The sequence below is a fragment of the Nicotiana tabacum genome, chromosome 12 (assembly GCF_000715075.1).
Source record: "Nicotiana tabacum cultivar K326 chromosome 12, ASM71507v2, whole genome shotgun sequence".
Classification (NCBI taxonomy): domain Eukaryota; kingdom Viridiplantae; phylum Streptophyta; class Magnoliopsida; order Solanales; family Solanaceae; genus Nicotiana; species Nicotiana tabacum.
Window position 1 is genome coordinate 99358239 of NC_134091.1, and position 72089 is coordinate 99430327.

Here is a 72089-nt window from a genome sequence, read left to right on the forward strand (position 1 = left end):
GGTCTGCGAAACATGACAGCTACCTCTGAATCTCCGAAAAATTGACTGTGTGAAATAATCAACACCCACTGTATTCGGGATCACCTGGATTTACACACGAAGTGCAGGGTGTAGTATGAGTACAACTAACTCAGTAAGTAACAATAATAAATAAAGAACTGAAAGTAGTGACGAGCTTCTCAGCTAAGTCCAATTACAGTACTTTCCAACATAAAAGGGTAGGCATGCTTTCAAGTTCAACATTTAAAACTCCATAGTGATTTCATATCAACTTCGACTGAAACAGAAGAGAATGTTCTTTAGAAATTTTTCCAAATCAGTGATATATGATAGCTGAAATGCAGAAATAATGAAATCAATGCATCGTCTCAAAGCAACAGTCACTCAGTCCTCCCATTCACTCCAACCTCACAGTCACTCTTTCCTCACAGTCACTCATCACTCGACACTCAACACTTACACTCGGCACTCGCACTCAGTAGGTACATGCGCTCACTGGGGATGTGTATAGACTCCGGAGGGGCTCTTTCAGCCCAAGCACTATATCAAGCCAATCATGGCATAAATCAATGAAATATGCTGCAGCGTGCAACCCGATCCATAAATATCCTCACAATTAGGCCATCGGCCTCACTCAGTCATCAACCTCTCCAGTCTCTCGGGCTCTCAGAAAACATGATAAGCAGCCCAACAACAATGATATGATGCATCAAAATGAATAAGAGAGACTGATGTAAAATTTTGCAAATAGAACTGTGACTGAGTGCAAAACATCAATTTAACAAATAATTTCACAAATACACGACCTTTGTGGGTCCCAACAATGTAAACATATGATTTAAACATGATTCATAGATCAATTTCTCTAATACTGGGAAAAATGTACGGATATCAACAGATTTTTCAAATACATAGTTCCATGGAATTGACCAAGTCAAAATTCCTACGGTGCATGCTCACACGCCCGTCACCTAGCATGTGTGTCACCTCAAAACCAATCATATAATACATATTCCGGGGTTTCATACCCTCAGGATCAAATTTAGAACTGTTACTTACCTCAAACCATGAAATTCTTTATTCTGCTATGCCCTTGCCACGAGAATTAGTCTCCGAAAGCCTCGTATCTAGCCACAATAAATTCGATTCAGTCAATACTAATTATTGTAGTTAATTCCATAAGAAAATACTAATTTTCCAATAAAAACCCGAAGTTAACTCAAAAATCGCTCGTGGGGCCCACGTCTCGGAACCAGGCAAAAGTTACAAAATATGAACGCCCATCTAACCACGAGTCCAACCATACAAATTTCACCAAATTGCGACATCAACTCGACCTTCAAATCTTCAATTAAAGTCTTTGAAGATTTCTACCATTTTCAACCCAATCTTTACCCATTTAAACTCAACATTCTTTCCATAAACCTTATTGATACGTATAAATAATACCCTTACACCCAAGAATTATAATCTTACTCACCCATCTTTACCCCAAAAATCAAAATTGAAGAATTGGGGGGAGAAGCCCTAGCAAGATCCTTGTTAAATCTTCAAGTCTTGAACAAGAATTGATGAACAATTGACTAAGTCTTCACTTTCTCTCTCTAAAACACTCTCACTTCACTCTAAAAATGTCAGATTTTTGCTCCAAAATGAGGTTCAAGGGCTATAAATCTAAGTTGAGTCGGGTCAAAAATTAAAAAGAATTGAAGCCCCGACGCAGATTTGCGATCGCATAACACGTATGCGGTCCGCAAACTAATCGCATAATTGAAGCACCAAAATGAGGGTCACCATTTTAGGTCTGCGGTGATTATGCGGCCCGCAAACCTGTTCTGCGGTCGCATAATGCACCACATAATAGGTCTGCGGTCGCATAATTCATCGCAGATTTCCTCAAATCTTGCCTCACATCTGCTTCACTCTGTGGTAATTATGCGGTCTGCAGAGTAATTCCGCGACTGCATAGTGGGCCGCAGAAATGTCCTCTTCTGCCGAAAAGTTTCCTTTACTCTTCAGTGCATTGTTCAACCCAAAAAGTTCGAGCCGCAGCAGATTTCCTCAAATCTTGCCTCACATCTATAACCTTTGTACTAATTGATCTACCTCGGCACTACAAAACCTTAATTTCCTTAGCAAAATTTCTTCGGGATCGTTACACATAAGTCTATATCTGGTCAACCTTTTCAACTTAAATTCTAAACCTTGTAACTAAGTGTTCCAAATCATTAAAAAACCTTACCGGACCCAAACCAATTACCCCCAGCAAGCCAAATAAAAAAAGTAAATCATAATTTGAGCAGTAAATGGGAGAACGGTAATGTAATACTCAAAGCGAACGATCGGGTCGTTACAGATATCTAGATGGGCAATACACTAAAGCAATAGAAGCAATTGACCAATTGATTATTTGAAGTCTTATAGACATGGTATCTAGGTTAACAAAGCATATGTTTTAATCCTATAGGCATGATGTCTAAATGAACAGTAGTAACAAAGAAAAGAGCATGGTAGGTACTTAGGCTAACGTGTTTGAATAGTGTACAAGTGAGGTGTGCATGATTCCTATAGTCATGATTTCTATTAGTGTGCAATATACCAAACGGAATAACAAACAAGGCATGCTGAACAAAATAGCAAATATAACACATAGACCCTATAAGCATATATTCTACCCTTTCATGCAAATATTAGAATACCTCAGTCCCTTTTCATTAATATCCCCACTATTCGTTATTACAAATTATTACATGCCCAAAATGGAATAAATACATGCCAAATCATAAATGTAAAATAACCAAGCGATGCATCTGGGCCTTCAAACAGCGTAAAATTTGGACAGGCCCATATTCCAGGCGCAGACAGTGTGCTCCGGACCCCCCAAATACAAAAGGCAGGCCCAATATACCAGGCCCAAATAATCCCAATAATTAAGCTAATGGATACCAGATTAGCCATACAGGCAATAGAACTATGCAATAGAGTAATTTAAACACTTAATTTTCATAACTGAAAGAACTGCAATTTAGGACAATATACAGGGCCATGCTATGTTGACAAGCACCAAAAACACATACATGCATGTAATTCCAGAAAAACAAGATTAACAAGGACAAGATAAGGTACCACCAAACCACTGCAAACATTGTTTCTAAAAAAGGTGGAATACAATCTTCCTATGAAAATTCTAACAGGAAAGCCTTGCATAATTTGGCAAACCTACTTAGTTGATCATGAGATTTAACAAGATGACACTAACTGCAACATAGGTTAGCAGGTAAATAGTATGACAACCTTAAGCTAACAAGACAAACATACATTAGGATTCATGATGGATGAAAGTCTCAACCTTAAGTTAATAGGATTGGTAATTATCAAGCCTAGTGTTAATTGATCATATATAGGGAGAGGGTGAACATTGAAATTAACACTAGAAAGCCCTGGGCAACACCTAGCAACATAGAGTCGAGCAGATCACACAATGGAATTACAAGAAACATGGCATGCTATTTTTAGAGATTCAGGTAGTAATGACATCAAAAAATTACATGATCATTAATGAAGATAACAAGCTACATATGAATGATTACATAGGGATTAGAACATATTTCGGGCATGAATTGGTTTAATCACAAGAGTTTAGAACAACACAGGGAAGTAAACTCATGACAGGCTATAGATATAACCTTTCAAGTACAAACACACTAGGCTAAAGAGCTTAAGAGAGCCAAAAATTATTCATATTAAATACATATAATAGACATATCTTAGAGTTGGGAATTTTAGGCAAGTTCAAATGCTAGAAAAGTTCAGAGTCACTAAATAATTTCTGGGCCAATACGGATGCAAACAGAGATGGCATAGGAACATATTGATTCACAAACATTTCAGTGGCATGAGTATATAGAATATGAACACAAACAAAATAGAATGAAACTGCGAAGGCCAAGGAACTTACCAGTTATCAATTGGTAAACAGATAAAGAAGAAGAACAATCTCAACAGTACTCCAAACATCAACAAAGAGCAGTAAAACCCAAAGTCTTAGTGTGTCAGAGTTCCCAAGGGTTTCAGATGAACCCCGGGTAGTGCTCGCACCAAGAAAGGTTAATTAGTCAAATTGCGGTGGCTTTGACTTTCAGCCGGCCAAAAGCCAAAGTTCAGAACAATATAGAGTGAAGGAGTAAGAGAGTAATAGTTCTTAAGGTGATTAAAGTCTCACAAAAGGGGAATTGGGGATGGGTTATAGAGTGGTGGAAATCGAACAAGCAAATAGGGAACACAATTAATCAATCACAAAATAAGAAAAGAATATCACATGCAATCAGTAATAGAACCGGTAAAGAAGAAAAATTGAAATTTCAAACCCTAGCTCGACGAAAATCAAAGATTGGTCAAGGATCTTGGTAAATCGAACCTATATAACCTGGTAGTGAATGTATCAAGTCAAGAACATGGAAATATTACAGAATCGGAGTCGAATGAACGCCTGATGATGAGCTTCCATAAATAACTCAGTACCAAACGTGTAATGTCAAGAAAACGGGAAAGAAACGCTATGAGTATAGAAAAAGGAAAGGAAATATGGAAGATCTCCATATTCTCTTGGGTACATGCTAGGATTTGGGTGAGGCGGCTAGGGTTTAGTGTGAGAGGAGAGGAGAGTGTTTAGGGGTGGCTGGGCAGAGTGAAATGTTAGGATTAGGGTTGGGCGGGTAATTAAAATGGGAGAATGATTATGGGACATTGATCATTTGAGATCAACGGCCATGATTAGTAGAGAAGCGGGGCTTGATTCTCTTTCATGACCAGAGCACGTGGAAGTTCTTTTCTGATTAATTAGTCGCTGTAAGACTTGAACTCAGAATCTCTACCTTGTGTGATATCATTTAAAAGTGAGAGTTCACCACTTTTATTTACTTAATTATTATCTTTAACACTCTCATTGTTCTACAACATGCCTTTTTTCTAGTATATCCAAGACACTGGAGAGATACCACAGATGTAGTTACTCCAACCTTGAAGCTAGCCAATCTTCAACCGATTCTCATGTTCATTCTCCCTTAGATTTGTAACTGACTTAGTAATTTACTATTAAGTAAAAAAAAGGGAACAATTTATCTTTACCTTCTCTTTCAAGTTTCATCGAGTTAGATTCTTTGGATGAACTAGGTAAAATTAAACAGTAACTAATTATATACTCCTTTCATTTCTTTTTACTAGTTTTCTAACATGCGCGTTGCACGTGTGTTTCATAGTTTAAGTACAAACTTCTTAAAACGAATGGAAAAAGTGCAAGCTCAAACTAAATACATAGCAACCAAATATTCAACTTAATAATTTTCTTATTTGTGATATTTCAAGTTTCAACAACATCGAATTCAAATTTGAATATGAGAAACATCGTCTATAGTTACAAATGCTTCACACTTTAAAGTTCGTGTCATATCTAAAAGAAATTGTAACCTCTGCCCTTTCATAACTGTATGCATATTAATAGGTTGTTATCAAATAAAAGTAATATTTTGTAGAAGCTATGTAGAAATTGGATCAACATACACCTTTATTTAGATGGATATAATAGATCATCATCAATTTCATGATGTGCATCTGCAAAGAAGAAGTAAGTAGTTTATTTATTACAAAGATACGGGTTAGGCTCCAGTCCAGTATAATTTAGTCAAGTATTATTCAATGGCTTCCTAAGATCGCACCACATCATCTAAGTAAAATCTAATGACTCTTGTTTATTTGTATTATTATATAAAATAGAAAAGATATTCCACCATTGTCCTTTACTCTTTCCTACTCTCTCCTCTATTTCCTTCAATTCAAAGATTTCAAAATTGTCGCCAACATCTTCTTACTTTAGAAACTGTTTCTCCATTACCAAGCAATTTGTTAACACTGATACTATAGATCAGGCCTAACAACAGAAGCTGAAGCCGCACAGCCCATTGACAAAGACCCATTAGTGCATCAATCCATCAGTCCACCAAGCCCAATAATTTTGTATCTCTATTTTTTAGTTGTATATTTTATATACACGCATGTAATTGTATATAGACTAAGTAGTACAATAATATTACATAAGTCAGTTGACTGTTCTAGATACTGACCGACCTTCTCTCTCTTCTGTCTCTACTTTAGAAACCTTAGGATTTTCTTCAATCTCTTTAGTTCATCAATTGAATCTAGTGATGTTAACATGGTATCGGAGCAGAAATTCGGTTTCATCTCGGCCTAAGCTTCACTCTGATGTTACCCTTCAACGGAATTTTCGTCTCTTCCGTTTGGTACGGTGATTTGGGGTTTTCGTCTGGAACATGATTTTCTCATAGGAAAATTGGGTATTTCTTCGATTTTGTGCTGGAATCGACTCAAGGTTCTCGACATTTTTTACTTCATGCGAGTTTAATCCTAGGGTTTTGCCTACTAAGAATTTAGTTCTCTATTTCAGAAAGCCGGTAATATTCTTCTAATCTATAACTTTACAACCTGATTCTCATCATGTTTAAGACATATTCTGTGGTTTGCATGTTGTATGTGTAGACATTGTTATTCTCCTCAAGTTGACTCTACTTCGGTGATTGTATATGTGTGATTGTGTGGTTTGACTGAGCCTGCTGCTATGGGTAGCATTCACGATAATGTGGATAATACCATGACCTACAACTCTGGAGGTTTTGTACCTTTCTCCCTAGATCCCTATCATCCCCTGTATGTCCATCCTTCGGACAGCCCTGGTAGCCAATTGGTTTTGATACCTTTTAATGGCTCTGGCTTTATTCTTTGGAGAAGTAGCATGCTTTTTTCTTTGTCTGCCAAGAACAAACTAGGGATCCTAGATGGAAGAATATCTCAACATAGTCCAGACTCACCTTATTATCCATATTGGGAAAGATGTAATGATATGGTCAAGTCTTGGATCATAAATTTTGTGTCTAGAGAAATTGTCACTAGTGTGATGTATTTTAAGACTGCCAAAGAGGTCTGGAAAGACATTAATGAGAGGTTTGGGCAGTCTAATAGGTCAAAATATCTGCAAATGCAGAGAGAGATAAGTACAACCGTCCAGGGTTCTTCAGACATAGCTAATTATTTCACTAAACTTAGAAGGGGATGAGTTGAATTCTTCCTATGTGGGACTTGTTTGTTCATGTGGAGCTCTTCCCAAGTTCATAGAAGATCAACGGTTGTTTCAGTTCCTTAATGAGTTAAATAAATCCTATTTCACTGTCAAAAGCACCATTATGATGATGAGTTACTTACCACCCATAAGTAAAGTCTATTCTATCCTACAATAAGATGAGAGCCAGAGAGAAGCACCACGTGCTCCTAGTTTTTCTAGTGATTTTGCATCTTTTTTGGCTTCTCCTACTCCTTTCAACAATAACAATAGGAACTTCACTCAGAGAGTCAACTTTTCTACCATTTCATGCAAATATTAGAATACCTCAGTCCCTTTTCATTAATCTCCCCACTATTTGTTATTATAAAATATTACATTCCCAAAATGGAATAAATACATGCCTAATAATAAATGTAAAATAACCAAGTGATGCATCTGGGCCTTCAAACGGCTTAAAATTTGGACATGCCCATATTTCAGGCGCAGACAGTATGCTCCGGACCCCCCAAATACTAAAGGCAGGCCCAATATACTAGGCCCAAACAATTTCAGTAATTAAGCTAATGGATACCAGATTAGCCATACATGCAATAGAACTACGCAACGGAGTAATTTAAACACTTAATTTTCACAATTGAAAGAACTGCAGTTTCAGCCAATATACATGGCAATGCTAAGTTGACAGGCACCAAAAACACATACAAGCATATAATTCCAGAAAAACAAGATTAACAAGGGCAAGATAAGGTACCACACAAACCACTGCAAACATTGTTTCAAAACAGAATCAACTCAAAGAATTGCATACGACAGCCTAAGCAGAATCATACACATGAAAAAGGTGGAATACAATCTTCCTATGAAAATTCTAACAGGAAAGCCTTGCATAATTTGGAAAACTTACTTAGTTGATCATGAGATTTAACAAGATGACACTAACTGCAACACGAGTTTCTATGAACTCATACCAGGTAAATAATATTTCAACCTTAAGCTAACAAGATAAATAGACATTATGATTCATGATGGATGAAAATATCAACCTTAAGTTAATAGGATTGATAATTATCAAGCCTAGTGTTAATTGATCATATATAGGGAGAAGCGGAACATTGAAATTGACACTAGAAAGCCCTGGGCAGCACTTAGCAACATAAAGTCGAGCAATATTAAGCCTTCATATGAATGATTGCATAGGGATTAGAACACATTTCGGGCATGAATTGATTTAATCACAAGAGTTTAGAATAACGCAGGGAAGTAAACTTATGTCAGGCAGCAGATATAAGCATTCAGGTACAAACACACTAGGCTAAAGAGCTTAAGAGATCCAAAAATTATTCATATTAAATATATCTAATAGACATATCTTAGAGTTGGGAATTTTAGGCAAGTTCAAATGCTAGAAAAGTTCAGAGTCACTAAACAATTTTTGGGCCAATATGGATGCAAACAGAGATGGTATAGGAACATATTGATTCACAAAAATTTCAATGGCATGAGTATATAGAATATGAACACAAACGAAAGAGAATGAAACTGTGAAGGCCAAGGAACTTACCAGTTATCAATTGGTAAACAGATAAAGAAGAAGAACAATCTCAACAGTACTCCAAACGTCAACAAAGAGCAGTAGAACCCAAAGTCTTAGTGCGTCAGAGTTCCCAAGGGTTTCAGATGAACCCCAGGCAGTGCTCGCACCAAGAAAGGTTAATTTGTCAAATTTCGGTAGCCTTGGCTTTCAGCCGGCCAAGAGCCAAAGTCCAAGATAATATAGAGTGAAGAAGTAAGAGAGTAATAGTTCTTAAGGTGATTAAAGTCTCCCAAAAGGGGAATTGGGGAGGGGTTATAGAGTGGTGAAAATCGAACAAGCAAATAGAAAAATAATTAATCAATCACAAAATAAGAAAAGAATATCACATGCAATCAGTAATAGAACTGGTAAAGAAGAAAAATTGAAATTTCATACCTTAGCTCGACGAAAATTAAAGATTGGCCGAGGATCTTCGTAAATCAAACCCATATAACCTGGTTGTGAATGTATCAAGTCAAGAACATGAAAATAATACAGAATCGGAGTCAAACGAATGTCTGTTGATGAGCTTCCATAAATAACTCAGTACCAAACGAGTAATGTCAAGAAAACGGGAAAGAAACTCTGTGAGTGTAGAAAAAGGAAAGGAAATATGGAAGATCTTCATATTCTCTTAGGTACATGCTAGGATTTGGGTGATGCGGCTAGGATTTAGTATGAGAGGAGCGGAGAGCGTTTAGGGGCGGCTGAGCAGAGTAAAATGTTAGGATTAGGGTTGGGGCGGGTAATTAAAATGGGAGAATGGTTGTGGGTCGTTGACATTTGAGATCAACGGCCATGATTAGTATAGAAGCAGGGCGGGTCGGTTAAATGGGTACCGATCGGGTTTGCTAAATGGTCGTTTGTTCTGGGCCTGAGGGAACTGGGCCAAGGTTTTTAGGATATCTAGGTTGCCTATTTTGGTATGAAATTCATTTTAAAGTTGGGCTATAATTTAAATACACACAATTTATCAAAAATTAATTTATAAAAAGTAATTAACACACAATAAAATATTTGTATACAGTAAGTGTTTGAAAATAATAGTTTAATATTATAAAAATATAAAGATGCTATTTGGCACAAATAATGTGAAACAAAATGTAATTATGCATAACATATATGCTATTATTGTAAAATTATATAAATAGCATAGAAATACAAATATAACTATATAAAATGAGGTAAAAATATTATGAAACCTATATGTGTATACAAATAATAAATTTAGATGATTAAGTCATCGCAAAATAATTTGAAAGGGTAATTAATAAATATTCAAGTAATTTAAATGGAAGAAAATTAATTTTAAAGCTTTAAAAATTATAGAAAATTATTGAAATACTTATATGACCCCTGTGAGTTAGGTAATAACGCAAAAATAATACTTGAAAGTATATGGAATACTTTAGAAAAAGTTTTTCTTCTCGAATTTCAATGAGAGAGATATTGGTTTCTAATTGATAGTTTTCTAAATAAATTTTCAAGTTTAACAAAAAGTAAATTTTTTTAAAAAATATCTTGTATGACGTGATTTTCTAATAAAATATTTAAAAAATTTATTTCAAAATGGGATATTCTTTTAAAATATAGTGCCATTTTCAAAATGAAAGGATAAGACATTTTCTAAATTTTAGTAAAGATTATTTTTGATATAAGAGAAGTCATATTGTAGATAAAGTAAGGTCATTAAAATCTTAAGGACTCTTTACATAAAATACGCGGTTGAATTTATTTTTTAACATTTAAATGACATAATAAGAATATATATAAAGAGGAGAATCGAAGTTATGTGAGGGTATATAAATAAGGAGTACTCAAAAATATTAGTGATAAATTTAAATAATACCTGAATTTCTGAGAAATGAATCAATATGAAAGAAACGGTAAGTCTTTTTTGTGTGTACAATTTCTTTATTAATTTCTAATGAATTATATATATTTATCTAGAAAGTTTAAATTTTAAAGTTATTTATACATAATCCAAATAACTTAGATCATAATTTGAAACGGTCATTATTCGCGCATTTGTGCGAGTACTAATATTAGTATATATAAATATAGAGAGAACATATTATTAGCAGCTCTAAAAAATAATAGTCAATAAAACATATTTTTTTATATTTATGTGTATTACATACATATAATTTACATATTTTATATACTTTTTGGCTAGCGAATACAATTAGTTTTGGCGACCGACTAATTTTGTATTTTGCCCTAAAATATATAGTGATTGTGTGTGTATATATATTACATTAATTTATAACAAATATACCTTTTGCAGCTATTATTTGAACGGGGGTTACACCGTCTAGTGTATATAACAACTTAGCCTTCAATTTTATCGATCTGCGCTTAACTTAATATAATACTCTTATAAATCAATCTCTATTGTTATGTCTTTCTGGTAATCAGAAAATCTTGATTTTAAATATTCCAGTTGAAGTAAGATATTGCTCTGTTTGGAGTAACGTGACATTCTCAGGATTCTACTATCAAATTAAACATGTAACATTACTCTAAACTTTTTCCTTCATTGTATCTTATACCATGTGATATGCCTCCAAAAGTTGCATCAAGAAGGTGAAGTATGCTAAGATTTGTTAAAGAAATATAGGAAAAATTTAAGGATGTTATGCATTTCATAAGCACCAAAAAATTCTCTAACTCTTGACTGCCAAATACATTTTAGTGTAGCAGGATTTGGAGCTTATGAGTTCAGATTTTAATTCTTTTAAGTTACTGAGTTTTAAATTAATAACTTATACATATTTGATAAATTTTTAAAATAAATACACGATTTTGACTAAATATAATAAATTTACCGAACCCGTAAGCTATACTCTAGCTCCGCCCTTTTTTTTCCCTCCCATAGGAGGCTGCAGAAATTATATTTCCAATCTAGGGGGTTATAGTGTGTCTCTATATAAAGGTCTTTAAAACAACTCCCCACTGTGGGATACAAATGGTTACATGCCTTTCATATAATATGTCTCACAGTTTCCATTAAAATGGAAACGGGACTTGATTGATTGAAACCTATTTGGCAAAGTGGAGAGGTTTCATGTCATGAAAACTCTAAAAAGATCCATTAGTAGTTCAGACATTTTCATCTTTTATAATTTCGAAAAATCTTATTGGTGCATATCTGTCCAAATTGATGAATATCTTTGTCCTAGAGTGGGAAGACTACCTGCCGAGTGCTCTACACGTCAACTTGTTAAATCTAAAGTTTGGGTTCGAATTGACAACCAGCAATCCAATTCTAAGTGGCAGACTACATTAAGGTTGTACACACCACATATTGAAAACCATAAAAAAAAAAAAAAAAATTCCGCATGGTCCAATTAATTTGAATTCTTGTTGAAAAGTTCAACTTTAAGGATAAAATGTTCATTAATAATAACGACTCTTTCAATAATAAATATTATGGAGTAACTAGTAAGCTAATAATAGTGATAATTAATTTGCTATAATAACTTAAATTACAATATTGTATAAAAAAAAAAGCTTTACATTGTAAAGTACATAAATTAAATCTTTTTCTTCTTGGCCTTGTAATGGAAAAATGGGGCGTGGAAATCGTGGAAATTTGTGGTACAAAGAATGAAAGAAAGCAATTTCTCCACGTATTGCATGTCATAAAATTAAAGTTGAGGGTTAAGAGTAGCAAAAAAAAAAAAAAAGCACAAAGAAAATCATTTTAAAGTCATTCCTTGTGGTGTTCCCCTTCATATTTGTAATATGGAAAGAAATTTTAATTGTTGTTTATAAGCTAAAGAAGCCTTTATTCCCAAGTGGCATGCAACCATTTGTTTTTCTTTTCCTTTTCTTGGCCCGGGGGGGGGGGGGGGTGCAGAGGGCGATAAACACGAATTAGTTAAAAGAAATCATGAAAATTAATTAAAATACAATGTTTTGGCAAAGGTGAAGGAACATCAAAATATCAAATTGAAACAGAGGAAACTTGCAACTGAAATTTGACAAATCTGAAATCTGAATTTGACATTAGCAAATTGTGACACGGAAATAATATAAAACATAAAACAAAAGGGACCTCCAAAAAATAAAATAGAAAAGGAAAGAAGTAAAGAAAATAATGTCTTGTCTTTTTTCGTCCTAGGAATAATATATAGCATATTTAATTCTAGAAACCAAACCTGCAAAACCAGAAAAAATATAACAAAAGCACTTTGTAGTATGACCATATATGCATTTTTCACCAGATCTAAGTTGATATTTATGAAAGTATAGAAATACAGATACAACGTCGTATTTATATATCAGGAAACCTAAGACCTGACCCACAAAGCTATTACCCCTACACAAAAAAGAAAGAAAGAAGCAGAAGCAGAAGAGGGGAACTCTAGATAGGCTTTTTAACTGCAAAAAGATACAGTTCTTATTAGAGTTCATTGGAAACTTTATGATTAAAATATTACATCCGAAAGAATCTAGTTGGAGTATATTTATATTTATTTGTTTAATTTCTTTGAGGGAAATTAGTATAATGGGTAGGGGAAGGGTAGAACTGAAGAGAATAGAGAACAAGATAAACAGGCAAGTAACCTTTTCTAAGAGAAGAAATGGACTTCTCAAAAAGGCCTATGAACTTTCAGTTCTGTGTGATGCTGAAGTTGCTCTTATCATCTTCTCTAACCGCGGCAAGCTCTATGAATTCTGCAGCAGCTCAAGGTACGTTATATATCTACTATACATATGAATGTTTATTGTCTATGTCACTCCATTTAAGCTCAGTTACACACTTTTTTTTGTAGAAAAAGAAGATTTGGGGTACGTTTTTCCAGTGATTTTCGCTCCTTGTTTAATAGGGTAGGGATTGAAAAAGTACTGTATGTGTCCATTGTATCTTTTGTCTAACCTTTCATTTCCATTGTATCCGAATTCTGCCTTGCGATTTTTCCGTTCTTTTACTTTTTTTCTTGGTTTTTATTGGTTGGGTATAGATGTAAGATCTGAGTCAGAATAAGATTTTTCTTTAACCTAGAGTAGTAGGACTAGTGGCTGCTGACTAAGGGTGCAAACCAATTTGCAATTTGATCTGCAGATCTAAGTTCTTCCTTTGTAAATTACAAATGTAACTAGTATTTCAAGAAGCCAGATTGTTGGTTTTTAAAAAGGATGGGCAGTAAAAATATTACAAATATTGATTGAAAATGCCTCTACTTTTTATTAAATACATAGGGCTTTAAATAGTCAACTTGAGAGCATAATATGCAGAAAAATCTGCATAACAAGAATTCAAAAAATCTGAAATATCTCAACAAACCTAAAAAATCTAACAGAAATTTAAAATTAAAATTTATCCTAAAACTAAGAAACTTATTCTGCTAAAAAAGATACTGGAGTAACTGAAGGCAACAAAACTTCAACACTCCTCCTTTGTTCAGTTGCTGCAATTCTAAAGTTGTTCCTCCTCAATTCTTGCTTCTATTATTTGTGCTTGAGGATTGTTTTGAGCATCACTGAAATTGCACACTTTTGTAGTGCAGTTCCTTTTCTTTTTTCTTTTTCGTCTTATGGTTTTGTGCATAAAAAATACCCTCGTGACCTTGTCTTATCTGAAATCTCTTTTGAAAGTATTTGATTGATCTGGACAATGATAGAATTTTCAGGGATTGCTCGTAAGGATTGTTCTTCCACTACAACATTCAACAAATCATAGGTTTTTTTATGATATGATTTTATTTCACTAAGCAAATCCAATAGTTTTTGCTAGTGAAAGTTTGTGGGGCATTCAAACAGACCATGTTTGAAAATGGGTTTAAAAATTGATATTGGTTAAAAACGGTTTGAAAATGGTTCTTTGAAAGAACTCACAGATCTCGTAAGACCAATGAAGCTCTTGATATCACTATTGGTTTTCTGAAAAATGGGACAGCAAAAATATTAAAAATATTGATTAAAAATATCTTTCAATAATTTTATTAAGCATAACAAGGCTTTAAATAGCCAATTAGGAATAAAAAAATTCACATAATTTAAAATTTAAAAAACCTAAAATATCTCAACTAACTTAAACAATCTACTAAAAATTTATCGTAAAACTAAGCAACTTATTCTGCTAAAAATATTATTGCAGTAATTGAAAGCAACAAAACTTCAACACTGATGAAGTAAATAAAGCTCTTTGGTCGTGATTTGATGTTCGACCATTTTCCCTTCGTTTAATTATCTCCACTTTTTCTTCAACAAGTACAAAAGAAAAGCCTTATAATATGGATCTAAAGCTGCTGGAGCTCGGAAAAGAATTGTTGTGGCTTGAGTATTTCTTCTGCATTTTGCCTGTGAAAATGGTACCCAATAATGCTTATAACATTTGCAGACTTGAGATTTTTCTTTCAAGCTTTAAAATCATAATCATATCTTTATAGCGCTTTTGCTTTTCCGGAAGAAATTCTCTTTTTACCTTAATTAGTATAGCAACTCAATGGAGGTTAGCATCTGGAGTCCTGTGTGACAAGAGAGTGTCACCGATACTCAAAGGTAAGTTTCATAAAGTGGTGGTTAGACCGGCCATGATGTATGGTGCTGAGTGTTGGCCCGTTAAGAACTCACATATCCAGAAGATGAAAGTAGCAAAAATGAGGTTGTTGAGGTGGATATGCGGGCGCACTAGGATAGATAAGATTATGAATGATAGATATTCGGGAGAAGGTTCACGTGGCTCCCATTGATGACAAGATGCGGGAAGCGAGGCTTAGATGATTCGGACATGTTCATAGGAGAAGCCCAGATGCTCCGGTATGGAGGTGTGAGCGGCTGGTTGTGCAGGGCACGAGAAGAGGTAGAGGACGGCCTAAGAAATATTGGGGAGAGATGATCAGGCAGGATATAGCGAGGCTCCAGATTTCCGAGGACATGACACCTGATAGAATGATATGGAGGTTGAGTATTAGAGTTGTAGGTTAGGAGGTAGTTGAGTCTTGCCTTACTTCGTAATATTGTGGGACTAGCCAGGTAGGGTTTTTGTCTAAGATAGCTAGTGACAATGTTGTGTCTTACTATTTCGCTTCTCAGTGCAGGACCTATTTACTAGCTATCGCTTTTGTTTTGCATCTTTTTTCTGGATTTCATGGTGTTCTTAATTTTCCTATGATTGCTGTGGTGATACTAATATTGTCTCCTTTTGTCCTTTTGTCTTTTTGTTTTCTTGAGCCGAGGGTCTTTCGGAAACAGCCTCTCTACTCCTTCGAGGTAGGGGTTAGGTCTGCGTACACACTACCCTCCCCATACCCCATTAGTAAAATTTTACTGGGTTGTTATTGTTGTTGTGGTAGTATAGCAACTTACATAACAAATACTAACACCTAACCTTTTCATGCCTATGAAATTAGCATAATGTCTTGGAATGAATTAATTTTTATGAGCATATCGAATCGGAGATTCTTAAGTAGCCACCAACCTATAGTTATCCTTAGATTACCGTGCTTGGTGGAGAAGAAGCAAATAAAAGTACACTCGCTTCCTGCCTTGTTCTCAGTCATGAACGGGAATTGCTCGCTAGATAGGTCATCAGATCGAAGGAAGATTTTATGAGAACATATTCCCTATTTTCAGCGACAAAGGAGGAACGACCTCATCTCATCACGTAATTGATTTCCAGTATTTCTATCTGACTAAGATAATATTTTAATCGTCTCTTTCTTAAAGGGACTTGCCTATACATGGTGCTTTCATCTAATTTTGAGGCAATGGCTCTTAAGTGATAAATTGGTGGCATTTAAAGATGCACTAGTACTTCTTTCTGCATGTACTTCCTTGCAAAGGATTATTTCCATTAATCCTTCTTTGCATATCATTAGTTGTCTTTTCTTTTTATGAAAACAACATCATGGAAACATATTGATCTATATACGCGACACCAACTCTTAAAATTAAGATTTAATTGTTCGATGCACTATTATACTATATAATTAGGTCCAGTTTTATCCCCAAGTGCTTTTAGTTTACTTAGGACATTGTATATCAATTTGGCACACATCGACAGATATACAGGGAGTTATATTGATATACTAGCTAGTGTACGAGTATATTATACATCTATCTCGACATTCTCATACAAGTCTCTAATCAAACTCAACACATGTAGATCTAATGTAAGTGAAGCAACAATAACTAAGCCTTAAAATCAACTTGTTAGTATTGCCAAATTATGAATCATTTTTTCCATTATATTCTGTTAAGTATTTACTACGTCTGTATTGATTTCAAAGTAGTGTAGGTTTTTAAGATTTTTTCATGTGCTTTTATGTTTATCTTGTATCTTTTTAGTTCCTTAAATCATCACGGCAATATACTATTGAAGTGTGTGATCATCTCATTGATATCTGTCTGCTCTGATATTATTTTAAGTGTGTGATCATCTCATCTAAAAACTTAAACTGCTGAAAAGAGAGAGCATTATAATTTATATACTTATTTCTGTCTTAAACACATATCTACTTTGTGCTATCTGAAATCTACGTAGGGCATGACCAAATCATCGTCAACAACCTTCCCTTCTTTTGTCAAATTGATATTCTTAATCTTGTTCATTGTATGATAAAATAATCTATATGAATATTATATTTCTAGTACACTCATAATGTGGATACTTTGGATCACAAAATGCTCAATATTTACTCCCATCTAGTATTATTGGTCTCACAATCATTCTATAAGACTGACATAACATGGTGAGAACGAAATATAGCATGAGAAATTATATTTTTTTCATATAAATGAGACTTCCAGAGAGGTAGCAAAAAGGCATTGTTATTCCAACTATCAATGGTAGAACATATTTAGCATATCCATTTATCCCATTTTGTCACAGCTAATTTACAATCGATTCGAGGAATTCAAAGTAAGAGAAGTAAGTCCCAAACTGAAGTAATTATAAGCAAGCCACTTTAGAAAGACAATTAGTGAGAGATAAAATTAAGCATGCATTATGCTCTACATGATGGTCCTAGAAAAATTTAGCTAAAGTACTTATGGTTGCGTTGAAGACCTATTAGAACTCATATATCTTTGTCTTTGGTTAGTTTTTTTCTTGGTTGAACTATTATGGTGTGGGCTTTACTTTTAATACTATGGTAAGAATACACTTCTTGACCTCTTGTCTATGAGTAAATAAAGCATCCTCCTAGGCTTCTTGACGATGTTCCCAAATCTCGTAGAAGTATGACCATTTCATCTAAAAGTTTAAGCTATTAGAGAGAGTAAATTTTTATGTACTTAATTGTTATTTTAATATATCTTCTCATGTGCGGGGCTTGATTCTCTTTCATGACCAGAGCACGTGGAAGTTCTTTTCTGATTAATTAGTCGCTGTGAGACTTGAACTCAAAATCTCTACCTTGTCTGATATCATTTAAAAGTGAGAGAGCACCACTTTTATTTACTTAATTATTACCTTAACACTCTCATTATTCTACAATTTGCCTTTTTTTTTCTAGTATATCCAAGACACTGGAGAGATACCACATATGCAATTACTCCAACCTTGAAGCTGGCCAATCTTCAACCGATTCTCAGGTTCATTCATCTCCCTTAGATTTGTAACTGACTTAGTAATTTACTATTTAGTTAAAAAAAAAAAAAAGGGAACAGTTTATCTTTACCTTCTCTTTCAAGTTTCATCGAGTTAGATTCTTTGGATGAACTAGGTAAAATTAAACAGTAACTAATTATATACTCCCTTCGTTTCTTTTTACTAGTTTTTTAACATGCGCGTTGCACGTGTTTTTCATAGTATAAGTACAAACTTCTTAAAATGATATACATCATATTAGAATAAGTGTGTATGAGTTACACGAATTTAGAACGGAAAAAGTGCAAGCTCAAATTAAATACATAGCAATCAAATATTCAACTTAATAATTTTCTTATTTGTGATATTTCAAGTTTCAATAACACCGAATTCAAATTTGAGTATGAGCAACATCGGCTATAGTTACAAATGCTTCACACTTTAAAGTTCGTGTCATATCTAAAAGAAATTGTAACCTCTGCCCTTTCATAACTGGATACATATTAATAGGTTGTTATCAAATAAAAGTAATATTTTGTAAAAGCTATGTAGAAATTGGATCAACATACACCTTCATTTAGATGGATATAATAGATCATTGTCAATTTCATGGTGTGCATCTGCAAAGAAGAAGTAAGTAGTTTATTTATTACAAAGATACGGGTTGGGATCTAGTCTAGTATAATTTGGTCAAGTATTGTTCAATGGCTACCTAAGATCGCACCACATCATCTAAGTAAAATCTGATGACTCCTGTTTATTTGTATTATTATATAAAATAGAAAAGATATTCCACCATTGTCCTTTACTTCTTTCCTACTCTCTCCTCTATTTCCTTCAATTCAAAGATTTCAAAATTGCGGCCAACATCTTCTTCCTTTAGAAACTGCTTCTCCATTACCAAGCAATTTGTTAACACTAATACTATAGATCAGGCCCAACAACATAAGCTGAAGCCACACAGCCCATTGACACATATCCATTAGTGCATCAGTCCATCAATCTACCAAGCCCAATAATTTTATATCTCTATTTTTTAGTTGTACATTTCATATACACGCGTGCAATTATATATAGACTAAGTAGTACAATAATATTACACAAGTCAGTTGAATGTTCTAGAGACTGACCAACCTTCTCTCTCTTCTCTATCTACTTTAGAAACCTTAGGATTTTCTTCAATCTCTTTTGTTCATCAATTGAATCTAGCGATGTTAACATGGTATCAGAGCAGGAATTCGGTTTCATCTCGGCCTAAGCTTCACTCCGATGTTTCCCTTGACCGGAGTTTTCGTCTCTTCCGTTTGGTTCGCTGATTTGGCAGTTTAGTCTGGAGCGTGATTTTCTCGAAGGAAAATTAGGTATTTCTTCGATTTTCTGCTGGAATCGACTTAGGGTTCTCGACATTTTTTACTTCAATGCGAGTTTCATCCTAGGGTTTTGCCTACTAAGAATTTACTTCTCTATTTTAGAAGGCCGGTAATATTCTTCCCATCTACAACTTTACAACATGATTCTCATCATGTTTAAGACATATTCTGTGATTTGCATGTCGTATGTGTAGACATTGTTATTCTCCACAAGTTGACTCCACTTCGGTTATTGTATATGTGTGATTGTGTGATTTGACTGAGCCTGCTGCTATGGGTAGCATTCAGGATAATGTGGATAATACCACGACCTCCAACTATAGAGGTTTTGTACCTTTCTCCCTAGATCCCTCTCATCCCCTGTATGTCCACCCTTCGGACAGTCCTGGTAGCCAATTGGTTTCGATGCCTTTTAATGGATCTAGCATTGTTCTTTGGAGAAGTAGCATGCTTACTTCTTTATGTGCCAAGAACAAACTAGGGATCCTAGATGGAAGAATATCTCAATATAGTCCACAATCACCTTATTACCTCTATTGGAAAAGATGTAATGATATGGTCAAGTCTTGGATCATAAATTTTGTGTCTAGAGAAATTGCCACTAGTGTAATGTGTTTTAAGACTGCCAAAGAGGTCTGAAAAGACATTAATGAGAGGTTTAGGCAGTCTAATGGGTCAAAATATCTGCAAATGCAGAGAGAGATAAGTACAACTGCTTAGGGTTCTTCAGACATAGCTAATTACTTCACTAAACTTAGAACACTTTGGGATAAGTTGAATTCTTCCTATGTGGGACTCGTTTGTTCATGTGGAGCTCTTTCCAATTTCATAGAAGATCAACAGTTGTTTCAGTTCTTTAATGGGTTAAATAAATCATATTCCACTGTTAAAAGCGCCATCACGATGATGAGTCACTTACCACCCATAAGTAAAGTCTATTCTATCCTATAATAAGATGAGAGCCATAGAGAAGCAGCACGTGCTCCTAGTTTTTCTAGTGATTCTACATCTTTTTTGGCTTCTCCTACTCCTTTCAACAACAACAATAGGAACTTCACTCAGAGAGTCAACTTTGACTACAAAAAGAATGTCAATCCTGTGTCTCGCAAGTATTGCAAGAAGATTGGACATACTGTGGACAAATGCTATAGGCTGCATAGATTTCCTACTGATTTTAAATTAACTAAGAACATAAAATCAGCTTCTTGTGTCTAGACTGAGATTCTGTATGCCTCTCTTCCTACGTCTTCTGTTGCTTCCTCTGATAAATCAGCTCATGGTTTCACCAAGGAGTAATATCAACATCTTTTGAATCTATTTCAAAATGTTCAGCTCTCTACTGGGATGTCTCCTACTGTTTCCTCCACAGAAGACTCTGCATTTGCTCACTTTGTAGGTTTCTTCAGTGCTTATGCTGCTGATTCCCATATTTCTCAAATATGTGCATCTTCACATCTAGGTATACAACCTTGGATTTTGAATTTAGGAGCCACTAACCATATGACTCTACATAAACATTTACTTCAAAACCTTCCACCTTTACCTAAATCATTCCTTGTTACTTTACCTAATAATTATAAAGTAAAAGTTATATCAACTAGGTCTTTACACCTTAGAAATGATATAATATTAGTCAATATTCTTCCAGTGCCTTCTTTCCACTTCAATATAATTTCCATTCATCAACTTATTACAGAGTTAGATTGCATAGCAATACTTACCAAAAATTATTGTCTTTTATAGGGCCTTTCTCTGAAGATGCCACTGGTAATTGGTAAGGCTACCAGGAGATTATACTAACTACATCCAGATGCTGAACTGTTTCCATCTTCATTTAGTACTTCTATGGTTCAATTTAGTTCAATTCCTAGTAATAAATCAAGTTTATTTACTTCTTGCTTCAATCAACCTTCTATTGCTATTGACTCTGCTTGTAATCATACATCCATCATTAATAAAATGGACTTGTTTTGGCATCAAAGATTAGGTTATATATCTTTTCATAAAATGAAGTCAATTTCTTATTTGTCTGATAAAGTTTCTTCTAAACAATCTTTTCTTTGCCTAATGGCTAGACAACAAAGGTTACCCTTTCATGATAGTTCTATACATTCTACTGCTCCTTTTCAACTAGTTCACATTGACATTTGGGGATTCTATAACACTAAGACCTATAATGGATTATGGTATCTCCTCACTCTAGTTGATGATTATACTAGAGTGACCTGGACATATCTTCTCTCTTGTAAGAGCAATGCCCTCTCTGTCCTTAAAGCTTTTACATCCATGATCAAGGTTCATTTCCAATCATCTGTTCATACCTTTAGGTCAAATAATGCTTTTGAATTAGATAGTAGTGCTGAAGTTACTGCTTTCTTTAGAGATGGGAGTATTCTTCACCAAACCATTATTCCTCACCCTCCACAACAGAATGGTGTTGTGGAGAGAAAATACAAACACCTTTGGGAAGTTGTCAGGGCCCTTCTGTTTCAATCTAAGCTTCCTCTTAAATTTTGGGGTGAATGTGTCCTCACTGCTACTTACATTATTAACAGAATGTCTTCACCTCTCTTACTCAACCTCTCTCCTTATGAAACATTACATGGCAATCTACCCACCTATGAACATTTAAATCTTTTGGCTGTCTTTGCTTTGCCACAACTCCTAAGATTGGCAGGGACAAATTCCAATCAAGAGCGACCTCTTGTCTATTTCTGGGTTACCCCTGCGGTAAGAACGGTTACAAACTACTGAATCTTTCTAATTTTTCTGTTTTCTTCTCTAGAGATGTGGTGTTTCATGAGCATGTTTTTCCTTACAACTCTTCCCCTCCTTCTTCTTTCTTTTCCTCTTTTGTGCGACCATTTGTGGACTCCCCATCTCCTATACCTACTATCCCTCGTATTCCTGAAGATATTCCTCTACTTATTCCCAATCCTCATGTGTCTCCTTTAGCATCTTGTCCTTCTCCTCTTAGTCCTGTCCCATCCAATCTGCCTTCTTCTAGCCCTTCCTATTCTAACATTCCTTCTCATCCTTCCCCAACTTCTCCTATCCTCAGGAAGTCCCTTAGAACTGTTGCCAAGCCTACCTATCTAAATGACTATGTTTGCAATTCTACCCTACTTCCTGCTCCTTCTCCTGATCCTTCCATGGTTTCTCCTAGTAATTCTCATATGCATGAGCTCCAGTTCTACTAGCAGGCAACATCAAACTCTGTTTGGAAGGAGGCTATGCTACACGAATTTAGGGCTCTTGAAGCAAACCAGACCTGGGACATTGTTCCTCTTCCACCTAACAAGAAAGTCATAACTTGTAAGTGGGTCTATAAGATCAAGCAAAGGGCGGGATGGATCTGTTGAAAGGTATAAAGCAAGACTGATTATTAGGGGTGATGCTCAAAGGGAAGGTATTGACTTCACTGAAACTTTTTCCCCTGTGGTCAAGCTGACCACTATTAAATGTTTGTTGACCTTGGCTGTCAAGAGAGGCTGGACTGTTTTTCAGCTTGATGTAAACAATGCCTTTCTCCATGGTGACCTAATTGAGGAGGTCTACATGAAGATTCCCCGTGGCCTTGACATCTCTTCTTCCTCAACCTCTTCACTACTGGTTTGCAGGCTCAAGAAGTCCCTCTATGGCCTCAGGCAGGCTTCCAGACAGTGGTTTTCAAAACTGTCTTAAGCCTTGCTCTCTAGGGCTACATTTCCAGCTCAATGATTATTCTCTCTTCACCAAGTCATTTTCTGATTCTCCAGTGGTCCTAGATGTATATGTAGATGACATCCTCTTAGCTGAGGATGATGCCTCTGAGTTGAAATCCTTTTTGGATTCCAGTTCAAGATCAAAGATTTGGGTACAATTCACTATTTTTTGGGTTTGGAAGTTTCCCAGCACCATCTTATTACTCAACACAAGTATACTGCCGATCTCCTTGCTGAGTTTAACTACAATTATTTCACACATGTTCTGACTCTTTTGGACTCTTCTTCCAAGTTGATATTGGACATGGGAGAGCCACTCAATGATCCCAGCACCTACAGAAGATTGGTAGGCAAGCTCAACTTCCTGCAACATACCAAACTAGATATTTCCTTCTCTATGCAACACTTAAGTGAATTTCTTCAGAAACCTCAAGTGCCCCACATGCAGGTTGCTTTACATGTTCTATGGTATCTTCTGAATGATCGAGCCTAAGGTATTCTTCTTTCCAGTAGTTCTGATTTCTCTCTTCTTGGATATTCTGATTCTGACTGGGCAGCTTGTGCTGTCTCTCGCAAATCTATTTCTGGCTTCTATATCACTCTTGGTGGCATCTCTATCTCATGGAAAAGCAAGTAACAACCTAATATCTCCTTGTCTTCATCTGAAGCTGAGTACAGGGCCTTGAGGAAAGACTGTTGCTGAAGTTTCTTGGTTGGTTCAACTTCTGGCTGATCTTGGCTTGCACATTTGCAGCCCTGTTCTTATTTACTATGACTATCAGGCTACCTTATAGATAGCCAAGAACCTTGTATTTCATGAACGCACCAAACACATAGAAATTGACTCTCACTATGTGCGTGAATGTTTGAATTCTGGCCTTATCTCCTTGCATTTTGTTCTGCACAACTAGCTGGCATCATGACTAAAGCATTGCCTGATCAGCCTCACTATGGTATTCTTTGCAAGCTTGGTGTGTTCTCACTCTCCATCTTGGGGGATTTGTTCACGATACTACAGATCAAGCCCAACAACAAAAGTTGAAGCTGCACGACTCATTAACACAGACCTATTAGTGCATCAGTCCATCAGTCCACCAAGATCAACAATTTTGTAGCTCTATTTTTTAGTTGTATATTTCATATACATGTGTGTAATTGTTTGTAGACTAAGTAGTAGAGACTAAGAAGTAGAATAATATTACACAAGTCAGTTGAATGTTGTAGAGACTCACCGACCTTCTCTCTCCTCTCTCTCTACTTTAGAAACCTTAGTGTTTTCTTCAATTTCTTTTGTTCATCAATGGAATCTAGTGATGTTAACACAATCAAGGCTTTAGTGTTCGTAGGAAGGTCATTGGTTATTATCTCTCCAATTAACTACAATCTTTCAAATATAGCATGACTCATTTCCAATCATTCGGTGTTCGTATGAAAGATGAATCACCGAAGAAGAATGAAACTGATAGCTAGGAATGACATGGAAATATGATTCCGTCGAGGAACAAGTTCTTATTAAATCTGTGAAGAGAGAGGAGAGAGGTAGGAAAGAGAATAGGATAATGGTGGAATATCTTTTCTAATTTATATAATACAAATAAATAGAAGCCATCAGATTTTACTTAGATGATGTGGTGCAACCTTAGGTAGCCATTGATCAATACTTGATCAAATTGTACTGGACTGGATCTCAACCCCAAAGATAAGTAATAGTCACTCACATAAAATAAAAAATCAATTGATGTATATAAATCATATAATTGCACGTCTTAGATATCCTTTGTTTGATTCAAGCTTCAAAAAGTTGAATATATACAAGTGCAACTAAAATTTATCACTGTCGTAGTTACTGTGAATATAACTTTTAACCGCAAAAATGTAAACCAGTTCCTTGAAACAGGTCGTAGAAGGAAAACGCAAACACATTTTCAATTAACACACAAGTACTAAACATGGTTTTTAAACAAGAATTTTGTTCAACAGAAGTCTATATGCACATAAGATAAAATAGTATGTTGCTTGCAGCATTTTTAAATTCAGCGACTTTATCCTCATCAACGTTCCTTTAAATGGTATACCAATGCTAGAAAACGGAAACATTTCCTGACTACCAAAAATTCGATTCCAACATATTGATTCATTAAAAGTTGTAGAAAGCTTCAGGTGTAAACTTAAATAGAGAATAGCTTAATTTTCTAATCATTTGTTGCACCGAAATGATAAATAATTGTTAAAGCGTTGCTTCATAAAATTTGCATAAACAAGATTATATAGTTTCATGAATACTCTTAGGAAGCAACAAAAGAAAATAAACTTACCTGGTAAATCTGCAGCTTTCCTCAGTCGTTTCTTCTAATGGTGATGGTTAATTATGATATTACTATATAACAGATGAATAAAGTTTGACTGCAAAGAAGACGAAAAGTTTAATAAACACCACTCTGCTGATTAGCTTAATGGTAGGAGATGAAAACGCTTAGGTGGTGATTAAAATTCCTTTCCAATTGATACGTTAGCCATAATTTACCATTTAATAGGATCCCAATTAAATAGCTAAATAACCATTTAATGGAAGGTAATTTAACTTTTAGATAGAGGATAAATTGGTCGTTTAACTTTTTAAAGATATTTTAGTAAATTAATCTCATACTAAAGAGCTTCATTCTTATAATATAAAAACTAATAATAATTCCTCGGCACATGCGTTGCTCGTGTATGCCGAGTTATATAGTACATAATTTTTGTAAAATAATAATATTAATATTATTAAAATAATTATCTAAATATTTTTTAACCGTTATAGGAAAGTGCTGTTATAAAAATATATGTTAGAGGATAACATGAAACTTTAGTTCCAAATGAACCTTTATAAGGAAGTCTTGTTATCAAGTATAGTTGTTATAGAGAAGTTTGATTGTACATGAGAGAATAAAGTATAAATTGTTTTGGATGAACAATGTGGATCGTCTGGCTTATTTATCAAGGTCAAGATGATTAGATAATTGGAGCCTACAAAGATGAATAATCAAGATTTAATTAGATACAAGTGATTTTCTTTTCTACTTGTTTTAATTTATTAGGTACAAATCATATTGTACCTAATTATATATTTGTATATATAAATCTACTAAATATGTATAAATAATTTATTCAAAATCCAGTAAGTTACCTTTTCTAAAATTCAGAACTCATAAACTCAATATAAAATTAATTTCTTCCTATTTGTCAAAGTTAACCATTTAATCTTTTCAACCTCTTTATTTGGATGTCAAAGAAATACTTTACATTTTGTGCTAAAACACATCAATACCGAAGAAATACTTTAGATTTTCTTCCTATTTCGATCCCAAAAACTTTTTAGCTTTTTGGTATCATAAAATATTGTCTAGATTTGACAGTTATATTAAAATTTTAAAACATAATCCAACGACTCTATATAAAGAAATAGTTGGAAGGAACGAATTAAAGAAAGGTATGGCATAAACAAAACCCTTGTAAAAAGTAACATGAAAGAAAATGATGCACCTTATTTGGCATTTGTAGATGATTTCTGTATGTGGGAGAAGAGATGATGACCGGTGAAAAAGAGAAGATGAAGTAATTCTAATCAGGAATTAAAAGGCTGTAGAGTAATACAATTTTATTTAGGAGTTGAAAGGGTGCAACATACACATTTATCATTTACTGTAGCTATCTTTCACGCTACTGTCTTCTCAATCATCTGATTCAACGTAGATTATAGTACACATTATTATGTATTGAAAGATAAGTTTACTTTTTGATACAAAAGTAATATATAAAAGTAGTATTCAACTAAAGGATAAAATGGTCTTTCAGTTTTTGTGGGATATTTTAATAATTCACTTATGATCTTGAAGCTTCACACTTATAATATAGTATATTTTCTCAGTTCCAATTTATATAAACATGTTTGACTGACACAGAGTTTAAGAAAAAATGAAGGCTTTTGGAATTTGTAGTTCTAAACATGTCAGAAAGGAGTCCAGAGTATTTGTGTGGTTATAAAAGCTTCTCATTAAAGGTAGAATTGAAAGTTTAAGCTAAATTGTTTTCAAATTTAAAAATGAATCATTATTTTTGGAACGGACCAAAAAGGAGAGGGGGAGTATGAATATGATTTGTCCTTTAAAGTTTTGACACACTGATTTAATTATTTGACTATTATGCTATTATTGGAACAGAATAGCTACCAGGAATATACGAAGCTGAAAGCAAGAGTGGAAGTGCTACAACAGTCTCAAAGGTGATCACATATAATTAAATAGTGCTTCAATATCTCTCACTTTGACTTTTCATTTACAATCATATATATGATCTTTAGATCTTCTTTCTTCTATTCCTCATCCTTAGTTCTAAATAAGATCGAATTTAATTATTCATAATCTTTAGGCATATCCTTGGAGAAGACTTGGGACAATTAAACATAAAAGAGCTGGAACAGATTGAACGCCAACTGGATTCATCTTTGAGGCAAATAAGGTCAAGAAGGGTATGTTTTATGCACCTTTTACCTGTTATTTAATTTGTCAGTTTCTGTACAAGCTAAATTTGCAGCTTTTAGTAGTATGGCTACTTAGGGGCATATAAGAGCAAGTTCAGGATTCAACTGTTGAGACATCTATTGGATTACAGCCCAAAGGGACAAAATCACGAGTCTCAAAAGCCTTGAAGACACTGAATCCTTGGCCATATCAGGGCAAAGCAAACAATACTTTGATAATTGAGCCTGAACCCTAATAAGTGCGGTATCGAGTCGGTACCTTTAGTACGGTACCGACTCAAAATTCAACTGTTGACACATTTTGGATTAAACCCCAAGGGGGTAAAATCTTAGACCAAAAGCTTTGAGGTGACTGGTCGAGTCAAAGTGATAAGCCCTAGTTGGTTGGGCCTGACCATTGGCCCGACTGCGACAAATTGCTGGCACTATATATTAGATAATAAATTGATAAGAACAAATAGCACACTTAATTAATTTAAGCTCAAAAGATATGGCTTCCTTCTATACTAAAATGGGAATCTTACGGAAATGTACCGAAAAAGACACTATTTACCAACAACTAGCTATTTTAGTCATGCTACCAAAAATAACAAAAATATTACTCCATCCGTTCTAGTTTATATGAACCTATTTCTTTTTTGGTCCGTTCCAAAAAGAATGAGCCCTTTCTATATTTGGAAACTATTTAACTTAAACTTACAATTCTACCCTTAATGAGAAACTTTTATAATCACACAAATACTCTAGGCTTTTTTTTGACTTGTTTAGGACCATAAATTCAATAACTCTTCATTTTTTTTTAAACTCCGTGCTCAATCAAACATGTTCACATAAATTGGAACGGAGGGAGTACCAATGATAAACATTCAAAAAATATAGGAAATAAAAGAATTTTTTTCAATAGATATTGTTGCGATTCATTGAATACATATATAGGAGACAATATACAAAATTTGAGGAAGTTTGAAGGTAAATTAGATTAGTTTAGAGTCAAGATTCATTACTAATGATATACAATATTAAAAAAAATTACTTAAAACAGAATTTTTTTCAATGGGTATGGTTGGAATTCGTTGAAAATATATAAATGAGGAAATGTACAAAATTTGAGCAAGATTGGAGGTGATTTGAACTAGTTTGGTCTCAAAATCCGAAGTTAATCAAGTTTAAAAAATTCTTCTGCGACACATGTATCAAACGTATATCACGTATGTATCTCACACACAAATGTACATGAATATACATTTGATATATATGTGATACATAAATGATACATAGTGTCTTACACATACCATCTTTTCTGATGTTCATCTTCTATTTCGAATTTTCAATTCAAACCACCTCAAAACTCCACCAATCATCCCAAAACTAAGATTCGAACGGCTTAAGATGTACCCAATCTATTTCAATAACACCCACACAAAAGAAAGCAAAAAATTAATTTTTTTTGTCTACAAATAGGTAATTGACTAATATTGATAGCATTCGGCTAATATTGGTAATATTTTATGAATTGACTAATATTTATACTAATTTGCTTATGGGCTGATATAATTGGTAATTTTCCTAAAATGTGCTTATACGCTAATAGAAGATGCTAAATAGTTTGCAAGATTTTCAGTGTGTTTTTTTAACAAGTTCTTGAACATGTTCCAGACGCAAAACATGCTTGATCAACTTTCTGATCTTCAACAAAAGGTACGTATTTTATATTCCCCAAAGTAAGCAATAGAACATTGCTCAACTGTTCATGTGACATTGTATGCGTTCTTCTGCTGTTTTAACAGGAACAATCTCTTCTTGAAATCAACAGATCCTTGAAGATAAAGGTACAACCTCTCTTAAATAAGGTTTCAACTAGAAAAATATGGACAAATCCAGAAAAAGCTACCAATAGTAAACCTTCATCTACGTACTTTCATGTGATTTATTGGGATAAAATGTCAGAATTATTACTTTTTCAAAGTAGTACTTTCATGTGTTATTTTCCTCTACAACTCCTTTAATTTATGGGATAATATATTACATTTAATCCTTGTACTATTGTATCTGACTCATTTGTTCTCGATTTCGTTTGAAATGAGTTGTTTAATCTTTCTAGCAATAATGCAGCTAATGAATACAAGTAAAACTGCATATCTAAGTGTAAAATGTAGGACTAATACGAATTGACAGTTGACTTACCAAAAGTACAGTTACCCTCGATTTTACAAGAAAACTTCAAAAAGTTTTCTTTTCTTTTTTCTAAGAACTTTTTATTTGGGGCGTCGTGTACTAATGATGTAAAGGGGAATTTGGTATTCTTTTCTCCAATCAGTTAAAAGTTGTTTCTCTATGAAATGCTTCTGGCAGTTGGATGAAAACTATGTAGCCTACCAACCTCATTGGGATACTGCTCAACCTCAGGAGTTCTTTCAGCCTCTGCAGTGCAACAATACAATGCCAAACAGGTAATGTTGCCCTTGTTGCAATACCAAACTTTTTTTGCAACATTTTAAGTTGTAGCACAATTCTAACTCGAGCAAATTTAGGATCTAACATAACTGGAAACAAAATGAGTGTGTTTATATATTTATTTATGAATTTATAAGTTGAGCTAAAAGTAACGGATTCAGGTACAATCAAGCGCCAGGGGATAACATAGAACCATCAACACAGAATGCTACTGGTGTTTTACCTGGATGGATGATTTGATGGTTGGAGCTAAAGGGGAATCAAATTCACTTACCTTTTACAAGCAATTAAGTTAATGCAGTTCGAGATTGGAAAAGAAAAATTAATAAATGTAACTTCTCCCATACATACAATTGAAGTTTCAGACTTTCAAAAGACTACTGCTGGCATGACTTGTAAACTAATGAGTATGGAAAGCATAACGATATATGTCATGTAATAAGTCAAATTACATATTTTGTTTTAATTTAGACTCGTTTTGTTCTTGTTTGAGTTTAGTTATTCTTGCCTTGCATGGAAATAATGCAAGTAGGCTTTACTAGGCCACGGCGGTTTGAGCCATCCCGTGGAAAGACATCTATTTTCTCGAACATGTCATCATAAATATACATACGTAGGAAAAGACCTTTTTTACTGGTCAAGATCAACTTGAACTACTTATAACATACATTGTTTTTGGCAAATAATGAAATATCATTTGCAAATCAATGTTTGTCTACAATTTTGTTCATTATATTAATTTCAACTTAAAATAAAGAATTTTTGCTTGCATTAGGGTAGCCGGTCTATATCACACTTTTGAGGGTGTAATTCTTAGAGAAGTTCTCTGGAGATGCCTGGAGGCAAAAGGTGTATCGGTTCCCTACATTATGGCGATTAAGGGCATGTATGATGGGGCTAAGAATCGGGTTAGGACAGTAGGAGGCGACTCTGAGCAGTTTCCGGTTGTAATGGGGTTACACCAAGGTTCTGTGCTCAGTCCGTTCTTATTCGCCCTCGTGATCGACGCGTTAACACACCATATTCAAGGGGAGGTGCCATGGTGGATGCTATTTGCCGATGACATAGTTCTGATTGATGAGTCGCGAGCCGGTATTAACGAGAGGCTAGAGGTTTGGAGACAGGCTCTTGAGTCTAAGGGCTTCAAGTTGAGCAGGACGAAGACGGAATACCTGGAGTGTAAATTCAGCGCTGAGCCAGGGGAAGTGGGCATGGATGTGAGGGTTGAATCACAGGTCATCCCGAGTAGAGGCAGCTTCAAGTACCTTAGTTCGGTTATCCAGGGGGGAGGGAAGATCGACGAGGATGTCACACACCGTATTGGGGTAGGATGGATGAAGTGGAGGTTAGCATCTGGAGTCCTGTGTGACAAGAGAGTGCCACCAATACTCAAAGGTAAGTTCTATAAAGCCGTGGTTAGACCAACCATGTTGTATGGGGCTGAGTGTTGGCCCGTTAAGAACTCACATATCCAGAAGATGAAAGTAGCAGAAATTAGGATGTTGAGGTGGATGTGCGGGCACACTAGGATAGATAAGATTAGGAATGATGTTATTCGGGAGAAGGTGCACGTGGCTCCCATTGATGACAAGATGCGGGAAGTGAGGCTTAGATGGTACGGACATGTTCAAAGGAGAAGTGCAGATGCTCCGGTACGGAGGTGTGAGCGGCTGGTTGTGGAGGGCACGAGAAGAGGTAGAGGGCGGCCTAAGAAGTATTGGGGAAAGGTTATCAGACAGGATATGGCGAGGCTCCAGATTTCCGAGGACATGACACTTGATAGGAAGATGTGGAGGTCGAGTATTAGAGTTGTAGGTTAGGATGTAGTTGAGTCTTAACTTATTTCGTACCATTGTGGGACTGGCCACGTAGGGTTTTTGTCTAGGGTAGCTAGTGACAATGTTGTATTTTACTACTTCGCTTTTCAGTGCATGTCCTATTTACTAGCTATCGTTTTTGCTTTGCATCTTTCTTCTGCATTTCATGGTGTTCCTATTTTCTCTATGATTGTTGTGGTGATACTAATATTGTCTCCTCTTGTCGTTTTGTCTTTTTGTTTTCTTGAGCCGAGGGTCTTTCGGAAACAGCCTCTCTACTCCTTTGGGGTAGGGGTAAGGTATGCGTATACACTATCCTCCCCAGACCCCATTAGTGATATTCTACTAGGTTGTTGTTATTGTTGTTGTTGTTGTTTGTTGTTGAGGTTGCGATTCTTCCCCTGACATTGTGTGAATAGGGGATGCTTTGTACACTGAACTGCCATTTTTTTTTAAATAAAGAATTTGAAGCTGAAAAACTAATTCGAGAATTTAATTCTAGAAGTACCCTGCACTTTGCTGAGTTCTGAAAGAAGGTACTCCCTTTTGGCCATTCAGCTTTGGGGTGGCTTTATGTTACGATTGAAAATCCCAACCATGGGGCCGTAATGGCTTCTAACATCCACTTGCCATAGGTAAGCCAATATTAGCTAAAGAATTAACCAATTTTAATAATTTAAAAGCAGTATAATGATAATTAACGATTGATAAACTCTGAAGTAATGAAATAATTACATAAGTAACGCAATCTATACAATCCCAGAAATTCGGAGTCATAAGTACATGAGCGTCTAGAATACTACAAACATGGTCTGAAATGAAATACAGCTGTTTGAAACTAGGTAAATAGTAAAACAAGATAGTAGGGGACTTTAAGCACTGCAAACGTTGTGCAGCTCTATTTTGAGTCTCCTGAATGAGTCGGGGATCCGAGCAATCTCCTCTATGCACTGCTAGGACCAACACCGGGATCTACACAAGTAGTGCAAAAGTATAGTATGAGTACATTCGACTCCATGTACTCTATAAATGTCGAGCTTAACCTCGATAAGGTAGTGACGAGGGTTTGACAAGACACTCACTACAAACTTGTATGAATAATAATAAAAGACAACAAAATATATAGAGAAAGCAAGTAAACTCATAAGAACGGGACCCGAAGGTCAACTAACAGAGGGCCCCAAAATACACCAGCTCATAATCTCATATCACAGTACAGAAATGGAACACCATAGCTACAAACAGTTACAACATACCATACTCCGTTGCGGCGCGCAATCCGATCCTAATATTGTCACAATATCTGTTGTGGTGTACAATCTAATTCCAATATCATATCAAAATATTAGTTGCGGCGTGCAACCCGTTCCCGTTATCAATTTATTTCAATACTATTGCGGCGTGCAACCCATTCCTAATATTATTAACTCATTAACATGAACAGTTCAACACAACCAAATTTCGTAATCTTAACATAAAGGGTAACTAATGCTATAGAACATCAAGGAACTACTAGTACAACCTAAGAATAACCAATACCTCATATTCACAAACCTCGACGATTTATTAATACAAGAATAGCTAAAGGACTCACACAATCGGATATAAAATAATAATGTGAAATAAGTAATATAAAGACAATAAAGGCAAGTAAAGACACGAGACAATGAAGATACACAATTAACACAGGTAGGAACATATAATAGGTAAGCAGATATTGAGCAAGAAATGAATAAATCAAAATAGGTAACAACTAAATGACGGATAACAAGTAAGGCTTGGATAACAAGTAAGGACATGTAGCAATCAAATCATGTAACTAGATATAACATGAAATAAATGATGACATACGCCGTCCTCACACATAGTTCACATAGAAAATAGACCAAACATATTCTAATTCCCTCAAGTCAAAGTTAAATACAACACTTACCTCTTTTCACAACTAGATCAACAATCAATCATGGCATTGCCTTTCAAACAAGCCTCTAAACCAACAGAATCTAGCCAATTATCAATCACATAATCCAATATAAGCTTTAGAAACTACAAACGAATGAAAAAAGTTCAATCTTTAGCTAAATTAAAAAAGTTAACAAAAGTCAACCTTGGGCCCGCTTGGTCAAAACCCGAGATTCTGACCAAATCCAAATTACCCATTAACCCCCGAGCCAGGTTATGTAATTTATTTCGAAATCCAACCTCAATTCGAGGTCTAAATCTCAATTTTATAAAATCCCTAAACTCTACCCAAAACCCCTAATTTCTAAATTCATAGAGTTGATGTTAGAAATTCATGAAAAGTAGTAGAAATTGATTGAAAACTAGTTAAAGGTGCTTACCAATGATTTTGGGAAGAAAATTCTCTTCAAAAATTGCCTATAGAATAGTTAGGGCTGAAAAATATTGTAAAATGAGCTAAGTTCGGACTTTTCCATCTTTTACCCAGCTGCAGTTATCGCAATTGCAACCATCACAAATGTGAAGCACTGGTCGCAAATGTGAATAGTGCCCCCAGTCTGCATAAGTCGCAAATGCGACAAAAATATCACATTTGCGAGTCCCCCTTCCATCGTAAAGGCGCTCAAAGGTTCTCTTTTGCGAACCTGCTTAATTCTACTGCCCAGTCACAAAAGTGACCAAACCATCGCAAAAGCGATCCGGGGATGTCAAAAATTGTGAACATTTCTTTGCAAATGCGAAGATTGCACTAGCCATCCCATTATCGCAAATGCGAGATCGACTTTGCAAAAGTGAAGTTCATATTTGCGAACAGGTCCTCGCAAATGCGAGACCTATAGTTCAACACCAGTAATTGAACCACACCAGCTATTCGAATCAATCCGCAATGCCTCCGAAACTCACTCGAGCCACTCGTGCTCCAAACCAAACATGCACACAAGTGTAATAACATCATACAAACTTGCTCGCTACCTCAAATAATCAAAATAACATCAAATAACAAGAATCGATCCTCAAAACTCAAGATTTCAAATTGAAAACTCATTTTTTACAATCTTTCACATAATGCGCTGAAATGCGCTCGGGTCACCTCAGACCCCAACCAAACGTGCGCACATGTCTAAAAATACCATACGAATCTACCGGAATTGTCAAAATACCAATCCGAGGTCGTTTACCAAAAATGTTGACCGTGTTCAACCCAAACCTTATTTTAAGTCAAAAATCACTTTTCTTTAAACTTTTACGTAAAAGCTTTCCAGAAAATGACAAGGACCACACACACAAACCAATAAACATCAAATGAAGATATGGGAGGTCTCGAAGCACAGAAATTAAGGCTATTACTTAAAGCGACCACTCAGGTCATCAGATTCTCCACCTCTAAAAGAAACGTTCGTCCTTGAACGAACATAGAAAAGTATCTGGACTGGTAAAAAGTATGGGTATCTACTCCACATATCGGACTCGCTCCCACATAGCCTCCTCAATTGGCTATCCTCTCCATTGCACTTTCATAGTAGGAAAACTCTTAAATCTCAACTTACGAACTTGTCGGTCTAGAATAGCCACCGGCTCTTCCTCATAGGCCAAATTTTGATCAAGCTGCATTGTGCTGAAGTCCAAAACATGTGATCTATCCTCTTTGTACTTCCGAAGCATGGAAATGTGAAATATCGAATATACCCCTACTAGGCTAGGAGGTAATGCAAGTCTATAGGCAACCTCCCCTACTCTCCAAAATCTCGAATGGGCCAATAAACCTCGGGCTCAACTTGCCCTTATTCCTAAACCGCATCACGCCCTTCATAAGCGACACTCGAAGAAAAACCTTCTCATCTACCATGTAAGCTACATCTCGAACCTTCCGGTCTGCATAACTCTTTTAACTGGACTGAACTGTACGAAGTCGCTTCTGAATCACCTTAACCTTCTCCGTAACATCATGGACCAAATTAGTTCCCAACAATCTAGCCTTATCGGGCTCAAACCAACCAATCGATGAACGACATCACCTCCCATATAAGGCCTCGTACGGAGCCATCTGGATGCTCGACTGCTACATGTTGTTGTAAGCGAACTCCGCTAGAGGTAAACATTGGTCCTATTGACCCCCTGAAATCCATAGAGCATGCCCACAACATGTCCTCCATTATCTAAATGGTGCGCTCGAATTGTCCATTTGTCTGAGGATGAAAAATGGTACTCAACTCGACCCGTGTGCCCAACTCACACTGCATAGTTCTCCAAAAATGCAATGTGAACTCCCTGTCTTGGTAAAAAATGATGGAAATGGGCATGTCGTGCAGGAGGATAATATCCCGGATGTAAATTTAAGCCAATTGCTCTAAAGATTAGAAAGTCATCACTCGAATGAAGTGTGCGGACTTAGTCAACCGGTCCACAATAACCTAGACTGCGTCATATTTCCTCAAGATCTGTGGTAAGCCTACCACAAAATCCATAGTGATGCGCTCCCACTTCCACTCCGATCTCTCCAATCTCCGAGTCAATCCACCTAGTTTCTGATGCTCGTACTTCACCTGTTGACAATTCAAACACTGAGAGACATAAGCAACGATATCTTTCTTCATCCTCTGCCACTAATAGTGCTGTTTCAAGTCACAGTACATCTTTGTGACACCTAGATGAATGTCCTCTCTCTCAAGGTCCTACATTCCCTCCAACCTCCGTGCAATCTCTACCACCTTCTGATATGGGGTATCTGTCTCCAAATCTCAAGTGCCATACTAAATCTAATACCATAGTTGAGCCCCTCGATAAATCGACGAACTCGCTCTCTAATTGTAGAAATCCAAGGCAGGTGCATGCCTGGACAAATCACTGAATCAGACAGCATACTCCGACACTGTCATAGTACCCTAGCACAACTGCTCAAACTCCACGCCCCATGCATCCCTAAGGGTCTGAGGAACAAACTCTCTCAAGAACAACTCTAAAAACTGAGTCTATGTAAGTGAAGTTGCATCGGCTCGGCTACCCTTCTTGTACACCCGCCACCACTGATACGCTGCTCCCGACAACTGAAATGTATTAAAAGCAACCCCATTCGTATCCATAATACCCATGATGCGGATAATACGGTGTCACCCCTCTAGAAAACCATGTGCATCCTCTGAAGACAAAACATTGAAAGTAGGGGGTGATACTTCTTGAACCTCTCAAGTCTAAGCTCCTCCTCCTCAGATGTTGTTGCCCTAACCGTGGGCTGAACTGGAACATATGGATGTACCGGTATAACCTCTGGGACCTGATCAACATGGACCTATTTCTTTGGGGTACGGGCCGCGGGAGTCTGAGCTCCTTCCCCAGCCTGAGATGTGGTTGGTGCAAGTGGGATCAACCCCGCCTGAGCTAGAGTGCCAAACATACTCAAGAACAATGTGAGGGTCTCCTGAAGTGCCGGGGTGGCAACAGGCCCCTCGGGTGCTTGCTCCCTAACTGGAGCTACTAGTGGCTCCTCTATCACAGCTCGGGCAGGTGTTCTAGCTGCACCACATACCCCTCCACAGCCTCTACCCCAGCCCCGGCCTCTCGCGGCTCTAGCAGGGGGAGCAGGTGTATGATCGTCGAATCCAGCAGTGCGTGTCCTCACCATCTGTGAGACAATAGAAAGACAAAGATTCAGAATTCGAAGTCAACAAATTCACACGATAAGGAATCAAGGAAGTGAAGTTTTCCTAACAGTTTCGTAGCCTCTCAAAGATAAGTACAGACGTCTCTGGATCAATCCGCAAGACTCTACTAAACCTGCTTATGACTCGTACCAACTTGTCACGACCCCAAATTTTCTTCTGTAGGATGTCGTGATGGCACCTAGTCTCTACGACTAGGTAAGCCTAACATTTAATAATTACATGATGGAAATAATTAACAAAATACTAAAACAAGGCTGAATAACTGATATAAACTTTCGAAAACAGGATCAACAACATTACACTCCCAAGACTAGTGGAACTGAGTCATAAGTTCTATAGAATAAAAACTAGAATATCTACTAAATCACTATTTGAAAGAAAATACAACAGGAAGTAAAGATAGGAGACGTGACTCCGAGGCCTGCAGACGTAGAGCAGGTATACCTTGAAGTCTCCAAAGGCAGCTACTCAAATCAACATTAGCGTCCGGCACGGGCAGACATACCTGGATCTACACAAAAAGATGTGCAGAGCGTAGTATGAGTACTAATATAAAACAACATAACAGCATGGACTAACACCGCAATTTGTAAGCACGGGAATAACATAAATAAATCAATTAAAAAGAACTACAATGATCATATACGGACAATAACTGACAAAACAAAGAAGAACAAAACAATAAGAATCATAACGAGGTACCACCTCGTGTATAATAATAATCACCACCGAGGTACCTCCTCATGTATTTATATCAAGAATCACAACCGAGGTATCGCCTCGTACTCACAATTCACAATCTTAATCACAATATTTCCTTATACCACCGCGTGGGCCTTACATTTAAAATAGGTTTTGAAAACAGTTTTCTCGAAATAGCTATATGCACTTTAGCCCACCTTATGACGCCGCGTGTCTTCATGTAGTTCCCATACAAGCAACACGCATATAAGTCCCACCTTATACCACCACATGAATATTAACCACAAGCCTTATACCGCCGCATGCGCGTCAATAACACATTACAATAACAACTCGCACCACAAGTACCCGTATATCACGACTTACCAACAATCAACAATATCAATGTTTCCACAACAATTGCCCATGGCTCCGCTACAACGTGTACAAGAATATCAACAATAACAATAAATGTGAAATTCTTAACAAGAAAGATGTCTCAACAATTATCAACTTTGCTTCAAAATGATACAGCTTTCACAACTTTAAGACCAATAACTCAACAATGAGAAAGATAACGTGTAACTACGAACCACATACAATTAACTCACTATGGAAGGAATAACATGACTTCAAATGAGAATAATAGCAACGAAAGAGATAACTAGTAATAATGACTTCAAATAATGATAATTAACAATGAAAAAGATAACACATACAATGACTTCAAGTAATGAAAACCAACAATGGAAGAGATGACATGTATCAAATAAAGAAGCAACAAGTTCAACAAAAGGATGGGAGCAAGTTATCAAGTAGGATGTAGAACAAGTGTTAAATAAATTGATTAAGGCATGCAAGGATATACTAACACAAATAAGAATAGATTGACTATGAGAATTTAGAACATGATATGGCATTTCAATTAAAGCATAGAAGTAGTCTAAATAGCCTAAACCGGTCAAATACCACATACAACTCGTATACCCACTCGTCACCTTGCGTACACCACTTTCACATAGCACAAATGAATCAATTAATACCAATCTAAGGGTTTGTTCCCCCACATAAAGTTAGGTAAGATACTTATCTTAACTAGGCCAATTCAACCCTCAGAAATAGCTTTTCCCCTAAATTTTGCCTCTACACAGCTCAAATCTAAGCAAAATTGACTTAATATCATCAAACAATGCTAGAGAAATCAATTACGATAGATAAAGTTAAGATCATTACACTTTTCCCAAAAAGTCAACAAAAGTCAACCTGGGGCTCGCCTGGTCAAAACCTGAGTCCAATAGTAGATTCCGACTGCCCATGACCCCACGAGTTCATATATGTGATTAGTTTCATAATTTGAATCCAAATCGACTCTCGAAACTCAATTTCTTATTTTTTAAAAACTTGACAAAGTTTCACAAATTTTCACTTTGATTCACATGATTTTGATGTTAAAATATAAGATATATTTATGGAATATGATTAGAAATAAGATTAGAATCACTTACCCTAAGTTTGTAGGTAAAAATCTCTTTTCCAAATCACCTCCTACAGAGTCTAGGGTTCAAAAATGAGAGAATATTTTCAAAAATCCCATCTCCCAGCTCCTTTACCAGCTGCAGATGTCGCATTTGCGACACAGGGTTCGCATTTGCGAACCCTCGCAATTGTGGATCAGGCCTCGCATTTGCGAACCCTGACAACCTCATGCATCATCGCAATTGCGAGAAAAGGCTTTGCAATTGCGAACTGGCCATCATCGCAAAAGTGAACATTTGTTCGCAATTGCGAACCAAGCAAAAATCCTGCTGACTTCACAAATGCAAAGGGGAAGTTGCAATTGCAACGTTTGCCCCCCTACTGTCACCTTCGAAATTGCGAGGCTGGTGCTCGCAATTGCGATAACTGAGCACCAACACACTAGCAGTTCATTTTTCAGTTCAAAACCATTGCGATATATGTTCGAAACTCATCCGAGCCCTCGGGAGTCCAAATCAAATATCCACACAAGTCTAAAAATATCATACAAACTCGCTCGCGCGATCAAAACACAAAAATAGCATCTAAAACTATGAATTGAACACTAAAACGCATGAATTTCTAAGTAAAGTTCAAGAATTTCTAAAATTACAACTAAACGTCTGAATCCTAACAAATCAACTCCAAACAACACCAAATTTTGCAGACAAGTTCTAAATACCATAAAGGACCTATTCCAAGTCTCAAAATTAAATTCCGAGCTCGATAGCTAAAAGTCAACCTACAGTCAAACTTTCAATTTTAAATCGCTAAATTTCGACAAATCAACACAAATCAACCTACGGACTTCTGAAATCACTATATGAAGCTATCGAAACCATCAAAATACAGCTCCTGGGTTATTTTCATAAAAGTCAAAGTTTGGCCAATATTTCTAATTTAAACTTCTAAGTCAAGAGTCAAAGGGTCCAAATCTACCCTAAAGCTTTCCGGAATACTAACCAGCCCCGCAAGTCATAAAATCATAAACACATATGTATGAAACATCAAAAGGGGTAACATGGCGCAATAACACAAAATGATCGATCGAGTCGTTACAAGAAAATAAGGAACTAGAAACTCATAGTTATGCTAATAATCAAATTAACATTTAAAAGTATAAAACTACAAATATTAAGAGAAAGGGAGAAAAACTCAATAATATTTTGCTCCCAAATTGTTCTGACAACATTTCTCCTTCACCTAGGTCGAACTCCCTCTAAAAACCTGAGTTTAAGGATTATTTATATGTGTAGGAAAATTTCTAGACGAGTTTAATCAAGTACAAAAATATCGAGAAAAAGTTAGCTTCCGCGGGATAATGGGTGCGCCGCACGGACGGTGGCACTAGATTTGGGTGCTATAATGGATGTTGGCCATTGGAGATTGCATAAAATTGAGTGCTACGGTGGATGTCGGGGGTATAGCACTAAAATTGGGTGCTATGGCTAGTGCGGCCCACTGATTGCTCCATTGCTTTATATTTTCTCCACTCTTCTTCCAATCATTTCTATACAAGTAAATAATACAATTAAGCTCAAAACTTCACAAAACACTCTAATTACCACTATTATTACACTAAGAAGTCAATTATTGTCATATTATATGTATTGTTAACCAAATATCATGACCTCTTAGATACGATACCAAATCTATTAAGATTCTTAACCTGAACAAAAATAAAAAGTATGACTTAGAGGTGTCTCGCGCATAAGAGAGATCCCAATATATATATATATATATATATATATATATAGTTACCTTATACTATTTTTATTCTATTACTATGTATAAGTAACTAATAAAAAAATAGCTTTGTTATATATGGTCCTTTTATATACTTATATGCCATTTGTCTAGTTGAAAATGTCCTTTATCATCTATAGGAAGCATCTGAAATGCATGAAAGAAGGAAAGTTGCTTGGGTTAGGTACAGTTACTGACTTGGGCTTCAAAGTGTTGTTAGATCTTTCTCTCAGCATGTTCATAACCATCAGCGCGTACAACTCCCATAGAAATAGTGTATCTACATGAAGAATACATTAGCTTACTCCATATTTGACTACAAGAGCCCTGGCTACATTGTTACTACTACATTGCATATGGACTAAGAAAGTAAAAAATCAGCTCTCCATTCTCATCTTCAATCACTCTCTCAATACTAGTTTTGTTTCGACCCCAAAATCTCACCTTAGGAATCGTGATGGCACCTAATCTCTAAGATTTGGTACGCCTAACATATAATGAGAATTAAGCAGGAATAACGACTAAGATACTAATTTAAACTGATAAATACCATAATAAAATCAAAGCAGAACCAAAAACATGCAATCCCAAAACCAGTGGTATATAGTCATAAGCTCTAAGGAAGTACACTAGGAATCTCTAAATATTATTTTGATATGAAGATAAACAGTAGTAATGACAATAGCAGAAGGTGATTCCGAGGCCTGCAAGCGTCAAGCAGGTATACCTTGAAGTCTTTGAAACGTCTAAATCAACTCACTAGCGTCTGACACGGGCAGAAGTACCTGGATCTGTACAAAATATGTAGAAGCGTAGCATGAGTAGACCACAGTAGTACCCAGTAAGTATCAAGCCTAACCTCGGTGGAGTAGTGACGAGGTCAGGTCAAGACACCTACTAGACATAGAAACCTGAACAAAAAAGCAGATTATCAATAAAAGGTTAACAACAGAAGTAAAAGCAATAGAACAACAACAAAGAGTGAACATATGATAAAAACAACAAATGCATAAATACAGTCTAATTACAAGTGAAATAAATTAAAGAAAAATCATTAACTATTCAAATTAACAAGCCGTTCCAACATAGGATGTACAACAAGAATCACACTGAGGTACCGCACCTCATGTTCACATTTCACAAGTCACAATTACAATCTTCCTTATACCGCCGCGTGAGCCTTGCATTTATTTTTAAAAACAATTTCCTGAAATAGATTCACGCTCTTTATCCCTCTTATATCGCCTGTGTGGCTTATAGTAATTTTCTTTACTAGCAACACGCGTATAAATCCCATCTTATCTTGCCACATGCGCATCAATATCACCACACTTATACCGCCGCATGCGCATCACATCGCAACACAATAATCAACTTGTACTACACGTGCTCATATGCCACAATATTGCCAAACAAGAATACCAATATCACCACAACACATAGCCCACGGCTCAACCATAATGTGTACAAGAATCTCAATAACAATAAAATAAATGGAAAATAACTCAACAATGGAAGGTATTCCATAAACAACAACTTCAATTAAAACATGTTAATAGCTCTCAATAACTACAACTTCAATAAACTCTACAATGAAGATATTTTCATGAAATGTCAACTTCAATTCAAATGCATAACATAAGCTCAACAATAAAAGAGATAGCATGTAACATCAACTACGACTAAATGCATGAGAATAACTCAACAATTAAAGAGATAGAATATAATAACAACTACAACTAAATGCATATAAGAATAACCTCGACAATAAAAAATAGAACATGTAATAACAATTGCAATTAAAGCATATAAGAATAAAGTTGACAACAAAAGATAGAACAAACAATAACAACTTCAATTAAATGCTTATAAGTAACCTAAGAGTCTAAACTGGTTAATTTTCACAACTCATCAACTCATGTACATGTCTTCCACATAATTCAAATAGTACAATTAAACCCAAATCCTAAGGGGTAATTTTCCCACACAAAGTTAGGGAAGATACTTAATTACCTCAGCTAGGCCACATCAACACTCAAAAATGGCCTTTTCCTCAGAATTCACCCCTGCGTGGCTCAAATCTAACAAAAAATGACTTAATATCATCAAACAATGCAAGAGAAACTAAATTCGATTAATAAAGCTAAGATCTTTACACAATTTCTCAAAAGTCAACAAAAGTCAACCTCGGGCTCGCTAGGTCAAAACTCGAGTCCAAGGGTATATCTCGACTATCCATAATTTTACGAGTCCATATATGTATTTTGTTTTCAAATCCGAGTCCAATTCGAATCTCAAATCTCAAATTTTAACTTTTTCAAAACATAGCCAAAATTTCTCTTCCAATTCCATGGATTAGAGGTTAAATACAAATAATCATGTAATATAATTAAAATTGATCAAAATCACTTACCCAATAGTTGTATAGTAAAATCCCTCCTAAAAATCACCTCCTACCGAGCCTAGGGATCAAAAATATGAAAATGAGACTAAGTGCTATTTTTCCAGCACTTTTGTTCAGGTGAAGGAGTCGCAATTGCGACCCTGGGTTCGCAATTGTGAACTCTCGCAAATACGAACAATAACTGCAAATGCAGCACCTGACAGCCCAGGGAAATGTTGCAAATGCGACACTGATTTCGCATTTGCGAAGTTTGTCCCTTCCGCAAATGCGACCAAATGGTCGCAAATGCCACATTACGCAGCCCCAGCCTTTCTTCGCAATTGCGAATAAGGTACTTAATTACCTCAACTAGGCCACATCAACATTCAAAAATGGCTTTTTCCTTAAAAATCGCCTCTGCGTGGCTCAAATCTAACAAAAAATGACTTAATATCATCAAATAATGCAAGAGAAACTAAATTCGATTAACAAAGCTAAGATCTTTACACAATTTCTTAAAAGTAAACAAAAGTCAACCTCAGGCCCACTCGGTCAAAACTCGAGTCCAAGGGTAGATCTCGACTATCCATAATTTCACGAGTCCATATATGTTTTTTATTTTCAAATCTGAGTCCAATTCGACTCTCAAATCTCAAATTTTAACTTTTTCAAAACATAGCCAAAATTTCTCTTCAAATTCCATGGATTAGAGGTTAAATACAAATAATCATGTAATATAATTAAAAATTGATCAAAACTACTTACCCAATAGTTGTATGGTAAAATCCCTCCTCAAAATCGCCTCCTACCGAGCCTAGGGTTCAAAAATGTAAAAATGAGACTAAGTCCCATCTTTCCAAACCTTTTGTTCAGGTGCAGAAGTCGCAACTGTGACCCTGGGTTTTCAATTGTGAACCCTTGCAAATACGAACAATAACTGCAAATGCAGCGCCTGACAGTCCAGGGAAATGTTGCAAATGCGACACTGATTTCACATTTGTGAAGTTTGTCCCTTCCGCAAATGCGACCAAATGGTCGCAAATGCCACCTTACACAGCCCAAGCCTTTCTTCGTAATTGCGAATAAGGTATCGCCAATGCAATAGCTGAGCCCTCCCAGCCTACTTTGCAATTGTGATGTTGGTGCTCGCAATTGCGATAAATGAAGCACCAGCACACCAACAACCTAAAAATGAGTTCAAACCAATCCGAAACACATCTGAAGCTCACCAGAGCACTCGGGGCTCCACACCAAACATCCACACAACTCTAGAAAGATCATACGAATTCGATCGCGCGATCAAAACTCGAAACGAACATCCGGAACCACGAATAGGAAATCAAACTGCATGAAATTCAAAAGAAAACACAAGAATCTCTAGAATCACAACCAAGCGTTTGAATCCTTTCAAACCAACTCGAAATGATACCAAATTTTGCAGACAAGTTCCAAATAGTAAAACGGACCTATTCCAAGTCCCAAAACCAAATTCCAAACCCGATAGCCCTGAAGTCAACCTACGGTCAAACCTAAGTTAAACATATAGACCTCCGAAATCAATTTCGGGCATACGCCCAAGTCCAAAACCATAATACGAACCTATCGGAGCTATCAAAATATCATTTCGGAATCGTTTTCACAAAAGTCAAACCTAGGTCAATATTTCCAACTTAAATTTCTAAACCAAGAACCAAAGGGTCTAACTCATTCTAAAACTTCCTCGAAACAAAATCAGCCATCCCCGCAAATTATAAAATAATAAATACACATACGGATAGTTTTAAAAGGGGAAACAGGGTTCAAATATACAAAACGATCGATCGGGTCGTTACAAGTTTCTCTGGTTTCTCTCATGAACTACGATTTTAAACCATAAACCTACAATTGAGAAAATTTAACAATTGAACTACTAGTTGAACTCTGATTCAAAATCTAATCATCTATTTGGTCTTATTAGATTATGAATAACCCGAAAATGTATTTGATATTAGGATTTGATTCCGTTGACCAATGGTTGACTTTAATTTTGACCAAAGTTTAAATTTAGGAAAATGAGTCTAATGGATTGGTTTAACATACTTTTGCATGGATCTGGGTCATTTGAAGGTGATAAGATTCGGGAAAGCTATTTGGGAGCAGTGAGATTATCTTAGGTCGAGGTAAGTGATGATTTTGGCCTCTTTAACTCTTTTTGCAAGGATAAGCACATTAGGTATATGTTATGTATATGAGGGTCACTGTGTTTGTGAGATGACAAGCATATACGTGAGAAGTGAGATATAAATTGGGTGGTATATGACGGTGAATGTGCACATAATGATTATAACACAATATTATACATATATTATATATATTTGTATAAAGTTATAAATTATATGTATGTTATGATACATGACTTGCGCTACCAGTGGGCATGTTGTGACACATGACTCAGAATTTATTTATCGAGCATTTTGGTGTTCCATGTCTCAGGAGTAAGGGATGAGCATGATGTCACTTCACTGCTCGGGTGCATGTGTAAGGGATTCTCCCTCATGAGTCACTGACCATAGACGACTCTATGGAAAGCATATACACAAGTTTATTGCATGTTTACATATTATACATTTTTGCATCTTACATATGGCTATGTGTTTTATATATATGTGGTATTATTTTTTTATATAGCATGAGTCTTGCGACAATCATTAGGTGATGGTCAATAGACTTACTGGTTATAGATTCATATCCAAGTACCAACAAACCGCGCGACTATTTGTAATCCAGTTGATGACATTTCAGCAGTGAGCCAATCAATCTAGTTTTGTGGTCATTAAGAGTGTAAATGCTATTATTTTCGTTTTAATTTGTTGAGCTAGGTCACATCAAACTCTTAGATGCTCTTGACTTTGTGCATATGCTTAAAGCTATTCAGTGTGTGATGTACTTGAGTACGAAGTTTCAGCTGTGGATTAGATTATTACTTTGTGTTTATTGGATTATGTATCAATGTTACTAATATTAAGATTTAAATAGTTGGGGTATTGGTAAAGGATATGGGACCTATTTAAATAAAAAAGGAATAAAGAAAAGAAAGAGAAAATAATTTAGAAAAGAAAAAGCAAAAGAAAGGCAAGTTGAAATTAAAGGTCAAGCATTGTAGGCGGACAAGGAATGCACTGTCAAGCAATTATGGGCGTATGTGAGCAATTTGCATTTTGTAATTGCAAAAGTCAAATTTGATCGGCGGAATCGAGCGAATCCTTCCCTTATAAATCAAGGCATTCAGCTTCATCTCAAATACACCAAAAATAAGAGAGAAGTATTAGAGTTGTGAGAGTAATCCACAAACTGTTTTATAGTCTGTGAGAAAATAGAGTGGGAGTAATATTGTGGTGAGATATTTAAGACAAAGAGTGTTATTTCTTTTGAGTCATAATAGTCTTTTGACACTACAAAGTTATAATATTATAGTGATATTATATTGCTCCTCTCAGGTATTGTATTTTACCCCGTTAAAAGATTTGGTATCATTGTTACTCTCTTGTTTCATTATTATTTATCGTGGATATTATTTCTAGGCGGGATATTATTTTTCCCCAACAAAGGATTGTTCATTTGGCAGAGGGATTGCCCGGGTGCTGTCATAGACTTTAGGAATATTTTAGATAGTGACACACTTGGTATCGAAGCCTAGGTATAAATTCCTATGAGTATCAATACAGACTTGTTTATGAGAATGTACATGTCCTCACTTCTAAGCGATAGGCTATTGAGGCTTTTAGAAAAATTTCCATTGTTTCATTCTTTTATAGTATGATAGGCTCAAGCAAGTAATTTAACTCGTCCTGTATTATATCCCACATTTGGTGAGAAATCGATCCGCTACTCAAATTGAACTAAACATTTCACCTGAGATGCAGGAAGCACCGAGTAGGAAGGGCAAGCGCAGGAGATAGACCATGACATAGATAGCTGCACAACGTAGGGCTAGAGCCACCACTGCTACCAGGTTCATAGTCAAGCTACTAGACCTGCTTCAGTTTCTCAACATGAAATTATATAGATTTATCAAGTCCCACAATACGTTCGAGACGATTTCATAGCTTCCAGTAATATAGGACACTCTAGTTCATTATTTGAGTGTCCTGGAGACCCTTACTCCTCGACCAGATGGTGTGTTGTTACTCCAAAAGCTTCTCATACCCTAGTTGGGCAAGTGGAAAGTTTTGGACCATGCATACCCTGGTGCAGTAAGATTCACACATTTATCAGACTCTCGTTCTATAAGCAGTAGTGGGTACACTATGAGGTTTTCAACTTGTTTCCCCGAATGCAAAGAATACTTCTAGGCTATAAGCTTTCCTGAAGCTGAAGCCCCCAAATGTTGTGAGCTTTGATACATCTTATAACGACCCGATCGGTCATTTTATGTAATTGCACCGCATTACCCCTTTTATTGCTTCACCCTTGTGTGTTAATGTCTTTATGACTTGCGGGGTTGATTAGTTTTATTCCGGAAAGCTTTCGGGTTGATTTGGACCCTTGATTCTAGACTTAGAAGCTTTAATATAAAAATGTTGACCAAACTTTGACTTTTGTGCAAACGATCATGGAACTGTATTTTTATGACTCTGATAGCTATGTATCGTGATTTCAAACTTGCACGTATGCCCGAAACTGATTTTGGAAGTCCATAGGTTGATTTGTGTTGATTTACCGAAATTTGGCAATTTTTAAGTTGAAAAGTTTGACCGTAGGTTGAATTTTAGCTATTGAGCTCGGAATTTAATTTTAGGACTTGGAATAGGTCCGTTATGACATTTAAAACTTGTCTGCAAAATTTGGCGTCGTTCGGAGTTGATTTGATAGAATTCGGATGCTTAGTTGAAATTTAGAAGTTCTTGAATATCTCTTTGAAAATCATGCATTTTTGAGTTCAATTCGTAGTTTTAGATGTTATTTTGGTGTTTTGATTGCGCGATTGAGTTTGTATGATATTTTTATACTTGTGTGAATATTTGGTTTGGAGCCTCGCGGGCTCGGGTGAGTTTCGGACGCTTAGCAGAGTGTTGTTGGAATTTAAAGTTGCTGGTTTTCTGCACAGGCTACAGATCTCGCATTTGCAAGGTGTGAGTTTGCATTTGCAAAGGTAGGCCAAGTCTCCTGGGTTCGCATTTGCGAAAGTTTCTGGGATGGGCTAGGTTCGCAATTGCGATGATTTTGTCGCAATTACGAGGGCAATAGTGGTCACAAATGTGATCTAATATTCACATTTGCGAAGAGTTTCCCTAAGCTTCAGTTCCGCAATTGCGAGGCTTTATTCGCAATTGCGAACCCATGTCGCAATTGAGACATCTGCAACTGATCAAATAGGTGAGGGACGGGATTTTTGAGTTCATTCTCTCATTTTTAAACGCTAGACTCGGTAGGAGGCGATTTGGAGAGGGGATTTTCATCAACAAACCTTGAGTAGGTGATTCTAATCTACTTCTATTCATATTTCATCAACATATATTAGATTTTAACATTAAAGTCATGTGAATCAAAGTAGAAATTTATGAAACTTTGTTATTTTGAAAAAAATAAGAAATTGAGTTTGTGAGTCGATTTAGACGAGGATTTTGAAACTAATCACATATATGAACTCGTGGGGTCATGGGTAGATGGAATCTACCATTGGACCCAGGTTTTTACCGGGTGAGCCCCGTTTTGACTTTTGTTGGCCTTTTGAAAAAAGTGTAAAAATCTTAACTTTATCTAATTCAATTGAATTCCTTAGCATTGTTTGATGATATTGAGTCGATTTTGGTTAGATTTGAGCCGCATGGAGGCGGATTCTAACGGAAAAGCTATTTTCGAGTGTTGAATTGGCCTAGTTGAGGTAAGTGTCTTGCCTAACTTCGTGTGGGGGAACCACCCCTTAGGATTAGTATTGTTTGATTCAATTGTGCTAAGTAAAATCCGTGCACGCAGGGTGACTAGTGCATACATGGGTTATATGTACTATTTGACCAGTTTAGGCTACTTAGACTATTTCCATACTCTAATTGAAATGCCATATTATGTTCTATATTCTCATAGTCAAATCATCCTTAATTGTGTTAGATAATCCTTAAATGTCTTAGTTAACTTGTTTAGTATTTGTTCTACATCCTACTAGCTAAATTGCTCCTATGCTTTAATTGAACTTGTTGCCCCTTTATTGTCACATGTTATCTCTTCATTGTTAATTATCATTGTTTGAATTAATTGTTCATGTTGCCCCCTTTACTTGTTGACTCCCGTTATTTGAGATTCATTGTTGAAGATTATTTCCTCTATTGTGAGCTAGTCTTATCTAATATCGTGGTTATACATTATTTACTCATTGTTGAGTTATTTGGTGTTGAATTTGTGAAAGTCGTTAATACGTTGAGGCGATGTTGGTTATTGTTGAAACATCTATCTTATTGAGCATTTTCCATCCATTATTTTTGTTGGTATTCTTTTATACATTATGGTGGAGCCATGGGCTATTGTTGTGGAAATATTGATATTGTTGTTGTTGGCAAGATGTGATATGTGGGCACTTGTGTGCGAGTTGTTATTGTAATATAATGTTGATGCACATGCGGCAATATAAGGCTTAGGTTGATGTGCATGCGGGGCTATAAGGTGGGACTTATGTGCATGTTGCTTTTAGGGGAACTATGTGAAGCCACACGACGTCATAAGATGGGCTAAAGTGCGTGTAGCTATTTTGGAAAAACTATTTTCAAAACCTATTTTCAAAGGTAAGGCTCACGCGGCGGTATATGGAAAGATCGTGATTGAAATGTGAGGAAAGCGAATACGAGGCAGTATCTCGGTTGTGATTCTTGATTATATGAGGCGGTACCTTGGTTTTGATTTCATTGTACACGAGGCGGTACCTCGATGTGATTCTTGCTGTTATTTTACGTTGCAAAGTGTTTTGGTGGGAAATATATATGTTGTTTCATTCCTTAGTGTTCTATCAGTTGTTGTCCATACATGATCATTATAGTCCTTTAGTTGCTTCTTTTATGCTATTTCTACTCTTGATTTTCCAGTATTAGATCATGCTATCATCTTGTTCCGTATTAGTTGCTTTCTTACTTTCAATTTTATATCTGTATTTCATTTTATATTGTCTATTTTGTATCCTAGTAGGTGTCTTGACCTGGCCTCGTCACTACTCTATTGAGGTTAGGCTTGATACTTACTGGGTACCATTGTGGTGTACTCATACTATGCTTATGCACATCGTTTTGTGCAGATCCAGGTATGTCCGCTCGTGCCGGTAGATAGAGATTTTCCTACTAGCTGCATTGACCGGAGACTTCAAGCTATGCCTGCTCGGCATCCGAAGGCCTCAGAGTCCCTTTCCCTTATTCTTAGTTACTGTTGTATTTTCTCGCAAATAGTGATGTATCAGATGTATTAGTTATTCCATAGTGCGTATGACTCTATTCCATAATTCTTGGGAATTGTATGGTTGAGATTTTGCTTTTTAGTATTTAAATGAGTTTATCAAATTGGGTTGATTATTTTGTTATTTACATTTGTTTAATTCTTGTAAAATATAAGGCTTACCTAGTCGTAGAGATTAGGTGCCATCACGACTTCCTACAGAGGAAAAATGAGGTCATGACAAGTTGGTATCAGAGCGCTAGGTTCATAGGTGTTACGAGTCATAAGCACGTTTAATAGAGCTTTGCAGATTGGTACGGAGACGTCTGTACTTATCTTCGAGAGGCTACGAAACTATTCAGAAAACTTCACTTCTTTGATTCCTTACCGTGCGAATTGGTTGATTTCGAAAACTAAATCTTTGACTTTCTATTCTCTCATACATAGTGAGGACACGTACCGCAAGATCCGACGATCAGACGCCCGCGCCCCCTACTAGAGCCGCGAGAGGCCGTGGACGGGTACGTGGTGTAGCCAGAGCACCTGCTCGAGCTGCGATAGAGGAGCCACCAGTAGCTCCAGTCGGGGGTCAGACACCTGAGGCACCTATTTCTGTCCACCACTTTAGGAGACCCTTGCATAGTTCTTGAGCATGTTCAGTACCTTAGCTCAGGCGGGGTTGATCCCACTTGCACCAGCCACATCTCATGCTGGGGGAGGAGCACAGACTCCCGCAGCCGGTACCCCAAAGCAGCAGGTCCAGGTTGATCAGGTCCTAGAGGTTATACCGGTATAGCATGTTGCTCCAGTTCAGCCTGTGGGTAGGGCAGGGGCATCTGAGGAGGAGCAGCTCAGGCTCGAGAGGTTTAAGAAGTACCACCCTCCTACTTTCGGTAGTTTGGCTTCAGAGGATGCACATAGTTTTCTTGAGGAGTGTCACCGTATTATCCACACTATGGGCATTGTGGAGAGAAGTGGGGTTGCTTTTACTATGGTCTAGCTGAAGGGAGTGGCATATCAGTGGTGGCGGGCGTACGAGGTGGGTAGCCTAGCCGAGGCGGCTTCACTTACATGGGATCGGTTTTTAGATTTTTTCTTGAGAGAGTTTGTTCCTCAGACCCTTCAGGATACTTGGCGCGCGGAGTTTGAGCGATTGCACCAAGGTGCCATGTCAGTGTCGAAGTATGATGTCTGATTTAGTGATTTGTCTAGGCATGCACTAGCCTTGGTTGCTACGGTTAGAGAGCGAGTCCGTCGATTCATCGAAGGACTCAACCAAAGTATTAGATTCAGCATGGCTAGGGAGTTGGAGTCACACACTCTGTATCAGCAGGTGGTTGAGATTGCACTGAGGTTGGAGGGTATGCAAGACCGTGATAGAGAGGATACAGAGGCTAATTAGCCTCGTGGCATAAGGGTATTTAGTTGTGGTCACGCTGCAACTTCAGCTCGTCATGGTAGGGGCTGTGTGAGCCGCCCAGTTCATTCAGCACTTCTAGCTTCTAGTGGTGCTCCGGTTGTATCGAGGTCCAAGGTTACACACTTTGCTGAGCCACTTTCTAGTGCACCTCCTGCACGGGGTGCCTTCAGCGGTCAGTCCAGCTGACTAGGCCTGAGCTAGTCCGAGCCACCACACTCACCGAGAGCTTGTTTTGAGTGTGGTGATACCCGCCACATGGTCATAGACTGCCCCAGACTCAGTAGGGATGTACCTTCCCAGACTATGCAGGCTCCACGGATTCAGTCAGGTCCGTAGACTTCTCAGGCTATGATTGTTGTCCCAGTTGCCGCTCCACCCGCTCAGCCATCTAGGGGTGGGGGACGGGTGGGTAGAGGTCACCCTAGAGGGAGGCCAGACCAAATTATATGCTCTTCCAAGTAGGACAAAGGCAGTTGCTTCAGACTTAGTCATTACAGGTATGGTTCCGGTTTGCCATAAAGATTCATCAGTCTTAAATGATCCAGGATCCACTTATTCATATGTGTTGTCTTACTTTGCTCCATATTCGGATATATCGCGTGATTCCTTGAGTTCTCTTGTTTTTGTGTCTACACCTATGAGAGATTCTATTATTGTGGACCGTGTGTATCAGTAGTGTCTAGTTGCTATTTGTGGTTTTGAGACCAGAGTTGATCTGTTGTTACTTAGTATAGTAGACTTTGATGTTATATTGGGCATGGACTGGTTTTCGCCCTATAATACTATTCTTGATTGTCACGCCAAGACTGTGACGCTGGCCATGCTAGGTTTACCATAGTTAAAGTGGAGGGGTGCATTAGATTATATTCCTAGTAGGGTTATATTATTTCTAAAGGCTCAATGGATGGTTGAGAAGGGGTGTAATGATTATCTAGCCTTTGTGAGGGATGTCAGTGCTGACACTCCTACCGTTGAGTCTGTTCCAGTAGTGAGGGATTTCCCAGATGTGTTTCCAGCTGATCTTTCAGGCATGCCGCCCGACAGAGATATTGATTTCGGCATTGATTTATTGCCGGGCACTCAGCCCATCTCTATTCCTCCATACCGTATAGCTCCTCCTGAGTTGAAGGAGTTGAAGGAGCAGTTGCTGGAGTTGCTTGATAAGGGCTTCATTCGGCCCAGTATGTCACCTTGGGGTGCTCCTGTCTTGTTTGTGAAGAAAAAGGATGGTTCTATGCGTATGTGTATTGATTATCGTCAGTTGAACAAGGTTACAGTGAAGAACATATATCCATTGCCACACATTGATGACCTATTTGATCTGCTACAAGGTGCCAGAGTGTTCTCCAAGATTGATTTGCAGTCAGGTTATCATCAGTTGAAGATTCGAGATCCTGATATTCCGAAGACAACCTTTAGGACTTGGTATGGTCACTACGAGTTTCTCGTGATGTCATTTGGGCTGACCAATTCCCCAACAACAGTTATGCACCTGATGAATAGTGTATTCCGGCCTTATCTTGGTTCATTCATCACTGTGTTTATTGACGACATCTTGGTATACTCTCGCAGCTGGGAAGATCATGAGCAACATTTGAGGATCGTGCTCCATACCTTTAAGGAGAAGAAGTTTATGCAAAATTTTCAAAGTGTGAATTCTGGCTCGATTTGGTGGCGTTTTTGGGTCATGTGGTGTCAAGTGAGGGGATCAAGGTAGATCCGAAGAAGATTGAGGCAGTGTAGGGTTGGCCCAGATAGTTTTCAATTATTGACTTCCGTAGTTTCCTTAGTTTGGCCGGGTATTATCATCATTTCTTGGAGGGTTTCTCATATATTGCTGCACCTATGACCAGATTGACCCAGAAGGAGTGTGAGGCGAGCTTTCAAAAGCTTAAGACTACTTTGACCATAGCGCCAATGTTGGTGTTGCCTACGGGCTCGGGGTCTCATACTGTATATTGTGATGCATTACGTGTTAGCCTTGGTGCAGTTTTGATGCAAGACAGTAGGATAAGTGCCTATGCGTCTCGACAGTTGAAGACTCATGAAAAGAATTATCCAGTCCACGATTTGGAGTTGGCAGCCATTGTGCATGCATTGAAGATCTGGCGGTGTTATTTGTATGGTGTTCTTTGTGAGGTATTTACCAACCACCAGAGTCTACAACATCTGTTAAAACAAAAGGATCTTAACTTGCAGCAGCGGGGGTGATTAGAGTTACTTAAGGACAATGATATCACCATTCTATATCATCCTAGGAAGGCCAATGTGGTGGCCGATGCCTTGAGTCGAACGGCGTAGAGCTTGGGCAGCTTAGCATATCTATCAGTAGCAGAGAGGCCATTAGCATTGGAGGTTTAGGCCCTAGCCAACTAGTTTGTTAGATTGGATGTTTCGGAGCCAAGTCGAGTATTGCATTGTGTGGTTTCTCGGTCTTCCCTATATGATCATATCAGAGAGTGTCAATATGACGATCCCCATTTGCTTGTCCTCAAGGACACGGTTCAGCATGGCGATGCCAATGACGTCCCTAACGGGGATGACGGTGTGTTACGGATGCAGAGCAGGCAATGTGTGCACATTGTAGATGGGTTTCATGAGTTGATTCTTCAGGAGGCTCACAATTCGCGGTACTTCATTCATCCGGGTGCTGCTAAGATGTATCAAGACTTGAGGCATCACCATTGATGGACGAGGAAGAAGAAAGACATAGTGGAGTATGTAGCTCAGTACCTAAATTGTCAGCAGGTGAAGTATGAGCATCAGCGGCTAGGTGGATTGCTTTAGAGGTTAAAGATCCAGAGTGGAAATAGGAGCGAGTTACTATGGATTTTGTTGTTGGGATCCCACGGACTCAGAGTAAGTTCGATACAGTATGGGTGATTGTGGATAGGTTGACCAAGTAGGCTCATTTCATTCCAGTTGTGACTACTCACACTTCAGAGTAAATAGCTCAGGTTTATATTCGCGAGATCGTCAGACTTCATGGCATGCCGGTATCCATCATCTTTGACCGGGGAATGCAGTTTACATCGCGGTTCTAGAGGGCAGTACAGCATGAGTTAGGTGCACGGGTAGAGTTGAGTACAACATTTCACCCTCAGACAGACAAACAATCCGAGCGCACTATTCAAATATTAGAGGATATGCTCTGTGCGTGTATGATGGAGTTTGGGGGTTCTTGGGATCAGTTCTTGTTGCTCGCGGAGTTTGCCTACAACAACAGCTACGGATTCACACAGCCCAATCTAGACAAGGGAGTTATGCGGATAGGAGGGTTCATGACATTGCATTCATGGTTAGGGAGTGGGTCTTGCTCCGGATTTTGCCCATGAAGGATGTTATGAGGTTCGGGAAGATCGGCAAGGTGAGCCCTAGGTATATCAGACCTTTTGAGATTCTTGAGAGGATTGGAGAGGTGGACTACAAGCTTGCACTACCGCCTAGTCTAGCTACAGTTCATCCAGATTCCATGTTTCTATGCTCCAGAAGTATCACGGTGATCTGTCTCATGTGTTAGACTTTAGCTCAGTCCAGTTGGACTAGGATTTGTTTTATGTTGAGGAGCCGGTGGCCATCTTGGACCAGCAGGTCTGGAAGTTGAGGTCAAAGGATATTGCTTCAGTGAAGGTTGAATGGAGGGGTCATCCAGTCAAGGAGTAGACTTGGGAGACCGAGCACGACATGAGGTATCGTTATACTCATCTATTCACCACTTCAGGAATGTCCTTAAGCACGTTCGAGGATGAACGTTTGTTTTTAGAGGCAGAGAATGTAACGACCCGATCGGTCATTTTTTGTAATTGCGCTACGTTAGCCCTTTTTAATTCTTCACACTTGTGTGTTTATGTCTTTATGGCTTTCGGGGTTGATTAGTTTTGTTCCGGGAAGATTTCGGGTTGATTTGGACCCTTGATTCTAGACATAAAAGCTTTAATATGAGAATGTTGATCAAACATTGACTTTTATGAAAATGACTCCGGTACTGTGTTTTTATAACTCCGGTAGCTACATATCGTGATTTCGTACTTAGGCGTATGCCCGGAACTGATTTTGGAAGTCCGTAGGTTGATTTGTGTAGATTCGCCAAAATTTGGCAATTTTTAAGTTGAAAAGTTTGACCGTAGGTTTATTTTTTGATATTGAGCTCGCAATTTAATTTTGGGACTTGGAATAGGTCCGTTATGACATTTAGAACTTGTCTACAAAATTTGGCATCATTCAAAGTAGATTTGATAGGATTCAGACGCTTAGTTGAAATTTTAGAAGTTCTTGAAAATCTATTTGAAACTCATGCATTTTTTGTTCAAATTCGTAGTTTTAGATGTTATTTTTGTGTTTTGATCACGCGAGCAAGTTTGTATGATCTTTTTAGACTTGTGTGGATATTTGGTTTGGAACCCTGACGGCTCCGGTGAGATTCGGACGCTTAGCGGATTGTTGTTGGAATTTAAGGTTGCTGGTTTTCTGCACAGGCCTCAGATTTCGCATTTGCGAGGTCTAAGTTCGCATTTGCAAAGGTAGGCCAAGTCTCATGTGTTCGCATTTGCGGACACAGTGTTCGCATTTGCGAAGGTTTTGGGATGGGCTAGGTTCGCAATTGCGATGATTTTGTCGCAATTGCGAGGGCAACAGTGGTTGCAAATGCGATCCAATCTTCGCATTTGCGAAGAATTTCCCCAAGCTTCAGTGCCACAATTGTGAGGCTTTGTTCACAATTGTGACATCTGCAACTGGTCAAATAGCTGAGGGACGGGATTTTTGAGTTCATTCTCTCATTTTTGAACCCTAGACTCGGTAGGAGGCGATTTGGAGAGGGGATTTTTATCAACAAACCTTGGGTAAGTGATTCTAATCTATATCTAATCGCATTTCATCAACACATCTTTGCTTTTAACATCAAAATCATGTGAATCAAAGTTGAAATTTATGAAACTTTGTCAAGTTTTTTGAAAAAAAATAAGAAATTGAGTTTGAGAGTCGATTAAGACTCGGATTTTGAAACTAATCACATATATGAACTAGTGGGGTCATGGGTAGACGGAATCTTCCATTGGACCCTTGTTTTGACTGGGCGAGCCCCGGGTTGACTTTTGTTAACTTTTTGAAAAAAGTATAAAAATCTTAACTTTATCTATTACAATTGGATTCCCTAGCATTGTTTGATGATATTGAGTCAATTTTGGTTAGATTTGAACTGTGTGGAGGCGGATGCTAAGGGAAAAGTTAGAGGGATCAGCTGCACAAGCAGTTTGAGCAACTAAGACATGGTGATATGATTGTGACCGAGTATGAAGCTAGATTTACAGAGTTGTCACAGTTATGCATCCTTCCTAATTACCATTGAGACTAAGATGGTAAAATAGTTTATATATGATCTTCCATTTGGGACGAAGAATAATATGGATTTTAAGGTAGAGTAAAGGTCAACTTATACTTAGGTGGTGGACATTGTTGGAAGCTTTGAGGCTCATTTTAGGAAAGAGAATGAGGAGCAAAAGAGAATGATGGCTCGTGGCATATGTAGTTTTATGGGTGATCCATCTGGGGGCAAGGGTGCACACCGAGTAGGGGACAAATAGGCTAGCATACATAGTAGCACAATTATCATTCAATTTTCGTACCGACCATCACGAGAAACATCATCAATTTCAATAGCATAGAGCTAGTCAAGGAGCATGTTACCACTGTGGAGAGTAGGGGATATTAAGAAGAACTGCCCCAGACATTAACAAGCTACTAGCTAGCCCGTTACTCAGGCTTCTACTCAGACTATAGCTATTACAACATGACACCACCAGTTAGAGGTGCTCTTACCCCGGTAGAGGTTAAGATAGAGGTGATGCTTAGACAGGAGACGGTTAGCCCTAGTTCTATGCTTTTCCAACTAGGTAGGATGTTAAGGCACCCACAGTCATGATTACATGCATTCTTCCATGTGTTACTATGATGCTTATTTTCTTACTAATCTATGTTCCACTCATTCCTAAATGTTTCCTTATTTCGTTTAGGGTTTACTTTGGTATGTAAATGCCATAATTATGGCCTTTTCTCGTGTCTAAGCCATTTGGTTATTCTATTATGGTAGATCGGGTGCTTTCAGGGTTTTGGTCCAGAGCCGAGATTCATTAGTTTACTTATTAGTGCTCGATCTAGTCGGTTCTGAAGTTATCTTGGGTATAGATAGGTTGGTTTTATGTCATACCATACTCAATTAGCATGCCAAGATAGTGATTCTTGCTATTCATGACGAGCATGAGTGTGAGCGAAAGGCTTTACTTGGTGCACCTATGGGAAAGATTATCTCTTTTATGAAGATTCGGCATATGATTGGATAAAAGATGTTTGGTCTATCTTGTTAAGATTAGAGATAGTAGAGTTGCATCACTGATGCCAGTGAGCAACATCATTAAGAAGGTACAACACGTGAGTTCACATACAATAAATTTTAGTTTCAAGCATTTCTACAGAGAGTGTAATATGGTTGCAGACCAACTGAGCCATCCTTGGGAAGAAATTGATGAACTATACGTTCTTCAATGAAGCTATTTTTCTACCTTGTCAAGCAAGTTAAAGTGTGACGACCCGATAGGTCATTTTTAGTACTAGCCTTAATTTCTATGTTTGGAGACCTCCCATAGATTCATTTGATGTTTATTGATTTGCATGTGTGATCCGTGTCATTTTCCGAAAAGCTTTTAAGTAAAATTTTAAAGAAAAAAGTGATTTTTGACTTAAAATAAGGTTTGGGTTGACCACGGTAAATATTTTTAGTAAACGATCTTAAATCAATATTTTGAGAATTCTAGTAGGTTCGTATGATATTTTTGGATTTGTACGCATATTTGGTTGGGGTCCGAGGTGACCCAAGCGCATTTCGGCACATTGTGTGAAAGATTATGAAAAATGAATTTTCAAGTTGAAATCTTGTGTTTTGAGGATCGATTCTTATTATTTTATATTATTTTGATTATTTGTGGTAGCGAGCAAGTTTGTATAATATTATTACACTTGTGTGCATGTTTCGTTTGGAGTCTGAGGGGCTCAGGTGAGTTTCGGAGGTGTTGCGAAGTCGAGCTCGCAATTACGATAATGGGCTGGGCAGGGAAATCTTTGTATTTGCAAAGAAATGTTCGCAATTGCGGACATCCCTAGATCGCCTTTGCGATGGTTTGGTTTATTTTGCAACTAGGCACTAGAATTAGGCAGGTTCGCAAAAATGAACCTTTGACCGCATTTGCGATGGAATCGGGCCTCGAAAATGCAATGTTTTTGTCACATTTTTTGACTTATGCAGGTTGGGAACACTGTTCGCATTTGCGACTAGTATTTCGAATTTGTGATGATCGTAATTGCGAACAAGAGTTCGAAATTGCGATACCTGCAGCTGGGTAAAAGATGGGAAAATCGGGACTTATATCATTTTACACCATTTTTGAACCCTAAACACTCTAGAGGCAATTTTTGAAGAGGATTTTCTTCCCATAATCATTGATAAGCAACTTTAACTAGCGTTCAACCCATTTCAACTACTTTTCATGAATTTCTAACATCAAATCTATGAATTTCAAGGTAGAAATTAGGGGTTTTGGGTAGAATTTGGAGAATTTATAAAATTAAGATTTAGACCTCGAATTGAAGTGGGATTTCGAAATAAATTACATAACCGAACTCGGGGATAAATGGGTAATTAGAATTTAGTCAGAATCTCGAGTTTTGACCAAGAGGGCCTAGTTAACGTTTGTTGACCTTTTCAATTTAGCTAAAGATTGAACCTTTTTCATTCGTGGGTAGCTTCTAAAGCTTATATTGGATTGTGTATTTGATAATTGGCTAGATTCGGTTGGTTTGGAGGCTTGGTCGAAAAGCAAGGTCGTGATTGATTATTGATTTGGTTGCCGAAAGAGGTAAGTGTTGTGTTTTACTTTGACTTAAGGGAATTAGGACATGTTTCTATTTGTTACATGAATTATGTGTGGGAACAGCGTATATGCGAGGTGACGTGTGTATATGTGTTGTCGTAAGTTAAAGCATGTTGATTGGGCAATTTACCTTTATGTCATCATTTATTTCATGTTATATCTCATTGCATGCTTTGAGTGCTATATGTCCTTACTTTTATCGATGCCTTACTTGTTATCTATCATTTAATTGTTACCTATTTCAATTTATTCATTTCTCAATCAATATATGGTTACCTCCTATATGTTCCTACCTGTATTAATTGTATATCTTCATTTTCTCATGTATTTACTTGCTTTTCTTGTCTTTATATTACTTATTGTACTTTATTATATTAACTACAGTTGTGTGAGTCATTTAGCTATTCTTTTATTAATGAATCGTCGAGGTTTGTGAATATAAGGAATTGGTTAATCTCTGTTTGTACTAGCAGTTCCTTGGTGTTTTATACGCTTTAGTACCTTTTATGTTGAGATTACAGAATTTGGTTGTGTTGAGTTGTTCATGTTAATAAATTGATAAAGGGAATGGGTTGCACGCTGCAACAGATATCGATATGATATTGGGATCGGGTGTCATGCCGCAACAGATATTGTGATAAATGTTGGGATCGGGTTGCGCGCTGCAACGGAGTATGATATGTTGTAATGTTTGCAATTATAATATTCTATTCTAGTACTGTGACATGAGTATTATGAGCTGGTGTTACTCTGGGGTCCTCTATTTGTTGACTTCGGGTCCCATTCTTATGAGTTTACTTACTTTCTCTATATATTATGTTGTCTTTTATTATTATTCGTACAGGTTTAAAGTGAGTGTCTTGTCATAGCCTAGTTACTCCTTCATCGAGGTTAGGCTCGACACTTATAGAGTACATGGCGTCGGTTGTACTCATACTACATTTCTGCACTTGTTGTGCAGATCCTGGTATTGGTCGTAGCGGTGCATAGAGGAGATTTCTTGGATCTGACTCATTCAGGAGACTTGAGGTAGAGTTGCACAACGTTCATAGTTCTTGAGGTTCCCTTCTATCTTGGTTTACATTACCTAGTATCAGACATTTGTATTTTATTTCAGACCACATTTGTAGTATTCTAGATACTCATGTACTTGTGACTAAGAATTTCTGGGATTGTATGACTGCATTATTTATGTAATTATTTCATGTATTTCAGATTTTATCAATCATTAATTATCATTATACTACTTTTAAATTGTTAAAATTGATTAATTCTTTAGCTAATGTAGGCTTGCCTAGCAATTCAGGATGTTAGGCTCCATCACAGCCCCGTGGTTGGGATTTTGGATTATGACAAGTTGGTATCAGAGCACTAGGTTACCTAGGTCTCAGGAGTCATGAGCAAGCTTGGTAGAGTATGGGAGATCAGTACGGAGACATCTATACTTATCTTTCAGAGGCTATAAGGCTTTATGAAATGGCACTTATTTCTTTCTCTATCATGTGACTTTATTCTATTGTTGAAGTTTGAATCATTATATTATTGTTCTCTCACAGATGGTGAGAACACGCACAACATCCACAGCCGAGCAAGAGCCAGAGTCCCAAGTTGCAGCCACTACCTGGGGTAGGGGCTGGGGCCGAGGTCGAGCTAGAGGCAGGGGAAGAGTTTAGTCTAGAGTCCATGTAACATCACCTACTATAGAGCCTCGGATCGAGTAAGAGGAGGAGATCCCTATTTAGACGGCGCCTGTTGGACCATTGCCACCCCCGTACTTCAGGACGCTCTAGTCCGCCTAGTTGGTCTTATGGAGAGCGTGGCCCAAACCAGTGTATTTCGGTAGCACCAGCAGTCCCTCAGGCTAGGGGAGGAGCCCAGACTCCCATTACTCACACTCCAGAGAAGGTGGCTCATGGATATCAGACTCCGACAATTCCAGTAGTTGGAGTAGTTCAACCTGTTATTACTACACTGTCCGGGGAGGGTCCCGCAAAGTCATCAAAGGGACTGAAGATGTTGGACAGGTTCACCGAGCTATTTCCTATTCATTTTGGTGGTACATCTTCTGAGGACCCTCAGGATTTCTTAGACCTTTTCCATAAGGTACTGCGTAACATCGGCATAGTGGAGTCCAATGGAGTTGACTTTGCAGTATTTCAGATGCATGGCTCCGCCAAGAGATAATGGCAGGAGTATGCTCGGTGTAGACTGGGAGGTTCACCTCCAGGGTAGCATGACCGTTACCCAGAATGAGACCAGATTTGTGGATATATCACACTATGGAGCTATCCTGATCCTTACTGAGAGGGATAGGGTGAGGAGAATTATAGATGGCCTTACTTATGGTGACAGGCTGCATATGGACAGAGACACTAAGGATGGTATTTCTTTTACTCGGATGGTAGAGATTGCTAGGAGGATTAAGAAGGTTCGTGGCCAGGGCAGAGAGGCAGCATCTTAGAAGAGGCCTCATCATTTTAGGGGGCTTAATGGTGCCTCGTCTGGAGGTAGGGGTTCATTTTGCAGAGATCATCCCACCAGGTCGGTTCAGTCAGCACTGCATGTATCTTATGTTTCTTCAAGTGGTCACAGTGTATATGGGTCTCTATCCGAGCAGCCAGTATTCAGTGCATCTTCAACTCTTATTAGTGCACTACCACTATAGAGTTACTAAGGTGGTCATTCGGGTCATCAGGGATCATCTCAGACTTAGCAGTTATTCCAGTCGGGGGGTTGCATTGAGTGTGGTGACACAGGTCATATTAGGAAGTACTATCCTGGATTGAGGAGCAACATGGCATAGCAGGGTACTCGTGCCATGATTCCAGCACCGATTGCTCTACCACCCGCTCAGCCAGCTAGAGGCGGGTCAGGCATCCTGAGGTGGTAGTCAGGCCGTTAGAGGTAGAGGCCATCCAGTTAGAGGCCTTTCGAGAGGTGGAGGTCAGAATGGTGGGGCTCAGCCCTGTTGCTATGCATTCCCAGCTAGATCTGAGGCAGATTAGTCTGATGCGGTCATCATAAGTATTGTTAGAGTTTGCCATAAAGATGCATCAGTTTTATTTCATATGGGCTCTACTTATTCGTATGTGTCATCCTATTTTGCTTCATATTTAGATATGTCTCGTGATTCGTTAAGTGCTCATGTTTATGTGTCTATGCCTGTTAGGGATTCGATATTGGTAGACCATGTTTATCGCTCGTGTGTGGTCTCTACCGGGGGTTATGAGACCGGGGTATACTTTCTGTTACTCAGTATGGTGGATTTTGATGTGATTATGGGCATGGATTAGTTGTCACCGTACCACGGTATCTTAGAGTGTCACGCCAAGACTGTGACGTTAGCCATGCCGTGGTTGCCTCGATTGAAGTGGAGAGGGACTCCTAGGCATTCCATTAGCAGGTTCATTTCATATGTGAAGGCTTGGCGCATGGTCGAGAAGGGGTGTCTGGCCTATTTTGCCTATATTCGTGATTCTAGTGTGGAGGTTCCTTCCATGGATTCAGTTTTGGTTGTGCGTGAGTTCCCAGAGGTGTTTCATAGACTTTTTGGGCATGCCACCAGACAAAGATATCAACCACTATATTGACTTGGTTTTTTGCACTAAACTTATTTCTACTCCACTATAACGTTTGGCCCTAGTTGAGTTGAAGGAATTAAAGGAACAGTTGTAGGATTTTCTTGACAAGGGATTCATTAGACCTAGTGTCTCGCCTTAGGGTGGACCGGTGTTATTTATGAAGAAGAAAGCCTCCTCTATGAGGAAGTGTATTGACTACATGCAGCAGAACAAGGTCACTATCAAGAACAAGTATCTGTTACCGAGGATTGATAACTTATTTGACCAGCTTCAGGGTGCCAAGGTATTTTCGAAGATTGATTTAAGGTCTGGCTACCATCAGTTGAAGATTAGGGCATTGGATGTCCTTAAGACAGCTATTTGGACTCGATATGGTCACTACGAGTTCTTAGTGATGTCATTTAGCTTGACCACTGCCCCATCAACCTTTATGATTTTGATGAATCGAGTGTTCAAGCCCTATCTGGATTCTTTTGTGATTATATTCATTGACGATATCTTGGTTTACTCCCGCAATCGAGAGGAGCATGAGCATCATCTACGGATCGTACTTCAGACTCTGAGGGACCGTCAGTTATATGCCAAGTTTTTAAAGTGTAAGCTCTGGTTGGACTCGATTGCCTTTTGGGCCATGTTGTATCTTTCGAGGGCATTAAAGTATATCCTACAAAGATTGAGGCAGTTCAGAACTGGCCTAGACCTACTTCAGCCGCAGAGATTTGGAGCGCCTTAGGTATGGTGGGATATTTTCGCCGGTTTGTGGAGGGGTTTTCATCTATCTTAGCCTCATTGACAAAGTTGACCCAGAATGGTGCTATTTTCAGATGGTCCGACGAGTGTGAGTTGAGCTTTCAGAAGATCAAGACTGCATTGACTACAACCCAGTGTTGGTGTTGCTTATAGGTGCGGGATCTTATACCATGTATTATGATGCATCGCATATTAGGCTTAGCGCGTTGTTAATGTAGGACGGTAGGGTGATTGCCTATACATCTCATCAGTTGAAGGTTCATGGGAAGAATTAGCCTATGCATGATTTAGAATTGGTAGCCATTGTTGACGTGCTGAAGATTTGGAGACACTATCTATACGATGTTCCATGTGAGGTCTATACCGACCATCGAAGTCTCCAACGCTTGTTCAAGTAGAAGGACCTTAATTTGCGGAAGCGGAGATGGTTGGAGTACCTGAAAGACTATGATATCACCATATTATATCATCCGGGGAAGGCCAATGTAGTGGTCGATGCATGGAGTAGGAAGGCTGAGAGCATGAGCAGTTTGGCATATTTACCGGTAATGGAGAGGCCACTAACCATGGATGTTTAAGCTTTGGCCAACCAGTTTGTGAGGTTGGATGTTTCGGAGCCTATCCGGGTTCTTGCTTGTTTTGTGGCCCAGTCATCATTGTTGGAGTGTATCAAGGCTCGCCAGTTTGATGATCTTCACTTGTTGGTATTGAGGGACACGGTGCAGCGGGGTGGTGCCAAGAAGGTTGTGATTAGAGATTATGGTGTTATGCGGCTTCAAGGCCGTATTTGTGTTCAAAATGTTGATGGGTTGAGATATTTGATCCCGGAAGAGGCTCACAGTTCGTGATATTCCATTCATATAGGTGTCACGAAGATGTACTGTGACTTGAAACAGCACTATTAGTGGCGGAGGATGAAGAAAGATATTGTTGCTTATGTCTCTCGGTGTTTGAATTGTCAACAGATGAAGTACGAGCATCAGAAACTAGGTGGATTGACTCGGAGATTGAAGATATCGGAGTGGAAGTGGGAGCGCATCACTATTGATTTTGTGGTAGGCTTACCACGAACCTTACGAAAATATGACGCAGTCTTGGTTATTGTGGACTAGTTGACTAAGTCCGCACACTTCATTCCGGTGATGAGTTTCTAATCTTTAGAGCAGTTGGCTAAAGTTTACATCCAAGAGATTATCCGTATGCACGGCATGCCCATTTCAATCATTTTTTACCGAGGCAGGGAGTTCACTTTGAATGTTTAGAGAACTATGCAGTATGAGTTGGGCACGCGGGTCGAGCTGAATACCATTTTTCATCCTTAGACGACTGGACTGTTCGAGCACATCATTTAGATATTGGAGGACATGTTGCGGGCATGCTCTATGGATTTCGGGGGGTCAATGGGACCAGTTTTTACCTCTAGAAGAGTTCGCCTACAACAACATCTAGCGGTCGAGCATCCAGATGGCTCCGTACGAGGTCTTATATAGGAGGTGATGTCGTTCAACGATTGGTTGGTTTGAGCCCGATGAGGTTAGATTTTTGGGAACTAATTTGGTCCATGATGTTATGGAGAAGGTTAAGGTGATTCAGGAGCGACTTCGTACAGCTCAGTCCAGGTAAAAGAGTTATGCGGACCGGAACATTTGAGATGTAGCTTACATGGTGGATGAGAAGGTTCTTCTCTGAGTGTCGCCTATGATGGGTGTGATGTGGTTTAAGAAGAAGTGCAAGTTGAGCCTGAGGTTTATTGGCCCGTTCGAGATTTTGGAGAGTTGGGGAGGTTGCCTACAGACTTGTATTACCTCCTAGCCTAGTAGGGGTACATTCGATATTTCACATTTCCATGCTTCGGAAATACAAAGAGGATAGATCACATGTTTTGGACTTCAGAACAATGCAGCTTGATGAAAACTTGGCCTATAAGGAAGAGTCAGTGGCTATTCTAGACCGACAGGTTCGTAAGTTGAGATTTAAGAGTTTTCCTACTGTGAAAGTGCAATGGAGAGGATAGACGATTGAGTAGGCTATGTGGTAGTCCGAGTCCGATATGTGGAGTAGATACCCATACTTTTTACCAGTCCATATATTTTTCTATGTTCATTCAAGGATGAACGTTTCTTTTAGAGGTGGAGAATGTGATGACCCGATCTGTCGCTTTAAGTACTAGCTTTAATTTCTGTGCTTCGATACCTCCCATATCTTTATTTGATGTTTAAAGCTTTTACATAAAAGTTTGAAGAAAAATTGATTTTTGACTTAAAATAAGGTTTGGGTTGAACACTGTCAACATTTTTGGTAAACGACCTCGGATCGGTATTTTGACAATTCCAGTAGGTTCGTATGATATTTTTGGACATGTGCGCATGTTTGGTTGGGGTCCGAGGTGACCCGAGCGCATTTCGGCGTATTATGTGAAAGATTGTGAAAAATGAGTTTTCAAGTTGAAATCTTGAATTTTGAGGATCGATTCTTGTTATTTGATATTATTTTGATTATTTGAGATAACGAGCAAGTTTGTATGATGTTATTACACTTGTGTGCATGTTTGGTTTGGAGCACGAGGGGCTCGCATGGAGCATGAAATCATAACATTTTTCTTTCCTTTAACTAGTATTTTTTGTTTATGCATTCAAACATTTTTGTGATTGTTCATATAACTATGAGTGGTTAAACCCACTTGTTCTGGGGTTATGAGAGTTCTTGATTATTGATGTTGAACGATTTTTTTGATTACTTGATTATATGCTATCTATTTATTTATTTAATCATATTTTTAATTATTTTACTGCATAGCTAACAATAGAATACTATCTACGAGTCTATAGTTGAACTCGAAAGTGTGAACTTTAGATTGCATATACGATTAATTATAATAAGTTCTTGAACCTACACACCAAGAAATATTTTTGAGATTAGGATAGACATATGTTAATTGCCTTACTTGATTATTGTCGCAGGAATTATGAATGCATTTTAGTTGACTTTAATTATTTAAACGTATAGGTGTTAGGTTGGCTTGAATAGGCGAACGAGGCGTTGAAAGAACATTGTGAGTAATATAAACCATGTTAACCAACAAACCAGGTATATCAAGTAGTTAAATCAACCAGAAAACTCAACATGATTGACATTAACCCCATAACCCCAGAATATTTCCATCTTAGTAATCTTGCTCCTAAGTTGTTGGTGTGCTTTACTCACATTCTTGTCTTCGTGCTTTATTGTTAATTTTTGCAGTAGTTGTGGTTAATCAAAATCACAACCACTTCTTGGAAAATCACTTGAAACAACAATTCATAAGTACTTTAATCTAGTTAATAATTAATCATAAGTCCCTATGGGAACGATACTTTGCCATTTCCCATTACTTGTATAGTGCGTATACTTGTGTGTTCGCTTGGTACTAATAAGTTTTTGGTGCCGTTGGGGCACATCATGTGGTTACTTCTTGGGAGTTGGTTGGTGACTTTATGCAGCTTGTGAGGATTGATACAGTGTGTGTATACAAGAATCAGATCTTAAAGAGAATTTCAGATGTTGAAATTCGGTACTAAGACTTATAGGCTAGGGTTGAAGAAAGAATCATCAGTTGGGATCATGTTAATAGATTATATGGGTTGTGGTGGCATGAAATCACTCGTGGGCGTGTGTATGATGAGTTTGTACATTTATTTGATAGCTTTGGGATGACTCTTAGTACATTCGAGGATGAACGTATGTTTAAGTGGGGAGAATACAGCGACCCGATGTCGTTTTGAGCTTTAGCATTCTGTTCGGCCATTTGAGACTTTGAATAGCTTTATATGATATATTATGACTTGAATATTATGAGTTATGATTTTTAAGAGGTTTAGAGTTGATTTAGAAGAGTAATTCTCAGTTTGGAATCTTTAAGTTGGAAGAGTTGACCAAGGATTGACTTTTCAGTAAACGACCGCGGAATCAAGATTTGATGGTTTTAATAGGTTTTTATGGTAATTCTGAATTTGGGCGTATGTTCGGATTTGGATTTGGATGTTCCTAAAAGGTTTTGGATCTTTTTGTCGAAAGTTGGCAATTGGAAAAATATGAGAGTTCATAGGTTTGATCGAGAGTTGACTTTGGGACTATTGGACTCCTATTGTGGATTTTAGACCTCAGATAGGTTCATTTGGTTGATTGGAGCTTATTTGATAAATGGAGATTTTAGACACCCATTAACTGCTCATTCCTTGCTTAATTATTGTTATGTGACTTACCGGGGTAGTTGATTTGGGTTCAGAGAGGTTTCAGAATGAATTGAGACACTTAGTCTCAAGGTTGAAAGCTTAAGTTGAAATGGTTGACCAGATGTTCACTTGTGTGTAAATGACTTCGGAATGGAGTTTTGATGGTTCCATTAGCTCCGTTGGGTGATTTTGGATTTAGGAGTGTGTCCAGATAGTGATTTGGAGGCCTATAGTTGAATTAGGCTTGAAATAACAAAAATTGGAAATTTAGAAGTTTGACCGAGAGTGGACTTTATGGTTACCGGGTTCAGTTTAGGGTTCCGAGAGTTTGCGTAGGTCCGTTGTATCATTTGTGTCTTGTGTGCAAAATTTTGGGTCAATCAAACGTGATTTGATAGGTTTCGGCATCGAATGTAGAAGTTGGAAGTTTAAAGGTTCATTAGGCTTGAATTGTTGCATTATTCGTGGTTTTAGTGTTGTTTGTCATAATTTGAAGGCTCTACTAAGTTTGTATGATGTTGTAGGACATTTTGGTAGATTTGATTGAGATTCCAGGGGGCGTCAGGTGGATTTCGGATGGTTAACGGATCAATTTTGGACTTGGAAGGCTGCTGAAGAATTTTCGGTGTCCAGTTCCGGTTTTCTCCTATGCTGCCATGTGAGTAGGAACGTGATCTCGAAGGCTTCATTGATGCATCTGGGATTTTGCTCTACGCGTTCGCGAGCTGGAGTATGCGATCGCGTAGGTTAGGCTAGGAAGAGCATCGCGAACGCGTTGGCTAGGCCGCGTTTGCGAAGAGGAAAATAGGTCGTTAGTTCACACGCATTTGTGCTTTGCAATCACGCGATGGTGGACGCGATCACGTAGGTATGAGGAAGCAGTGGTTCCCGTTCGCATGAAGGTCTCTGCGTTCACGTAAGGTTATTTAGTGGGGCAGCATTTGTTGAGCTTCGCGATCGCGAGGGTTTTGCCTCGATCGCGATGAAGGATATCTGGGAAGAGACTTAAATATTTCCAAAGGAGGGTTTGATCTCATTTTCACAATTTGATTTTGAGAGCTCCGTGGGAGGCGATTCTTGGAGAGCTTTTCAAGTGGGTGATTAGGGTAAGTGACTCTTACTTATTTTTGTTTAAATTCCATGTTTATGTCTTTATTTTCATCATTTAATTAGTAATTTGGGTTGGCAAAATTGGGGGGAAATGGAGAAAAGTTCTTAGGCCGAATTTTGGGGATTTGGTTGAGATTTTAGTATCGTATTTGAGTAATTTTGGTATGGGTGGACTCGTGGTTAAATGGGTGTTTAGATTTTGTGACTTTTACCCGATTATGAGACATGGGCCCGGGGGCCGACATTTGAGTTGACATTTTGTCTTTTGATTCAGAGCTTAGTATTTTTTTATGAAATTGATTCCTTTAGCTCATGTTGATTGTATCGAACTGTTTGTGGCTAGATTTGAGGCATTTGGAGGTCGTTTCGCGAGGCAAGGGCTTCTCGGAGTAGGAATTTTCACAGATTAAGGTAAGTAACACTTCTAAACTTGGTTCTGAGGGCATGAGACCCCGGATTTTGTGTTATGTGATTGGTAATGAGGTGACGCATGTTCCAAGTGACGGGCATATAGGCGTGCACCGTAAGAATTGTGACTTGGTCGATTCCATGGGATTTAATAGTTGTTGAATCTTGTTGTTACCCTTATTTTCACCATGTGTTAGATCTATTGAGCTGTTAGTCATGTTAGAAACCCTGCTTAGGCTATATGATGGTACTATTGGGACCCACAGTGGTTGATCTTTGTTGTTGAACTAATTGCTTAATCTGTCAATTTGTATTCAGTCAAAGTTATTACTTGTATATTATGTCTCATTCTCTGTTGTCTTTACTTGTTATATCATATCATCCTCTATGGGCTGATTATCATGCTTCTGGTGAGTCCAAAAGACTGGAGAGGTTAGTGACTGAGTGAGGCTAAGGGCTTATTATGAGTGGTATTCATGGGATCAGGCTGCACGCCGCAGCAGGTTTGCTGATTCATGCCATAATTTGGCTTATTATAGCACTTGTGCTGGATCGGACGCTTCAGAGTCTGCACATCCAAAGTGGGTGCAATGCTAGCAGTTATTGCATTTGGGCTGGATCTGCCCATGTTTATTTGCATTTGGGCTGGATCTGCCCTGTTTTATTTTTATTTGGGCTGGATCTGCCCTATTATGTGTTACGTTTAGTTGTAAATCCTGAAAGCATGTCTAAATTCTTGTACTTCTACCTTTTAAATTATGAATTTCTGAGATATCACTGTCATATTTTCTGTAACTTCCCATACTGTTAAATCTTGAAAGTGAACTGTAATAATGGGACGTATCACTATTTTTAGTCCAAAGATTAGATTTGTTACTTATTGAGTTGGTTGTATCCATGCTACACCCTATACCTCGTGTGCAGATTCGGGCGCTTCCGGTCACGGCGGTTGCTGATTTGCAGAGTCCAGACCTTCGGAGATCATCAAGGTAGCTGCTTGGCAATCGCAAACCTTGACTCTCCTCCCTTATCTTTCAGTTTATTATTCAGTCTTTACTTTCTAGATAGTGTACTTGACTATGTTCTTATGTAGATGCTCATGTACTCAGTGACACCCTAGTTTTGGGAAGAAATTATGTATGGAGTTATGATTTTCTATCATGTTTTAAGAGATTTATCCTTTATTTAAACTGTTTTAGTATCTTTTAATTTAAAGTGTTGGAAATGTCTGAATAGTCG

At 37.7% G+C, this 72089-nt stretch overlaps 1 protein-coding gene across 3 annotated transcripts; it reads left to right on the plus strand.

Moving 5' to 3' along the window:
• The first annotated feature begins 12895 nt into the window (after positions 1 to 12895).
• Positions 12896 to 30785, plus strand: LOC107816782 (MADS-box protein 04g005320-like). Of its 3 annotated transcripts, none has more exons than XM_075226732.1 (9): positions 12896 to 13403; positions 13487 to 13541; positions 18173 to 18251; positions 27520 to 27581; positions 27728 to 27827; positions 29496 to 29537; positions 29627 to 29668; positions 30192 to 30289; positions 30455 to 30785. In XM_075226732.1, the coding sequence occupies exons 1-9, from the start codon at positions 13295 to 13297 to the stop codon at positions 30531 to 30533; spliced, it is 666 nt and encodes a 221-aa protein (XP_075082833.1). In that variant the 5' UTR covers positions 12896 to 13294; the 3' UTR covers positions 30534 to 30785. The 3 variants fall into 3 exon arrangements, with proteins under 3 accessions (XP_075082833.1, XP_075082834.1, XP_075082832.1); XM_075226733.1 differs by having other exon boundaries at positions 12898 to 13403; positions 13487 to 13502; XM_075226731.1 differs by lacking the exon at positions 13487 to 13541 and having other exon boundaries at positions 12905 to 13403.
• Positions 30786 to 72089: the final 41304 nt, after the last annotated feature.

Coding starts and splice junctions, on each gene's coding strand:
- LOC107816782 (XM_075226731.1), top strand. CDS start 13,135: ATGATTAAAATATTACATCCGAAAGAATCTAGTTGGAGTATATTTATA. Junction 27,582..27,727: donor GTGCTACAACAGTCTCAAAG/GTGATCACATAT, acceptor CATAATCTTTAG/GCATATCCTTGGAGAAGACT. Junction 30,290..30,454: donor AACAATACAATGCCAAACAG/GTAATGTTGCCC, acceptor TAACGGATTCAG/GTACAATCAAGCGCCAGGGG.